We start from the raw sequence: 72,089 nt of genomic DNA, 5'->3' as shown, positions 1-72,089 counted from the left end.
TATATGGTCATGTATATGGGTTCATTTCCTATCATAAGACATGGGTACATTGACGCACCCTTTAAAAATTTGGGAGGGGTATCTTGGCTCATCCACTCGGTTTTAGAAATTTTTTAATATAAGCATTTGGTATCATAGTACAGGACTTCAATATGTACCACTATAAATTTGGATGGTCCACATCGTTCCCTTTCATGGGTAAAGAACTACCAAAAATCAAATTTCGGAGGTTATTGACACCTATTTAGCACGTTATATGGGTATGTACAGAGGTTTATTACCTTTATATGTTTGTTCCCTTTTAAATTTGGGAATTATCAAATAACAAAATTCGGTAAACGTTTTCTAGGACCCATTGGTGTTCCTCTTATGACCAAATATTCAAAATTTAAAGGTTATTGACCGGCTTTATTATTGAATAAGTACAGGATTTATTACTTTTTCATAAGACACAGGTGTATTTGCGTACCAATCTTAAATTTTTGGAGGAGGTACATTTCTTATTGTCATATCAATAATTGGTAATTGGATAGTATCTCATTCATTGGGTAAATCATTGTCAAATATGAGTATGATCACGTGATCAGTTATTAACCTATGATGGGATTAGGAGTCCAGAACATTGGTACATTGAAACTTTGTAGGATAATTTGAGAATGCGTCATTGGTTTTGATTATTCCCGCCAAATATAAACGTAAGCAAGACGTTGTACCACGTGATTGTCCTTGATGAGGTAGTGTACAGGGGGATTCATTTCCTTTGTTGTGGTACTTCTTAAGTTTGAGTACACACACACTTCTAGAAAACAGTTGGTTCTACTCAGGTAAACAATTGACGGACATTATTGACCTTATTGAACATATAATGATATGATTAACTCTAAGACTTAGGTATATCAAGAGAAGTATTCTTTAAATTTGGGAATGGTGATAAACAGAATTTTAACATAAGGTGCGAAATTTGAAACAATACATTGAACTTTAGTCACAGCTCATAGTCTAAGATCATTGGTGGTGATTGATTTGAAATCTGATAGCTAACCTTATTGAATCTTATGACTCATAGACGAAAGGCAATACATGCTACAACAGTTTGAAATTTAATCATAAGGTGATGTAATCTGACACTAGCAAAGTTATTGTTAATGCAATTTGATTGGATGATCACTATCTTTCCTGCAATCTGATTGGTTGATCACTATCTTTCGTGCAATCTGATAGGTTGATGAGTTTTAAATCTTTTTCTGCATTCAGTTTTGTTTTAACATTTAAAAAGTTTTTGAATTTTTTTTGTTTGAAACTTTGGTTTGAAATTTTTCGTTTTAAAAATTTTTTGTTTGAAAATTTTCAAAATTTTGTTTGGGATTTTTTCGTTTGAAATTTTTGTTTGAAAATTTTTTTCGTTTGAAATTTTTTGTTTGAAAATTTTTGTTCGAAAATTTTGTTTAAAATTTTTTTGTTTGAAATTTTTCGTTTCCAAATTTTTTGTTTGAAATTTTTTGTTTCAAAATTTTGTTTGAAAATTTTTCGCTTCAAAATTTTGTTTGAATTTTTTTCGTTTGAAATTTTTTGTTTGAATTTTTTTTCATTTTCAAAATTTTGTTTCAAAGATTTTTGTTCTAAATTTTTGTTTCAAAGTTTGGTTTGACATTTTTAAAAGTTTGTGCACCCATTAGTAAAGAACCGGAACTGTTTAGAGCAAAAACCTTTGACAACATTGTGGTGCAATAGTACACGTCAGAACCTGGGGTTGTACTTGAAATGAAAAAACACAATTCATTGAAATGGATCATTTTATTACACTCCACATACATCCATACCAGATAGTGGTTCTGGATATTGTCGATACAATGTATTTTGAACTTCTTGCACTAGTTTGTCTTTAGCATATAATTTTAATTCCAGTTGAAGTCTTTTAAGGTCTAATGCAATATCAATTGGTGGAAACTCAATGTCCATTTGATCACAAATAAACTGTTTATCAATACAGGTATGCACCCACGAACGATGTTGACAACCATCACAATATCTAGATACATGTTGTACAATATGCATAACACATTTTTCAAAATAGTACTTTTTCAGGAATATACTAGTTTTGTTGCACACTTCCACTGCATGTTTCACACACTGAAATACGCTGATGAATTTGTTCCATTCCGTTTGTGTTAGATACACCATGTTGCGAGGGACATGAAATGTACTCTTTTTACGTAACAGCACCATCTTCTCTTCGAGGACTGTACGCAGCACCACTTCATGATTTGAGCCTAATGATTTGACTATGGTCACATTTAGCTCATCATGAAAATAATCGTTCATTTGGTCGATTCGTGAACATAATATTTGCCATTCTTCACAGGTCGGTTGTACACCAAATTGTTCTGCTTTGCCCAATCGAATCACAGGTTCAAATGTTCTAGCACTGATACCAATCATCACATGTTTTGTTTGAAATATATTTATTGGATAATAGCTTGCGAAGATGAACTCTTTATCGTTAGAAGTACACATCTTTCCTCCTGAAAAGCACTTGCTCAAATGATTTCGTGGGGTGACACTGTATTTGCTGGTTTATAGTTATTGCTGACGTCATTGGTAAGGAATGTGCTGACGTTTGAATTCATAATTTCATCACAGTTGCTGACGTCATGCCGACCAACCAAATTCATACAACTACGGCTGACGTCATTGGAAAGAAATGTGCTGATGTTTGAATTCATGATTTCATCACAATTGCTGACGAATCTGGCTGTGTACTAAATTCAAGTTGATGACTTCGACCCAAGAATCCTTTGTAACATAAAGATACAGATCCAGAATTTAAGAAACGCAGCAGTTCTTCTTGTTTTGGTGCTTCCATGGGTAAATATCTTGCTGGTAAAATTATATTCTTATCATTTTCAAGCTTCACTACGATTCTTAATCCAAACTTTGTAGGGATCATTTGGCTAGCTAAGATTCTATAAGGTACATTCTGTTGTAAATCAGTAATCTTGGTAAATGATTTCATCACATCACGCGTGTTTAGAAACTGCAGACAAGTAGCCATGATGATGTTATCATGAATACTAACTCGAACGATACTTATATATGATGAAAAACTGATGACGTTGCATTATCATGTTCTGACGTGTACTATTGCACCACAATGTTGTCAAAGGTTTTTGCTCTAAACAGTTCCGGTTCTTTACTAATGGGTGCACAAACTTTTAAAAATGTCAAACCAAACTTTGAAACAAAAATTTAGAACAAAAATCTTTGAAACAAAATTTTGAAACGAAAAAAAATTCAAACAAAAAATTTCAAACGAAAAAAATTCAAACAAAATTTTGAAGCGAAAAAATTTTCAAACAAAATTTTGAAACAAAAAATTTCAAACAAAAAATTTGGAAACGAAAAATTTCAAACAAAAAAAATTTAAACAAAATTTTCGAACAAAAATTTTCAAACAAAAAATTTCAAACGAAAAAATTTTCAAACAAAAATTTCAAACGAAAAAATCCCAAACAAAATTTTGAAAATTTTCAAACAAAAAATTTTTAAAACGAAAAATTTCAAACCAAAGTTTCAAACAAAAAAAATTCAAAAACTTTTTAAATGTTAAAACAAAACTGAATGCAGAAAAAGATTTAAAACTCATCAACCTATCAGATTGCACGAAAGATAGTGATCAACCAATCAGATTGCAGGAAAGATAGTGATCATCCAATCAAATTGCATTAACAATAACTTTGCTAGTGTCAGATTACATCACCTTATGATTAAATTTCAAACTGTTGTAGCATGTATTGCCTTTCGTCTATGAGTCATAAGATTCAATAAGGTTAGCTATCAGATTTCAAATCAATCACCACCAATGATCTTAGACTATGAGCTGTGACTAAAGTTCAATGTATTGTTTCAAATTTCGCACCTTATGTTAAAATTCTGTTTATCACCATTCCCAAATTTAAAGAATACTTCTCTTGATATACCTAAGTCTTAGAGTTAATCATATCATTATATGTTCAATAAGGTCAATAATGTCCGTCAATTGTTTACCTGAGTAGAACCAACTGTTTTCTAGAAGTGTGTGTGTACTCAAACTTAAGAAGTACCACAACAAAGGAAATGAATCCCCCTGTACACTACCTCATCAAGGACAATCACGTGGTACAACGTCTTGCTTACGTTTATATTTGGCGGGAATAATCAAAACCAATGACGCATTCTCAAATTATCCTACAAAGTTTCAATGTACCAATGTTCTGGACTCCTAATCCCATCATAGGTTAATAACTGATCACGTGATCATACTCATATTTGACAATGATTTACCCAATGAATGAGATACTATCCAATTACCAATTATTGATATGACAATAAGAAATGTACCTCCTCCCAAAATTTAAGATTGGTACGCAAATACACCTGTGTCTTATGAAAAAGTAATAAATCCTGTACTTATTCAATAATAAAGCCGGTCAATAACATTTAAATTTTGAATATTTGGTCATAAGAGGAACACCAATGGGTCCTAGAAAACGTTTACCGAATTTTGTTATTTGATAATTCCCAAATTTAAAAGGGAACATAAACATATAAAGAAGGGTACCATTGTATCTCCAACAATGACAGATTCAATAATGTCACAATAGACGTACATTTGTGATGGTAAGCCTAATCGTACATCCGGTGTATATTGTCCCTTTTCCATATCTTTTAAATCACTTTTCGGTTCAAATCCAAGCATTAAACTAACACTTGGTGAAATTTGTACAGAAGTATGGATTTCCTTTTTGGGATGTCTTATGAGGCATATATTATTAGTTGCATCATGGGATATAAATAAATTGGTTTCTTTATGATGTATATTAATTGCATGAATAAGATCCCGTATATTGTTATAATAGCGAACAGGGATCGTTACAACCTTCCACGGTTCCTGATCATTACTACTTGATGATTTGTAATATATTTTATTGTTTTCACTGTTAATGTTCAGCAAAGAATGTGGATAATGAATCTCTACAATTGACACATCCCATTTCTGGCGAAACTCTACACGTCGTTGTAATTTCGTAATATATGAAGTCAATGTATTTTCTGGAAAATAATCCATGGAACTATTACTGGGAAGTGTAACGTAAAAATCTTGATCAGGTTCCATTCTTCTTCTTCTTCAATGAAGTTGCAGGGATCCACGAATTGAATGAGGAAGGATATCCTTTCCACTGGACGAGATACTCCTTTCTGCGACCTTTTGTTCTTGTACGTAATATTTTATCGATGAGGAACGTCGAAGGGAGCGGTACTGGTTGTAATTCTTCTCTGTAGAAAACACCATCGATGAGTTGATGATTTAAATCCTCTAGTCGATACACTGGTGGGTTTCTTGGTACAATGGCTTTTACTCTGAATATTTCCCAAGTCCAGTTCTCGAGGTAACCCTTGTCAAAGATACGTTTTGTTTTACTTATACGAACAGTATCACCAACAGATAAATCCGTATCTTGTTTTGAACGTTGTAGCTTTTTGTCGTATAAGTTATGCCACACCTCCAGTAAATTGTCCTGAGAAACGTTTGCAGGTGCCATTTTAATACTGGAATGCCGACTTTCATTGTATGCTTTTACAAGTAAAGGCAATACTTTGATGTAATTGTATGTTTGATATTTGGTAAAGTATTTCCACATACGATGTTTCAATGTCTGATTAAATCTTTCTGCGATGCTGGCTTTAATATCTGGATCCGTTGTTGTAACATGTTGCACGTTGTGTTTCCTGAGAAACTTTTGTACTGTCTTGTTGGTAAATTCAGTTCCTTGATCACTACGTAGTACAATTGGTTTCCTTTCCTGGAAAATCATTTCAAATGCATTCACTATATCCTCGGCACTTTTTGATTTTAGTGGTACAGCCCACCCGTACCGACTAAACACATCAATCACTGTAAGATTGCACCTGTCAATGATTTTCTAACTGCTATGTTTAGTGAAGTACAAATCTACTTGAACAATAAACTGATTTCATTTCCGTCACATAATCATCCATATTGTTCGTACATGGAAAAACTGCTCAATTATAGTGATGGAGCTAAAAATACATATTTACAAACAGCAATGTGGTTTCAAGATACGGCTGGTCATATGAACGCAACCACAAGTGAGAACAAAGGATTTCAACAACGCTATGAACTGACAAAACAAAGTATGATATTCGATATGATTGGACATCTTCATTGTGACATTTTTAATCAAGATAAATTTTTAATTCATGGAGTGGAATTACGTGTGAAACTTATTCCTGCAAAACCAAACTTTTGTCTCATGGCCGGTGAAAGTGGTGTCAATGCAAAAATCAATATTCTAGATGCATCGTTGCAGGTGAAAAAAGTTAGCATCAGCCCTAGTGTTAAATTGGCACACAATAAAATTTTACAATCTACACCGGCAAAGTATCCTCTGACAAGGGTTCAAATGAAATCATTTACCATCCCGAAGGATATACAATCCAAAACTATTGATAACCTGTTTATGGGAACATTGCCAAATCGTATTATTGTAGGATTTACATCGAATGAAGCATCCAGTGGAACTATTACCACCAATCCATTTGAATTTCAACATCTAAACATTAATTTCTTTACATTGTACGTGGATGGAAAAGCTGTACCTTCAAAACCATTGCAACCCAACTTTGAAGAAAATCTCTACATTTCATCGTACCACACATTGTTCTCAGGCTCTGGCATACATTTTACCAATACTGGAAATACAATTTCAAGAGCCGACTACAAGAATGGATATACACTGTTTGTATTTGACCTAACTCCCGATTCTTCTGCTGGAGATTGTCACTATTGGAATTTACAACGACATGGCGCCATCCGATTGGAAGTTCATTTCCAAGAGAAATTAGCAGCACCTGCAAACTGTATTGTGTATGGGGAGTTTTCCTCACTCCTAGAGATAGACCACCAGCGCAACATTATCCTGGACTTTTAAATTACAAGGTACGTATACGTTATGTATCATTTCCATTCACGATGTTGAATACATTACAATTAGCTAGTGCTTTACACGGTAGTCCATTATTCAGAAATCATTTTACCGGGGTATTTGCAAGCGATGAGTTGCCCTCACGGATTTCTCTTCCTCTGGCAATGATTGTAAATACAGATCCATCCACAAAACTAGGAAATCATTGGATTGCGATTTATATTGATAATCGCGGTGTTGGAGAATATTTTGACAGCTATGGCCTTCCTCCTTATGTACCACAACATGTTGCATTCTTAAAACTTTATTGTATGTACTATAAATATAATAATAGCCAAATGCAAAGTCTTGGTTCATCCGTATGTGGCTATTATGCTTATTTTTATTTGTGCTGTAAAGCCCAAGGAAGTACCCACGGTTTACAGAATTCACAATACGAAGCTTTGCAAACGGGTGCTATGCTGCAAAACATGGAAACAAATCATTACAATCAAGAAGAGGAGGCGGTCTAATGAAGAAACCCAGCTCAATATACAAACATTGTCAATAAGAAAGAAAAAGAAGAAACCAGAAAATGAATAAAATACAATTTATACTTATTCATGTGTTTTTATTGTCCATTCCATATACAACGTTATCAGATTCTCCTAAAGAACTGTGCGATATAAGACGAGAACCCTGGACAAAGTTTCCACCTAATTCCTAGAGAACATTGACCAGGGACCTCGCATCAAAACCAAATCATTGATCACGTGACCGTACTACACCCGAAGGGTACTACCAAATTGAAAGGAGATACCGTCCATACCTTATAACTTTATCAAATAGGATAAATTGAGTCAGTAACCGAACACGTGGTTGTACTTAAAAATTTGAAAATAGGACCACCGAAACATATTGAGGTCCTGTACTATGCTTAAATTGGACAATTTCAGTGGACCCCCATTGCCAAAATTTAAGAAGGGTGCAACAATATACCCATGTCTTATGATAGGATATGGACCCCTTGTAATCATAGGATCTCATCAAAGGGGATAAAATGGACCAAAAAAAAAAAAAACAAACACGTGGTACAACGTATTACTTACGTTTATATTTTGGCAATTTTTGTACCCCTAAAAGGGAACGATGTAGACCATCCAAATTTATCATGATACATATTGAGGACCTGTACTATAATACCAAATGTTTAAATTGGGCAATTTCCAAAATTTAAGGGGTGGGCCAAGGTACCCCTCCCGGGGTGCACCAATGTACCTATGTCTTATGATAGATAATGAACCCCTATACATGACCATATAACCATATAAGGTAATAGAACCTCATCAAAGGGGGATAAAATGTACCAAATACCAAACACGTGGTTGTACTAAAATTTTGGCAATTTTGTACCCCTAAAAGGGAACGAGGTGGACCACCCAAATTTATAGTGATCTATATTAGTGTCCTATACTATAATACCAAATGTTTAAATTGGGCAATTTCCAAAATTAAAGGGGTGGGCCAAGGTACCCCTCCCAAAAATTTAAAGGGTGCACAAATGTACCTATGTCTTATGATAGGTAATGGACCCCTATACATGACCATATAATCATATAAGGTAATAGGACCTCATCCAAGGAGAAAAATTAGGTCGAAAACCAAACACGTGGTACAACGTATTGCTTACGTTTATAGTTTTGGCAATTTTGTACCCCTAGAAGGGAATGAGGTAGACCACCCAAATTTATCATAATACATATTAGGGTCCTATACTATTATACCCAATTAGTAATAACAAAGATTTAAAAACGATTGGAAAGGAAGTGAGCAAGGTGAATGAAAGGATTCACAGTACATGCACTATCTCTACATTCATAGATGGAATTAAGAAAAACTTTTGTCAAAATGGTCGAATGCAGGGTTGAATCCCGGATTTCACGATAGAAGCGCGAAAGCTAACCACTCACCCATGTTTGTTGTGCTGTTGTGCTTAACTTAAATGTATTCTCTCTCTCTCTCTCTCTCTCTCGTTCTTTCTCTATGGCCACAAAAGCTCTCCATTGACTTCTGTCCTTACCCAATTCAATCCAGTTTCAACTCTGTATTCCTATTTCTGCTAGATCAATCTTAATATTGTCCTCCCATCTGAACCTAGGTTTTCCTAACGGACGTTTCCCGATTGAATTTCCAGTTAAAAGTTTGAAAGCGTTCCTACTTTCTTCCATTCTGGCTACATGACCTGCCCATCTGAGCCTCCTAGACTTGATGACTCTAACGATGTTTGGTAAACCGTATAAATTATGTAGTTCCTCCTTATGAAGTTTCCGCCATTCCCCATTCCCGTTCCTCTTGGGTCCAAATATTCGTCTCAGAATTTTATTCTCAAATAATTTCAGTCTGCGTTCTTTCCTCAGCGTAAGCGACTATGTTTCACAACCGTAAAACATAACAGGCATGATTATCATTTTATACATTTTAAGCTTTAAATTGCTTGACAGAATTCGCGACGACAAAATATTTTGAACTGAATAATAACAAGAATTTCCTGATTTCAGTCGACATTTAATTTCTTTGTGGGTATGATTTTGGTCTGGTAATACTGATCCAAGATATTTGAAAGTATCCACTGTGTCGAAAGTATTAATTGATATTTTAACGCATTCATAATTTGCCGTCTCCTTGTGAACTTCCTTCTATTTAGATTTCTCTGCATTTACTCATGTCTCTGCAAGCGTTTAATAAGGCCTCTACATTTCTTTCGATTGTTCTCCTATCAGAATTACATCATCAGCGTACACAATAACCTGGTGAATACCATTCAACTCTAGGCCCTGGTTCCTATCTTTGATTTTTCTTATAGCCCACTCCGGAACAAAACTAAATAATAACGGCGATAACGCATATTCTTGTTTCAGGCCAATCTTGACGTGGAAGGTAGCATTTTTCTACTCGGACTTTACTCTGGGATTCATTTAAACACTTAATAAATCTAGATTTTTCGGTATTCTAAATTCTGTAAGAATGTTGTACAATATTTCTCTCCTAACCGAGTTGTAAGCCTTTCTAAAATCAATAAACAGTTGATGTACTGGGTAATATATTCCCATTTCTTTTTGAGTATTTGTCGAATGGTAAATACCTGGTCGATTTCGACTAAATCCACACTGACAATCTCCAATAATTTCATCTGCGTATGGGGTCAATCTTATTAATAGATAAGAGAAACACCTCGATAATTATTACAATCAATTTTGTCATTTTTCTTGTGAATTGGAACAGTTTCCCGATTCTGAAGAAGCTTAAGGAACAGTCAATGCATTACAGAATGTGGAGCTTTACCGATTTTGCAGATCCGAAGACCTGATAGATGGTAACAGATTATTACATATGTGATCAATCAGTGAAAAATTTGTTCGAAATATTCATACAATGTATATGAAAGTTAAAACTTAACCGAAAATTTTCAAGAATGTACAGAACCACCCGAAACGAAGCTCTTGATGTGCATATTTCTCTCATGTTTTTCTTTATTTTGCTTCAAAAAGAGGGTGTGTGATATTTTGAAGTAAAAATACTACATACACTTTTGCTAGTTATTTGAGTATCATTTTCTTAAAGTACTTATTATATATAAGAGGTTAAAATATTATTACATATATTGGTTAATCCTTTGGAATTCATAATGTAAATATGTTAAGAATTAAAAGAAAATATTTTTGAAATTCATGGTTTGTTTTCGAGGTTTCATATTATTATCTGCATCAACCACTAATAAAATGAGTTTTTGTTGTAGAGAAGCGAAACAAAGTCTGCTCTATCAGTTTAAAACAAAAGTTTCAAAAAGGTCCAAAATTTCCCAAGCAAAAAAGCGAAGCAGAAAAAAACCGAGTTTTTTCCCCAAAAAAGTCCGTTTTTCCGAGCCCTTGCATCTCTAATTTCTTAGGAAGTAGTGGCACGCCATAGATGTTTTTCGGAAGTGGAGCAACGGCGTCCACGCGTTCCCCTCACTTTTACCCCTGGTAGGAATTATTCATGTCGTTAGGCGCAAGAAGGAAATCGTGGTTCTAGTACAACCTTATAAACTAGCATAAGAAAAGGAATACTTTATATTTAAAGTGGGTTCCGAATTACACGAGATCTCGGAATTTGAATCTAATTTGTTCAGAGAAATCAACCCAGGAGTATGCACAGCAAAGTTGAGTACTGTAGCTATAAGAATATGAAGAGAATATGAGAGCCGACCAATAAATTTGTAGAAAGTCTGTATTAAAAAGTACCAACTAAACTCAGAAAACTAAAACGGTAATATACCATTTTATCCTTTGAAATACAACATATTGTTGTAGTAATTTATTATTCTTGTAGTAATATTTGTTAAGCAAATGAGCGTGATTTGCTGTTAGTGAATAGACCAATCAAAGAAGAATATAATGGTGTAACGGATAATAACTGAAAATTCGCAAATAATAATAATAATAATAATAATAATAATAATAATAATAATAATAATAATAATAATAATAATAATAATAATAATAATAATAATGCATTACACCTGTACACTTGGATTACATACAGTTTTGTTGCTATCTACTGTGTTATCTGATTCAGCAGGCAGGAACTAAAATTTATAATATTGGAGTTGATTTATTACAATTTAGTGTCCTTCACTACCGCGACTATATGAGACAAGATCTATTACTTGAAGCGGGATCTGAATCATTAATTAAATTTTATCAAAGTCTTGATAAACTGGGAGAAACTTGATAAACAACACTCAATAGGGATGAACCCGTGAAGACATGTACAGAAGGCATAATCATAAGCCACTCAATTACAAAGAAGTATGAGTTACGCGGCCTGCGACAGTTCTACAGTCAATAAGTAAAGTGAAAAAAAATAAAGACAATATCAGAGGCTGTATATAGTAAAAAAAAATGGTTGTGTTAATTCAACTCAATTTTAACACAGGGCAATGGTTCCAGCGTGACTACCACTATGCGGTGTTAATTCAACACACACCTCGCGGTGTTGGTGTTTAACACAGGGAGTGTGTTACGTTTTTAACATGCAACCGGTTTTGAGTGGTGTTAAATTCGGATCTGTGTTAGTATTTTCGGCGTTGATTGGACACCATGTCAGGATCGGTAGTGTGGGGAAAATTGTTGACTGTTACTTTGTGGCGGTGTTGCACCAAAATGAAGAAAGTAACACAGAGTGTAGTGTGTTAGTTATTTCTGTTAATATTACACCATTATCAATATAACACAGTACTTACACAGTACTTGTGTTATTTCAACATCATTTTCTTATTACTTCAACACACCATCTGTATCATAAATTAAGGTCAAAGCCATATAAGTAACACCATTTTGGTGTTAACACCCCTGTGTTAAAGTTCAAGCTCAGACCACTAGATTAACAACGTTTTTTGTGTTTTTTCGACTCCACTTCTATGTTACTATGACACCTACTTCGGAGTTGAAAGAACTCCGTGTGCGGTAATGGTGTAACTCTTTTTCTGAGTTGGAAAAGCTTGTGGTGTGAATGCTTACGCTTACATTGGTTCGCCATCTTTGAATATTAGCTAGTTAACATGACAACCAATTCATCGCGTCCGGAAATAACGAAATGAACGAACTTAACAAAAAGAATAGCAAAAGATTAGTTCGTGAACATCGTCAACTTCGTCAAGTGTTTCCGAACGCACCCTTTCTTGAAATGCCCTGTTAAAATGTTAACCGGGCGAGGAAGGAAACAAATTCTAATTTTAAAATAAGCATAGTAAACCACAAAACACTTGATTTAGAAAATCTTCATAAAAATTTTTGTCGTCCTCCCCATCATTTATTGTGATGTATTTCTTGAAGGTGCGAAACACAACCTTCACCAACACCTTGTTCAAGGATGATAGGAAACTCTTACCTATATCCCTATAATATGATTGCTTCTTAATCGTTTTTCTACTTGTTTTCTTCCGTTTTTGAAACACAGTCCCCAGTGTTGACTGTCGACCTCTAATGCAGTGTAAAAGTGACAGTAATATGGTGTTGTTTCTCGCTGTTGACGTATTTCTTCAGAAACATTACGTAAAACAATTGAGAACACATCGTGCGGTTAGCATGTTGACATTTTGTGAATACCTGGACTTGTTTAAATATTTCTTTCTACTATATTTGTCTGTAGCTTTAGTACATAAGCCTTCATAATTAGATGCCCAACATATTTGGCAATCATGTAGAAAACAACACCGAAGATTCTACACTTGTGTTGATTCAACACACAGGATGTGTGTCATTTCAACTACCAGCATTTGACACACAACTCCAAATGGAGAATGAGTTGTTCTAACCACCTGTTTGTGTTATATTTCAACACAATCACGTTAACACATAGGCATGTCGTTCAAATAACACAATGATTTTTTACAGTGTGAGATGATACCATTTAAACATTTTTAATTCCATACAATTTATTTCGAGACGAGAGATGGCCGTCTAAACCGAGACGCCCTATGTGGATTACGAAGAAATGCAGATCTAATTAATTTTAAAGTATTGAAATGCAATCTTTCAATTTAAGCTCAGATGTTGCCCTTTAAGCTCAAAGAGACGGATGATGGATAGGGATGCAATACACAACTTACAAATTGCTACTCAAATTGAAATTTGTTTAGCAACTTCAGATGCAGAAACCAAAATTTAAAAAAAAAAGAAAAAGAAAAGAAAGAAAGAAAGAAAGAAAGAAAGAAAGAAAGAAAGAAAGAAAGAAAGAAAGAATTCAAGGACGTCTCATGGACATGTATTATGTGGAATGTACTCTTACCATTTCTTTTAATTATTGATTTCTTAAGTAAATTTCAAGGTATTGGTTTATCTAAAATTTCAGCATCGTCTTTATTCGTGATTCTCTTATATTTATTGTATTTATTGCATCGTGTAGATAGTTCATATTAGTAATGCAGATGTTCTTCCCATAAACGAAAATTGAATTATTTACTTCTCATCCAAAATTTTCATCTCCTTTATTCCGGTATGTTGTCTACTTTCTACACATATTGATATTGTAGTTTAGCAATTTTGGAAGTAATTTCTTAACTTTCAAATGTAGATCAGTAAATTTAGTAGCAGGTTTGTAACGTTTAGTAGTAGTTTTTAGGCAATTTTAATGGTAGTTTAGTAAATTTTATTAGTAGTAGTACTTTCAAATTAGGGGAGCCAGGAAACCAAAACAGAAGATTCTGGTCCTCCAGATTGGGGGTCAACAACAGGTAGGCAGCCGGTTGTAGAAACAATTACCAAATCAAATATGGATAGAGAAAGAAATGAGCAGAGCCGAAGCTGGAGACTTCAGAGGAAATAGAATTCGGCGACCCCCACATTCACCTTACCAATCGTCAATCTTTTTTCTTTTCTTTTCCTTTCTTTCTTTTTTAACATATAAAAGAAGCAGCTTTTGTTGTTATGCTACGCTGAATTTTTATCAAGCTGCTTGGAAAGACAATTGCAATAGTCAAAAGCGATCTTCTACAAATAAGAGCTGCTCTCAGGAGGCTTATTTTGGACTTTTTATTAAACTTGACGAAACTATCTTTGCTTGTATACAAATCTACTTGGAGAACAGTTACGGAAATTTACAACTATTTACAACGTTTCATACTATCGACAACAAATGAAATTGCAAAATGTTAGAAACTATGTAATGTGTGTTATGTTTCGTATGTATGTAGATAAATAAAAATATCACAAAACTAGATACGTATGCACAAAAGAAAAATCCTGGTAATACAAGAAATTGATACAGAAATGATCCCAATAAATTCCTTCAAATTGGAAGCATATCATATGTCAATGTGATTAAAAAGCGTCACTGGTAGTGATTAGTCTTTGAAAAAGACGAAATTCTGACCCCTTACGCCCCTATTCTACAGTTTGAAGTTAGAAAATGTTATTTTTTCCCTTGTTTACATTCATCTTTAATATTCCCGCTCAAATAGCAGCTTGTGTCTGTGTCTCTTAACTCCTTTCATTTTCATACCTTTATTCTCACTTTCATGATTAATCCGATTGTGTACAAAAGCGTGATTAACTAAGCAAACTCACCACTATCAAAACACCGAACACGTATTTCAGACTTTGGATCTTTCTGATTTTGAAAATGCTCCTGCTTAAATTGTAAGTCATTACTCGGTACCCTGTCATTATCAAATCGTATATAATAACTTTCTTTAAGTAATAAGAGAAAACTTGTTTGACTTATTGAAACGTTTGGATTGTGAGTGGAGCGAGCACGAAAATTTTTAACAAATCTATTTCTTTACAAACGGACAACAATATTGATTTAATAGGGCGCCAACACTCTTTCGGAGCGACGCGTCGTTTACTCATTTCCAACAATTTTCCTTTCTTTTTGCTCGTTCGGTGCCCCCTGCTATCAGCACCCGGGGTGACCGCCCCATCGTCCACCCCTAGCTACGGTTCTGGAAACGAGTGAGAAAAAGATTAGGATGTACCCCAGAAGAGACGTGCTGACCAATCGCCCTAAGGCTGTGAGAAGTGAGCAAGGGTTACCCCTTAAGAATGGACTCAAGGGGCTAAAGAAGCGAGTCCAAAAACAACAGATGAGAATAGGAACGTGGAACGTTGGAACCTTGACAGGTAGGAGCTACGAATTATTGGAGACGCTGGCAAGAAAAAGAGTAACATAGCATGCATCCAGGAGACTAATGGAAGGAACCAAGATCAATGGAAATAGAAAAAGGATACAAGCTTATATAGGGTCTATACGGAGAACAACAACAGAAAGATGGCGTTGGAATTGTCTTGGATAAGAATATGAAGGAGAAGTTGGTGGACGTGAAGAAAGTAAACGGAAGAATTATTATAGTCTGCTAGTAAAAGGAGAAACCTTGAATATAATCAGCGCCTATGCCCCCCCCCCCTCCCAAGTTGAGTGTAGTGAAGAGACAAAGCAAGAATTTTGGATGGAACTCGTAGATAGTACTCCGCAGAATTGTTCATTCCATGAGAAACTTTTCCTAGTAGATCTCGATGGGTACATAGGACTATCAAGATCAGAATATAAAAGAATACATATAGGATATGGATTGGAAAACAGAAATAAGGAATGCGAGAACATATTACAAGTGGCAGACGCATATGATCTGACTATCCTGAATATCTTCTACAAGAATAAAGAAGAACACATTACATATAAGAGTGGCACTGCAAGGTCTCAGATCGATTTAATTTTATGGAGACAAAACCTACATGATCCAAAGGACTCTAAAGTGATACCAGATGAAAATCTAACGGAGCAACATCGCATCGTAATAGCCAGTTGTTTAATACTTACAACAATATGAAGAATATTTATAATAGAATGTAAAAGAAAGAGCACTTTAAAAAAATAATTTAAACCACGACAACATACTAAGATAGTTAAAACAACTGAAATTAATCACTCACTTTGTACTCTCATTCGCCTAAGAGGATACACATAGTTAAAAATGTATTACTGTACTATTGCACAACAGTGTCCTAGGTTACGTTTCTGTTTTCTTAGTTTTTTTAAACTATTTATACCAGTATTAACGCAGACAAACAAATGAACTTCCATAAATGTTTTTTTTTCTCCTTATAAGTAGCTTATTGTATATACATTTAACCTGTGATTCTAACTTTACGCCTGACTCATAGCGTAGTCGTTAACGCTCTCCCCTTTGATGCGAGTGGTCCAGGGTTTGATTCCCGATTGCGACACACCATTCGAAAAGTGTAACAGCTTTTCAGGCCAGCCACCCTGAGTGAGGTTTTCTTGGGCTTTCCTCATTTACATCAGGCAAATGCCGGAATGGTGCTTCGCATAATGTCCCCAGGGAGCTTTCTTCCTTCCCCATTCTTTTCTTCCTCCCCAATGTCTCCAGGCAGTTTGCTCAGCGAGGGACGTCATCCCTCATACGTGACGAGCTAACATGGCCATAGCTGCCGAAAACCTAAAAATCTAATTTCTAATCATAATCTTACTTCACGCACTGTCGTTTTAAAGATATATTATATTGGAAATATAATAGTAATAACAATAATAATATGAACGTTTGTAAGCATGAAATATGTATGTATGGTGAGTTATTAATGCTTTTATTCTGAAAGAAGACTTACGCTTTTAGATTTTAAAAAAACTCCCTGAAAAAGTCATGGGCATCCCTTACAAAATATTCTGGCTACACCGCTGATTAAATCACACTGAAAGGGCAGAAGATCTATTGAAGCGCATAATGCTGAAAATCGATCTAATTCCGATAACAATAGTAGGAAATAGTTATCCACGATCGACTTTCGATACGAAGCACGGACTCCGTACCGGGTCTTGGGAGTCCAATGAAATTGTCTTGCTAGATTTTGCTTCAGGCGATTTTATTCTTTTATGTCTGCATGTCCTACTTTCTGACACTGTTAGTAGGACATTACTGACCTCTTTCAAGTATTAGGAACGAATTCTCGGTTCCTACTATGAGATACTATCTTGTTTATGTTATATAATCCCCCGCTTCTTTAATTCCGGTATTCTACATCCAAAAAGAAAACACGCAAGTCGTGCACACACATACACATTAGCAAACAAGCCTATGTTTTCGTTTGTATCGTATTTACATACACGCACATATAGAAACACCAATTTTTGTCGTAGAAATTTCTAGAAGATTTCTTTCTAAACATTTAAAAAATTGAGTTGCAGCTCGAAATTTGTATGGCAAGCACGACACTGTTCCTTCAAGTTATGTGCATACATACTAATTAGTAAAGTAGATGTTAAACTAGAGTTGTAAAACACTTGTGGTATATTGGTCGTAGTCTGTGACGAATAGGATACAAAAATTCTACGGAGGCGTGGTCAGGTTGCAGGGAAGATCTCCCAGAGGTAACTTTTTTTCCTATAAGGAGACTTCCGGTTTGACATGAATTATTTTCAAATATTTACCACTTTCACTTAAGTCGCCTGCTTTCTCTGTTGCGTATTATTTTCGATGGCTATATGTCCTCACCTCTTTACCTCCTCCTTTTCTTACTTACTTACTCCTCCTCCTAACATCACCGGCTGTAAAACAAGAGAACCGGTATTTAAAAAACTAGCAAATATAATGGAAACTGTTTTATCATCTCAGAACTCATTGTGGCATGTAGGTGGTGATCATTTCTCTTCCAGTGAAGTGGTTGAAAATTATGAAGAGAATATATTTGGTAAGTGTTCTTTTCTTGTTGATCGACCGAAATACGAACGACTTTGTTAGTATACATTTCATTTATTACCGAAAGAGATATTTTATTCTAAATTGTGATGTACTCGTAATATTTACAGCTGGCACAAAGGACAATTTAAACTTAAGAAGATATTACGATATAAACATTTAAAAAGGTTCCCCGAGTGATATGTTAACTGGAACGAGGTAGGAAATAGTCAACAATATATAGTTTGTTTTAGTACTTTTTCTTTTATTGACTAACTAGCAGCGTTCACCCCGCTTCGCTGCGGTCACCCCGGAACGCAATAAACTTTGTTACTTAGATAATTTTTACTTTTTCGCTTTCAAGTGATATGATAAAAACCATAGAAGATTGCAGTAAATGTTAACATTATATCGCCTGTCATTTATGTTAACCCGCCCCGCTTCGCTGCGGTCACCCCAACCCGCCCCGCTTCGCTGCGGTCATCCCGGAACGCAATAAACTTTGTTACTTAGATAATTTTTACTTTTTCGCTTTCAAGTGATTTATAGCGCCTGTCAGTTATGTTAACCCGCCGAGTCACAGGGTCATGCGGGTTGCATATAAATACGTTTATTTTTATACCTATGATGAACTAATAACAAAGGATTTGTACGTATGGACACCTGAATGGTCAATTATCTCAAGACACTGGTAATTGAAAATTAAAGTGATATGATAAAAACCATCTAGGGTCCAAATCCTAACAACCCCCCAAAAATGAAAGAAATCGGTTCAGCCGTATTAGCGTGATGAGCGGACAAAGGATTTTGTGCGTTCTCTTTTATATATATAGATTGCAGTTTTCAAAATATTGATTTTCTTTCATTCTAATGTGAGTTGCCGTAGTTATTTCAACTATTTACTTATTTTCAGTAACTTCAAATGCCTTCAGCATAATATCACAACATACTCTCTTTCTCTCCCTTTCAATATATAGGGTGAACCACTTATCTTGAAACAACCTTGTAACTTTTAAACTAATAGATACAAAAACACTGAAGTGGCCCTTCGCTCTCGCCTTTGGTGGGAGCGGTCCCGGGTTCAATTCCCAGTGGGGGCACTCAGTTGAAAAATATAAAATCTTTCTCAGACCAGCCATCCTGGATGAGGTTTTCCTGGATTTTCTCATTCTCACCAGGCAAATATTGGGATGATACCTAATATACAGGTCCCATACCGCTTTCTTTATTTCCCATTCATTTCTTCCTTCCCATTTCCCCGGGAAGTATTATCGCCGAAGGACATCATCCTTCATACGTGACGGACTAACAAGGCCATAGATCCCGAAACTTCAGAAATCTAATTCCTAATCCTAACAAAATAATGAAATTTTGTACCATGCAAACAGGGGAGCACTGATTGACATATTCTACAATACAACCAGATTAATAGTGTTAATGAACTACATACAGGGTGTTAATGAACTATACCAACAAACTGTAAGACATGGTTCCTCACATCAAAATAAGAGAAAAAGTTCATATGGACCTATGACGAAAAGTGCGTGGTTTCACAGCTAGGGCTGTCCAAAATAGCGAAAAGGCCAAATTTCCAGAGACCCTATTTCGAATTCGAGAAACTGTGGATGATGGTTCTTATCAGCGTAAAGGAAGACACACATGCATAATCCAAAAGTGCATATTTCAACAATTGTCAATAGGTGTACAGGGTATTCTCTACAGGGTGTAATTCTCAGATATGGTTTCAATAGAGTTTTCAGATATACCCTGATTTCAAGAAGGGTCCAAAGGAGGCAGGAGGTAAACCTTGACAACAATGGACATCCAATGCTTCGAAGGGAAGTCGGAAGTGTTAGGAACCGGCAGCTCCATGTTTCTCTGTGTTCGGAATAACGTGTGATGATATGTATTTCGTCACGATATATTTCACGATTTCTTCACTTATAAGCGTGAAAGAAAACATCGCACCATGCGTTTTCCCGAGTGCGAGAAACCATGCTGCTGACGATCTTTAACATTTCCGACATCGCGCCAAAGGATTCTGTGTTCACTGCTATCAAGACTTATCGTTTGCCTACTTTGGACCAATCATAAAATCAGAGCATATCTCAAAATTCGGTTGATGGCATGTCCGGGAATTTCACCCTGCAGAGAATACTCTGTACACCTATTGAACATTAATGAAATATGCAGTTTTGGATTGCGTATGCGTGACTTCCTTTACGCTGATAAGGACCACCATCCACAGTCTCTCGAATTCAAAATAGAGCCTCTAGAAATTTGGCTCTTTCGAGATTTTGGACAACCTTACTCTGAAATAATGCCCTTTTCTCCATATGTCCATATGAACTTTTTCTCTTATTTTGATGTGAGGAATCACCTCTTAAAGTTTGTCGGTATAGTTCATTAACACCCTATATATATATATATATATATATATATATTTATGGCACTATGTCACTTTACTACATAGGCCTATTTCTAATCCACATATTGAACGAAAACTTATAATACCACACTTGCTATGCAGTGTTGGATACTAGGTCACTACAGTGTTGCAAACATCGAAAAACAACCAAAGTTTATAGGGCTCTGCAATAATAATAACACAACTGACATGAACGGGATAATGCACATCCAAAGTACCTTGGTACTGAATACTATGGTCCATACATAACTTATTTCCATCAAGTATAAAAAATAGAAGAAATTGAAAATTTGACTTTTTTCAATGGATTTTGTTTCGAAATTTTTTTTAGATAAGTATCACATCCAATTTCATAGATGGTTTTCAATATACATAAAAATCATAATGCTGTGTACAGCAATTTGATGTCTTAAACTATTCCGAAGATATGAAAACAAATAGTAAATTTGATATATTGTTTAAAATAGCATATTTGTGGGAACTTTTTACAACAATTTTATATTTACTTTGTTTCTTTAATATTAGAATAATACTTTCTGCTAGGTGCAATAACAAGAATTTCTCGGAATACGTAATTTTAAGCAGTGTTGTAAACTTTACCAGTATTTATCATATCTGCGGAATTGATTGAGATATCAAATTGCTGTAAACGTAATTATGATCTTCACATGTATTGAAAGCTACCTATGCAATTTGATCTGGTGCTTATATAAGCAGTATTTCGAGATAAAGGCTTTTGAAAAAAGGAAATTTTCAAATTCTTATGTCGTGTTACTATTCATTTCAAATGCATTATATCATGATCCTAGTATTAGGCACTGAAGTACTTTGCATGTTCGTTACCCTGTTCGCCTTACTTGCGTTATTACTGCTATAGAGGCCACCAAAATTCGAATGTTTGTGATGCTGTAGCGTTCTTAGTTTGCAACACTGAATGGAATGACAAATGTGACATTGTAAGTTTTTGGTTAACATGTAGAATTGAAATATGCAATAACCTGACGTAGTGCTATTTGAAAAAAATCAGCGGTGTGTTGGGCTGGCAACACTGTTAACTTGATGATATCACAGAGTATGTCAAAGAATGTTTTCCTGCTGATATTTGTGTAATATCAAATATATGCTTTATTGTCCTTTAGTTTAAAGGTTAGAAGGGGTTATTATTTATACCTATATATAGTATTTCTAAACAACATCAACAATGTTTGGGAGATGATTCCTGACACCAAGATAAGAGAAAAATTATAAACTTGGATATAGAAATGCTTGTTTCCTCCCTTTCGGCGCTATGACCAGAAAAAAAATTTGTCCGGAAAAATGAAAAGAGCCACAACTCGAGAACAAAGTCTGGTAAAAAGAAATATTGATTATTTTTAGTCATGTATTTCATTAATTCACAATTTGATTGGATGCAAGGGTGGCACAAGGTTAACCTCAAAATAAATTATGGAGTTCCTTGGGTGTTTTTATCAAAAGTTCAAGAGGTAAATAAACACTAATCAAATAAATATTTCCAACTAGTAAACATCATGATGTTCAAGTTGAAAAGAACATTGCTAGATACGAGAAAAGTAGAAATAGACATGCCTGTCTGTTTATTTATTGAAGTTCAGAACCTTTTCAACACCGACTCTATATGAGACTGAACCTGCAGTTTAAAGTGGAATCCAAATAATCGTAATGCATTCAATGCTCTCCTATTCTCTCACTGGGAGTGAAACGGGACCCCGTGAACAAAAGGCGCGCCCACTAGTAGCTAAACCACCAAGAAGAGCTATACCTGACTGATTAATTTGCTTTGCCTCAGTATAGAATAAACTCTTGGAGAAAGAACTGAAAAAAAAATGAAATCTTTAACGTCTCACACATACTCATGTTGTTCACCAGAAACTAACGTGCCTTGGGTTCGTACCAGGGATCCCCAGCACCAGAGTGAACAAACTACTATATATAATTCACCTCACTGAGATATCTGCGTCCATGGAAAAGGTCTACTTAATTTCTAATAACTTTTCTACATAATCTGAGCTTACGACAAGGTCATTACCAGAGAAAGTTCGAAGACAGTTTAAAAAAAATAAGCATGTTCTTCAGAGGTACTCGAACTTCTGATGAGTTTTTGCTTCGTCTGCCTAATTCCCGATCATCAGCCTAACGCCTCAAACCACTCGAGTACAATTACACCGTCAACCATTGTGTTACCATACCAGAGTAGAAAAAAAAAAAAAAAACAGACATTTTGTTGTGTCGATCGGAAAACTAATGACGAAGCAAACTAAAAGATAAAACTATACATTAGTTAGGAAATTATTTCAACATAAACTGTATTTTGGGAAATAGGAAAGAGGCTATGATGCAAGGAGAAAAAAAGGAAGGAAAGAAAAATAAGTAGCACTATTACATATATATACCACGTAAAGAAGTTTGGTTTCTATGTTGCATAACAGTTTCCCAACTAATATTAAAATCATAAATAGTAGAGATTTTTACCTCTTCTGTTTTTAGTAAAGAGAATATAATGTAGATAAAGATATTCTTGAAACTTGCTTTTTTTTTATTTTCTACAGTGATCAATGTTAAAACCGGAGAAGGTTGATTTCTACCACTTCCAGTGAATAAACCACCTCTATTATCGAAATCGATTTTCCACATTTGACCCTCTATACCAGTGGTGTCCAATTATAATGAGCCTGAGGGCCATAACCGTCTTCGCTAGCAAGGAGAAGGGCCGCAGCTAATAATAATAATAATAATAATAATAATAATAATAATAATAATAATAATAATAATTATTATTATTATTATTATTATTATTATTATTATTATTATTATTATTATTATTATTATTATTATTATTATTATACAAGAAAAGAAAATATATAAAAATGTATTTGAAATATTACATTCAATGTGATAAATGAGGATGACTAAGAGAGTTTACAAGGGCTGGGATATCTACATCCAATCATGTTGTTGCGAGCCGCAGAAGAGGTAAAAGAGAAGAACCTCCAAGACCGATTCGGAAGCGATTCTTCACAATTTTCATGGTGAATTGGTATGGTTGGTTTGGTTTGGTTAATTGAAGTAACCGTTCCTTTCAGCAACGATGCCTTGCGTATAGCTACATTACCGACTCCAGTGTTGCCTTGAATGTCCGGGCCTTTTTGTTGTACAGAAGCACTAAATGGATGCCTTATTTCGAAAGAAGAGTGGAAACATTAAAAGAATGAACATAAATGAAAATATTATCAGTAATAACAATCGTATGTCGTGAGAGCTTTGTGGGCCGCAGAAAATGGTTTGGCGGGCCGCCATTTGGACAGCTCTGCTCTATACCCTGGGCAAAACTGCTAGTGATATATCAAGTACAAGTTCTTGACATTTCTTGTCTCTTAGATGGACGTATACACATTTTTTTGACTCCCAGATGGACATACAGACAGCGTAAATGAGTTTTGGTTAATCTTGGAAGGATTATGGAAGCTTCCCAATTTGCGGCATGTGCCCTGCTAAATGATAACTGATTATTTACAGTGATGACGAACATAGTACTCTGGATGAAAACCTAAGAAAATAATTTTGAAACATGTCTATGTAAGTGTAGTAATGAAGCAAAGTACACATTCTACAGTATTATTGACGATGAGAAACATAAATCCAGATATGAGGTATAGCAGTCGATTGTATTCATTAAGCTGAATAAAATAATATATGGCAGTATAAAAGATCATACATAGTTTTTGGGAAAATTGAATTTCATTGCAAACCTAAAAATCGCTATTGTAGAAGGTAACCAAAGGAGTTCTTGCCGTTCTAGAGCAGTGATAAACAAAGAACAATACAGTGAACGGCACGTACCTTTAGGTTTCGAAGTAATCTTCATCAGCATCCAACACCTTTTGCCAACATTCCTGCAGCTGTGCAATACCCTTAGGATAAAACGCGGCGGTCCTGGATGCAAAGATGATAATCAGTTGGCAGAAGTACGATGAATATGGTGCATGGCACAGTACAAAGTCTCCCAGCCAAGTTGCTGAAAGGTCTCCTAAATCCTCTTTGCTACATGTGGCTTGGCACTGTAATACAGGAATAGCGGTTCACAATTCCCTGCTGCCGGCTACTTCTGCCACAATGCATGGTGCACCCTTTGCAACTGCTGAGAGTAGAAGTCAGCAGTGACGGTCTGACCAGGTGGAAGGACCTCACAAAGTACCATTTGCCAACAATTCCATCATATAAAGAGCATATTTGTATTCTCTTGGAGTAGGTTATTTAATTAAAAAAATTATATTACTAACTGCTAGATTGTATCTGTTATTGTACGATTTCTCTTAACACTGATCAACGTACTACATGTAACAAATAATCTATCCTTTATAATCAAAAATGAAGTTAGAAATTTCGTTTATACAATTCCATTGAATAAACACTTACGAAAAAAAATGATAACCAACAAAGTTGCAGGTTAAAACAAAATTAATTTCATGAAGGGGGCAAAATATATACCTAGTTAGTTGAAGGTTTATTGTTCTACTTTAAAATATGAATATTGTCTACTTTCATATTGGTATAGCATAGGAAACTACTTTTGAGTTTTTGCTACTTTATGCAAACCCAAGGCTATGAACAAAAGAATCTTCTATTAACCAGGGTTCCGAACTACGATCGGGGCTTGAATCCAGTTCTCTTGGTAGGTGTACAAACCTTGAGTCAAAATCAACCCCCATAGCTACCACACTATCTCACGTACTCGAGAATTGGATTACAAGACTATAACAACGGTCAAAACTGAAACTATTAAACATAAGCAACCTACTTATAACCCCAGGCTATTGAAAGCGGTTGGTCTTGTGATATTTAATTGCCATGTACTAAGTCTCACTAGAACTTACAGTATGTGGGAGAGAAAAATGAAATGAAATCTTTTCTATTTCACAATTATGTCCTTTAGACTAAGAGGGACGGATGATTAAGGCAAGTGATGATGATTAAAAAATCGGTGGAATGGGAATGTGAGAGAAAATAGGAGTACCCTGATAAAACCCACTGACACAATATTGTCCACCACAAACTCACTTGGTTGGGGACGGTGGCTCAGCTATAGAGCGCTTAGCTCTGGTGCGTAGGGTCCCTGATTCTATCCCCGGCCAAGTAAGTTTATGGTGGACAACATCGTGCTCGTGAGTTTTCTCGGGATACTCCCGTTTCTCCCACTTTCAAATTCCACCAATTCTTCCATCAACACTCATTTGCCTTAATCATCGTCTTCCTTAGCCTAAACTGGCATAATAGTGAGACGTTAAACTCAAATATTTCATTATTTCACAAACTCACTTGACCGGGGATCGAACCAGGGACACAACACACCAGAGGTAAGCGCTCTACCACTGAGCCACCGTGTCCCCACCTGGAACAAGCACATAAGGATGGGGGAAGTTACCCAAGATGTTATAAATTTGTACTTCTAAGCCTTAGACTAACGTGATAAGAGTATAAAACTAGTTATTTCAGGACACAATGCGAGAAAAATAAAATTTGGTTTGAACTATTCAAAGTAGACATAATTTGACAATTTTAATTTAATATCTCACGATTGTGCTCTTTAGTCTAAAAGAGACGTATGATCAATAAAAGTGGATAATTATGAAGGAATTGGTCGGATGAGAATGTGGGAGGAAACGGGAGAATATAGAGGAAATCAACTGACATGATATCGTTCTCTACAAACCAACATGGCCTAGGATCAAATAAGGGCCTCCACAACAGAGGTGAACGCTCTACCACTGAGCAACTGTGGCCCCTAGAATAATTATTCGTACTAGCGTTCAAAGAAAAAAAATGTACTGGAGAGAAAAAAGCTGAGGAAAATATGTGAACTGCTATTAACCTACAAAGGAAAGAGATATTTTGCATTTGTCATTGTAGAAGATCTGACCAGTAGCAACTCTTGAAAAAAAAAAAAAAAAAAAAAAGAGTTTTAGTTTACAACTATTTAAATTTTTACCGATGTAATTTCTCTCAAGAGCCGTCGATGTGCCTAACCGAAAATATTTAGGTTCTAACACGCCAATGAATTTTCTTTTAAAGTCACTGCCTAATCATTTACATTCAAAGAGGTTTAATATAGATTCGTTTTTAACATCTGTACTACTTAAATATGTTAAATCGGAATTACTACCTCAAAGAATTCTCTATATATTTTGCTTCATTACATTTTGTTAAATAGAATCATTTCCAATAGTAGTTCTACGAGATTTATTTACTTTTAGTTTCAACCCTAATAATTCATGTATTAATATACGTATGTCACTTAAAGTTTAACGTTCGATAGACTAGGAATCTTTCATAAATATTTCATATAGTATCCCTATTTTGATGTATATCCTGACGCCATATTAATTCTGATCTTGCCTGCAGATTTGTACTTCACTATTATGTTGTTGTATAAAGATTGACTACATAATTGTAAATATACAACTCTTGTTTTATCATTATTTGCTCTCCGCATTCTCTTAACAAAAAATAAATAAATAAAATTTAAAAAGGCGCCTTCTACTATGTATCTTAATCTAGAAGAATTCTAATTATCTCTTTTGGTGTTCATATGGAGGTTTTCTTTTTGGACTGAACAGAAAAGTCACAATCTTACCCTCTTTCTCGCCTACCGCTTTAGTCTTGAATCTTCGCAATTTCAGAGACTAAGAAAGAACTACATCTGATTTGATTTTTAGTATAGCTTTAGAATAAGTTCTGAATATACACCCCGTATATGCTCTAGATGTACTTTTTTGTAATACTTTGTTAAAAATATGGCGGGTTGTCTTGGATTCAGAAATATACACTATTGGTTTATTACTAACACGACTATTTAAAATATTTTCACATGATATCACATTTTTTTCAAACTAACATATTCTCATATTTCATGTGAAATGTTCTCGATATCAATTGAAGCGCTTCTAGGATAAAGGTGTTATGTTACATTTTTTGAGACTTTGCATTCTGACAGTTCATGCACGTGTTGCATGTTACTGATGCTATGTAACACATTATTTAGTGAGTCCTTGTCTGAGTGCAGATATTTAGAAACGATGAAGCCGGTGTGTTAACGGACAAAGTTGTGAAAGTCAATTATCCTGACATATTCAATTTGTTACATAACAGCTTTATCCTCTAAGCATTTCAACTGTTCTTTGATTTCCCGTAGGCCTACATAAACTTGTCATTAGATTTTAAACGGAATAACACATTTGAATTTACAGTACATCTTTGCAATCTACCTATGATTATTAATTCATTAATATACAGGAAAAACAGTGACAAGTAACGTGGTACTCGAATTAATTGTCCATCTATTCTGCCAGGCACACAATATCACGCACTACTACCACACATCTGTTTCAGCGTTTCTCAAACTTTTCTCTACTGTCGGACACTGTTACACCATGAGAAATTTTTTGGTTAATCCATACAGTAATGAATAGCATATAAAAATGGTGACCAGATAGAAAATTTGCTCAAAGTATGCATGCACGAGCGTCAGCAGTAGGAAACTACTTCTTCCAAGCTCTTCCTTCAACTTGACCAGCATATTCGTAATATGAGCAGAGTTTCCCATCCCCTGAAATTTCAGTTGGCGTTTAACATAGGTTCCAATTAAAAATAAACTAATCGTTTAGCAAAGCAAACCAATTTATTACTATAAAACTAATATCTTGTGACAGTTTCACCAACTAACTATATGGCTTCATCAGACACTATCTTTACTAACAAATAGTATTTGATGAAGCCAAGTGGTTAAGTTAGCGAAACTGTCACAAGATATTAGTTTTATAATAATAAATTGCTTTCCTTTGTTCAGCGATTAGTTTACTATTATATAATAGGCGAAACTGGTATAATAGAGATATTACAATAGGTTTGGAGTTGATTTTGGAATATGTTTGCTGTTTTTTTTTTAAATATATTTGCTGTCCGGTTTCTCATTTGGGACACTTAGATTTACCAGATTATATTGAAGAGAAGCCTAAAGAGCAGCAGTATTTGTGTAATTCAAGATATAAATTTGAAACTCAAATATTTTTTAAATGTAATTATTACCGTTACTTTAAACGCTTAGAAACACTAACTACAACATTGCCATTACTACTAACCAAACATATAGTACTCGTAACAATACATTCACTATTATAGATGTAACTTATTATGATCACGTAGCAGAACTTATACACCCAGTTAGTACGTCTGTATGTAAGTCACTCCACTATAACTTATTTATTTATTTATTCATCACAACAGGCTCTAGGCCTAGTTACAGTGTTGTTCCTTACAAATACATTTACCCTTAGTTTTATATATATATATATATATTAACAAGGTTATACATTTACATATTTTCATTATCACATATTTTTAAGGCTATTCTTGTATACTGTCTCCGACATTCCAAAAACATCTATAGCAGTTATCCTTTCAATTGCATTCTAGGAAGCACTCATTCTCCATACAGGAGACTTCGAGGATATTTGTTCTTGCCTTTCTGCAGTAAAATGTACTGCTATTTCCTCAGCGGGTTTTACCTGATGGGACATGCAATTGAACCTTCGAAGTAAGATTGGGACAGTCAATTTTACCATGTAGTAATTTGTGTAAAAATAAAGGATGTTTCCTCCGTTGTTTCAACGTGTTCATATCGAAGTTTTGTACTATTTCTGAATACGACTCGTATTTTGGATACATGCCAGTTTTTCTATAAGCAAGTAATCTCAAGAATTTTGATTGTATTCTTTCAATCATATCTATGTGTTTTTTTGGTTTTGGTGACCAAGACAGAGTCGCATATTCTAATTGCGATCTTATAAAACAAAAATAGAGTTTCATTAACGTAGCATCGTTTTGAAACTCCTTACCTATTCTCATAACAAAGCCAAGATTTCTGTATGAAGTATTAACAATTGTTTCAATATGATAAGTAAAACTTAGGTCTAATTTAGGATCAAATAGCACTCCTAGATCTTTAATTAAAGTAGGTGTATCTAAAATAGTCCCTTCAATAGAATAGTCATATTTAATGGTGTTTTCTTTGTGGGTAAAGGAAAGAGTTTTGCATTTATTTACATTCAACTTGAACTTGTTATTGCCACACCAGTTCTTAATATTACATAAGTATATTTGTAGTTTTGCACAGTCTTCAAGCGAATTAATTTTGGAGAATATTTTAAGGTCGTCAGCGAATAGAAGAGTGTTAGAATAATGAATATAAGACGGTAGGTCATTTATAACTAATAGAAATAAGAGTGGACCAATATTTAAACCTTGAGGGACTCCAGATAAGGCTATGAATTTTTTAGATACATATCCTTTATACATGACGCCTGTTGACGATTTTGCAAATAGGATGCGAAAAAACTTTTTGCTTGCATTGAGAAATTAAAAGTAACATCATGATCTACCAAATCAAAGGTTTTTGAAAAGTCAGTATAGTTCACATCCACTTGGCCTCCTCTATCCGGTTTGGGTACAAAACCTCGCGGACCAAAACCTCGCCTCCCAAAATCTCGCGGCCCAAAATCTCGCCGGGCCGAAACCTCGCTTGGCCAAAACCTCGCGGGACAAAATCTCGCCTGGCCAAAACCTCGCCTGTCCAAAACCTCGCCACCCAAAACCTCGTCTTCCAAAATCTCGCGCCCCAAAATATCGCCATACCCAAAATCTCGCCTGACCAAAATGTAAATGTTCCAACAGATGATAAGGATGGCGGTATAAAAGACGCTGTTTCAGAAGAAGCATTACAAGTATTTGACCAAGTCCCGCGATACCATATGAAAATTCTATTTCTGTATTAGAGGATTTCAATGTGAAGGTAGGGCGACAGGATGTTTTAAACTGGTTATAGGGAAAGAAAGTCTGCATAAGGAAAGTTATGACAACTAACGGGGTTAGTTTCGTGAACTTTGGAACATCAAAAAACTTAACATTTTAACAAAAATCTAATAATATTTATGAAAGTATGAAATAATATATGAATTTTTACGACGTCCCTTGATTATGTCCTGTAGGTTAAAGGAGACGTAGATGACCAGGATGAAAGAAATGATCGAATAAAGAAAGTGGGAGGAAACGGGAATAACCCGAGAAAGCTCACGCACACGATGTTTTGTATCTTTTCTTCTTCTTCTTCTTCTTCTTCTTATTATTATTATTATTATTATTATTATTATTATTATTATTATTATTATTATTATTATTATTTGTAATGTGGAATTGCATATTAAGAAACTCATTGGGTAAATTTTAAAGAAAAGTTTCATTCGCGGCGAGGTTTTGGCCACGCGATGTTTTGGATGGCGAGGTTTTGACAACGCGAGGTTTTGGCAACGCGAGGTTTTGGCCCGGCGAGATTTTTTCCCGCGAGGTTTTGGCCGGCGAGATTTTGGGCGGCGATGTTTTGGGCGCGAGATTTTGTCCGTATTCCCCTCTATCCAATTCATTTGCAAACAACTCTTGAATAAAAGCTATTTTTTTAAGCAATAAACAGCTAGAGGATTATCTCGGCCGAGTTCGTTAATGGAGTATATCCATTAACATCTTCACTTGTAACTAACTGAATCCCGTTTAAAATCTACAACGCTCCCTAGATTGTATGCAACCTGCACAGTAGCAATAAAATGTCGGTTGCATATAATAATAGGGTATACAACTTTTCTTACTGCAAAATGAACCTCTGAATACTCCATACATGGAATTGTGAGATCCTCTTTACTGTCTTTAGCAGTTTAAAATTCATACATTTTTGGAGCTCCTTGATGCTAAAAAGAGAATCCTATTTTCCAGAACTATTTATATCTTGTGGAAAAATTGATAGGTCATTTTGAAATAATCTCTACACAAAGTCCGGCCATCACAAGTTCTGTTGACATTAATGTTTCCATAATCTGATCACAAGGCTTTCATTACACTAAACACTAGTTCGACATGTGCATTACTGACTAGCAAGAATATACTGCATTATTTTGAACAAGTTTCCTGCATCTATCTTCTCGAAGGACGCATCCCATAATTATTATTATACGCCTATTTCTTATCATAGACTTCACATACGGAAAATTCATTGAAGAGTTCATTTCCATCGAAACTAATTTTAAATTTTGATAATAATTGTGTCGTCTTTGGTTATAATAAAAATATAATACTTGTAAACAGTGATGATTTCAGGGATGGACCCAGACCCGTTGAAAAAAAATAAGACGGGGGAGGTCAGTTTGTGGACTACATTTCATCTTACATTAATACATACATACCAAGAATTAACTAACAATTTCAAGAGGGATGAAAATAGTCGCAGAGAGTCGAGCCTCCCTGTCCCTAGCTACGGGACTGGGAAGCCCGGGGACTCCCCGGACTCAATTCAGTTCGTGCCCAACGGGAGTTAGTAGTTTATTCATGGTACTATTTTCACCCTCGTGTATTGGAAGTCATCTGGGGGAAGAGGATATCTGAAATTACCACTGCTTGAAAATAACTAACAACTGAGCACAGAATATACTTTAAGGTATAAATACCATACTTAATTAATTATAGACAATTTACTATTTAATCCCGTAAGTTTAGTTCGTTTGCCAGTATATCCATTGAATATTCCGTATATTTCTCAATCCAAGACGTCCCCTATTTAAAAAAATGATTACAAAAAATATATATCTACAGTACACACTGAGTATATTTTCAGAATTTACTACAAAACTACACTAAATATCAAATCAGATACTGTACAGACCTCCCTTAGTCGTCCTCACTGAAAAGGTGCAATGGATCTGCAAACGTTTAAGGTTAAGTGGTAGGCAAATATGAGGGTAAAGTTAGACCTTGACCCCATATTTTTTGACACGAAATTGCGTTTTAAGAAGAGAGAGAGAGAGAGAGAGAGAGAGAGAGAGAGAGAGAGAGAGAGAGAGGAAGAACTTGTCTTGGATTCAGAAATATTTCAAATCCGGACACTCCGGGTGGAACCCTAAGATAGTACCTAAATGTTTGATGTTTCAATATTTTATATGTTGAAGAGTAAAATATAGTACATATATAGTGCAAGTTTTTTTTATTAAGGTCTAAATTTTGGTTTACTTTAATAAGCACGGGAATACTACTTATCATGGTTCTCGAGTTTATCTGATAGTAATACTAGAGCACCTTCGTTGCTAAACGGTTAGCGTATGCTCCTTTGGCGTAGGAGACCCGGGTTCGGTTCTCGGCGGGAGCTCATGTGGTTCGAATTCCACGTTAATCAGTAAGTCCCGTCTCATATAGCCTCGCTGCTGAAAGGGACAATAAAATCAACTCAACTCCACTCAACTGATAGTAATACTCTGCAACATTGTTAACTAGTCTCGCGTTCAAAGGTGTGTAACTTAGAAATAGTGTCACAAGTGATACTCGTAAATTACATATACTTTGTAATTTTAATTATCCCTTAACGGTTCACTATCTTTTCTGTTTCCGGCACTGCTTGCAAAACAATATATCCACAGACTACCTTCCGCGTAAAATTTACCAGAGTTGTTACCAGGAGGTAATAGCTTCTCTGGATCGCGGAAAGTATGTACACAAATAACCACAAGGAAAAATACCTAAAAATAATAGTCTTCAAACGCAATAGGCAAGATCAAAAAATGTGTAGCCAAATGGTTACGAAAACTCGTTAAGGGTTAAAGTAATAAATTATAGTTGAAATGTATCAAGAATACAACATAACGCATTGTGTGCTCAATAGTATATACGTATTATCAGGGTGCGAATTACCGGGGGGGATGAGGGGGATTTTCCCCCTCAATCACATTTTGTTCCCCCCCTAAGAAGTCAGCTGAAGTATCCCCACCGGGGATGCTCGCTTTCCCCCTCAAACTATGCTTAGTGTAACTCCAAATTTCACTGATTTTTGTTATTTCTTGTAAATTTAATCTTCTAGCTGTATTTCGAAATGATCGATGTAAACTGTTCAGTTTTAGTCATTTCTACTTACCACCTAATTACCCACTATTTTCAACGTTGTTTAGTAGAACTATATTATTATGACTACGGTTGTTACTTGCAACTGTACCTTCGTACCCTTCAGTTCGTCATCGTTTGTGAATTTGAATGTACTAATTGCGTATAACAAAGCCACATATAGATTTATAAATGTTCTTAGCGGTTGGCCAAGAAGAAGTAAACAAATAGCTTCTTCTACCATACTTGGCGAAGTTCGGATGACTTATTCATCCTCTATATTTGTATCGATTATCATCTTATTTTAATTTTTGTTATAACATGTTATTTCATTTTCCAGTGTACTCTTTGTTAGCACATGGTCTTCATTCCCTAGTAGGTTGTGTGTATGCAACTCAAAAGTTGCATTTAATTTGTGATAATTAGCATAGTAATCACTGCTTTTACAGTTTACGGAAATGAACTTTTGAAACTGTACTCAAAATCTGAGATATAGGTATTCTCTCGTAAGTATATGTTAACGTACACGCTGGGGGATACGCTCCTAGTGAGCAGACATGTTAATGAAGGTGATTTTTAGGTGAATAAGCGAATAATTCATATTTGTTTCAGCATTTGTTAATACGACTGGTTCTCCGTGTCATTGTCCGTGTCTGTATAAGCATTTCAACTGGAGCGGGTTTTTTTTAAGTTAACCCTTCATTTTTCCATCTTTTCGCTGTACAGTTTGCTGTCCACGCAATTAATGTTATCTGAAAAACTTCAGTGTAATGTTTTACTTTATTTGAATAACATAGCCCATAGTGAATCAACTCATCTTCAACCTAACAGTAAAGTAATTTTTAAGTGTTGACTTTCCGTGCCCATCACGGAATCGATATTTGGAGAAAAAAAGTCGTGATGAGCACAGCTTTAGCGGGAAGTAGAAGCACAAGCTCGAAATTTGAATTGAGAGATTTTAAATATTTGGCCTTCGATTTGACCTTGATGTGAGAAATCGGGACCAGCAACAATCCATTTCTTATTTGATAGGCTAATATCTAGATTTTCTTTTTAAAAAAAATGTCCGGTTTAACTGATAATTTTAGTGGTTTTCACAAGACTGAAGTAGGTTTCTTTTCGCAACCTGTATGTATTAATGCAAAGTGGAAGCTTTCAATATGAGTGGAAAAATTAACATATGCTTGTGATCATGGCTATCGCTCGAGCCAAATTATTAACTAAATAAACCTTAGAGAGCTACGGGGACAAGAGTGAGTACAACATTAAAACACGTTCAGAAAGGTTTAGTGGGGTGTGTGTATGTCAGACAATATATATGTGCATAGTTATTGTCGGTAGATTTATTAAATTAATAAATCTCTCATTTATTACAGGTCACACACACACACACATATTATATATATATATATATATATATATATATATATATATATATATATATATATATATATATATATATATATATATATATATATATATGGGGGTAAGGCATTTATTGTCTCATTTTGAAATTTGAACCTTCAGACTATGTCCTTTGGCCTAATTTTATCCCCCCCCCCAATATAGATTATCTAATTCGCACACTGCGTATTATTAACATGCTGTAAATATAAAGTACTGCTACTGAGAATTAAGAATACGATTCTTCCCTTTTAAGAAAAGAATTAAAAAAAAAAAAAAAAAAAAAAAAACACTTGAAAATTACAAAAATAAATGGATCCTTAAGTAAGCATATATAAACATCATACTCTAATAACATTATTTTTAAAATATCCTGATTTGACATTTTCAACCTACAATAAAGAGAATGAATGATCTGAATTATGAAGTAGTGGAGCCACCTTCTGCATCTGCTGACTTCACGAAATGAACTTTGTGAAAAATAGTTTTACACTTAGTTTATTCCGTTTACAGATGTTGTTGAATTTCCCGTATGCTGTTGCATAGCCACAAGGGAGCTCTGTGCACGAATTGAGACTAAAACCTATAGCCAAAAACTACCAGAAGTAACGAAAGATTTACAAATGTGTCGTGATACGGTAGCAGAAGTAAACGGGCAGATTATATTTCTCCAAGTTTGAACCATTAATTCTTTGGTATTAGAAGGGAAAATTTAGACCATGTAAATATAAGTTGAATTCTGCAGTCTAAAGATAACTCATTTGATAGTAAAACACTCCCAGAAGAAACCGAAGAATAATGTAAAATGTTTTTTTTTTCTTTTATTTAATCGAACACAAGATTGTATCTCAAATGGATTCTCGGATGTGCAGAAATTAGAAATATATGTGTAACTTTTGAAGCCATTCTCAGAATAAACACTATGGGTGACAGCGATGTAATCAAGAAATTAATTACATGTATATAAAACCTATCCTGAAGATCTGAGGGATAATCTATTGTCCAAGAGAAACAAATGTATAAGTCAGTGTCCAGCTACTTTCTCGGATCTGATCAAGTTACAGACCATAAAAGGCTTTCATTTCTTGTTCTCAATGAAATTTATAAATTGAAGATTCCTGAATTGTGTTTCCTGAATTTTGCATTTCACTCAGAATTTTCATTACGCTGTTAGTGAGTGTTGTTTAGGCGATTGAGTATTTAGTAAATTATCGTTAAATCAGAAACCATTTTAGATCAAAGAGCTCAACTTTAAGATAATTTTTCTCGTAATAGTATTATCATATATATTTAAAACCAGTTTAGCTGGATTCAGAATCCTCAAATTAGTATGTAAAGCACCGATCATAAGTAATGCTTCAAAGAGTCCAAGCTTCAGGTTATTTTTCTCATGATCCCGATGCACGGATATGTATAGAATTATTTTCATTCGATTTAGCAACCTCTCAACTAATTTAAAAAGCGCAATTAGACATCTATCCAAGCGTGGGTACTTTGGACTAGTGGCATTAGCATTAATTCTTTGGATCAAAATAAACTAAATCATATAACACTGCTGTCAATATAGCACGATAAAATAAACTTTTAGGCAGTATTTCATCTACTTTTATTCAAAAGTACCTATGGACGCCCTCCATATAATAGGGGCAGTCTTGAGACAATCTAACTGTTCCGCCAATGACTTTTCTCCGTGATAATTGATCCGCCAATGAGAAGCCAAGATTTATGTACTTCGGCAACTAAGTTCTTTGTTATTCAACCCATGTAAAGCCTGTTCCCCTCTGCAGTGAATAGAATTAAAATATCCAAAATTTGCAACGTGAAATATTTATGTCGTACGCAGGGTAACGCCTATACTTGTTTAACAGAGAAATGATTGATGAAGTTTGAAGATTTAATTCTACACTTCATCTGTACTTTTCTCTTCTTATAAAAACAATCTACTTCCATATTTTTTTTTTCTGAGAATATAGGTACCAGTAATTAGCAATTACTTATCTTTTCGGGTGCAGAATAACACCGGTTCAATACTACATGAATGTAATGTCTTGCTGCATAGAACCCTCAAAAAAACTTTGTACCCCTTCCAACAACAACAACAAAAATTCTAGGTGCGCGTCTGGTAGTACGCAATATTTTTATATTGGGCGGGAGTTTCTCTGTTACCTCCCACTTGCTTCATTCCACCATTCTCATGATCACCTCCTCTTTTAGCCAATACGGCATAACTGTGCGACGTAAAACTGAAATATTTCATTTTTCTGAAGTATTCAGAACTTTTAGTTCTTTAGTCGTATAGCATAATGGAAGTGATATTAACAACTACGTTAACAGAGAAAATGCAATTATATCAATTTATGAAGCTATTGTTATATTAATGATGATTTATATTTGTTGGTTTTGGAGTTTAATGTCTTTCTCAACAGCAAGGCTAGTGTGAGCTCTCTTGTCCCAAAAGTGAGAACACTTACCACTTATTAATAGAGGATCAAAAATATGCCTGGCAACTCTTACTTTTTACGTTAGGTGTGTATGGATCTTCACATACACAATGAAAATACTAGGCCTATGGTTAAAATTGTGGCAACCAACACCAAAATGGAGTTGTGACAAACAACACCGTGGCAAATAACACTCCACCGATAGAACTTTCTACCTGGAATTTAGATAAACAACTTATTGTTCTGAATTTCTTTTTCACAAGAAAAAAAATATAAAACATCTTCGCTACTGTCGTTCTACTTCATTACTTCTGAGAACAAGAATTCTTTGCCTGGGAAACGTAAATAAAAAATACGGTCCACCACACTAAACTTTCTTTCTAATATTTTCCATAAATAGAAGCTTTGCTTTGTTATAATTAAATATAAACTAACTATTTGCTGAGCAAAACTATATATTTTCATTAAAATTCAACACGTGTTACAGTTTCACCAACTAACTCTGGCTTCATCAGACTCTATGTGATACAAGATAACTGTACAATCTTATATACTTACAACAGCTAAGATATTTTTCTTCTCTTATCTGTTGTATGCATATACGATTGTACAGTTATCCTGTATCACATAGAGTCTGATGAAGCCAAAGAGTTAGTTGGCGAAACTGTAACACGTGTTGAATTTTAATGAAAATATATAGTTTTGCTCAGCAAATAATTAGTTTATAATTAATAACCTTTCTTGGCCACTGTTTCTCAAAGTAAATCATATGTTGAGCTCATTATAGAAATATTTATTTACAAAGTTATAACAGGAGTTTTCCGCAAACTAATGTCCGAAGAAGACTCACTTCGAGGAATAAGCTACCTCCTACTGATTTTTTCTTGAGTAATGATTTATGTAATATTATAAAGTTGTTTCTCAAAAATCTACGCATGGAATATGTACAAAATCGAATGAGTTTGAGACATTTTAAAGAAAATCGTCCGAAAAGAAGTCATCAGCAAGAGTAAACACACCTTTCGGACCCCTGAAGAAATAACTTCATGCATCATGAAGTTATATCATGAAATTATTTATCTAGGAAAAATAACCAAAATTGTTAAATCGTTTACGAGAAAATAACATTTTTTTAATTTTCCCTCCATTAAAATACACTAATTTTTTATGTATGAATAAAATTCGAAAAATCTCAATAACGAATCTTATAAAATGTGGTCTGAATATTGAATGGTATGATCTCTAGGTGACTGTATATAGCCTACATCGGAGCGACTGGATGAACAGACGGAGACACATACAAAATGACTTCTCTTCAAAAGAAAAACAGTAGTAGTAGTAGCAGTTTACTAATGGGAAGATTCTTCTGATATTTTTTCTCAAAAATCGCTCAGGCAGATTTTTCTAGTGTTTTGTAAATACATATTTCGTTAACAAAACTACAAGATCATCAGTAGTTTCTAAAGAAAAGAATAAATAAAATAAACAGAAGGAAAGAAAAAGAAATACATCAGAAGTGCTGTTTATTTGTTAGGGCATTTTTTAGGATAAATTTCAACTAGGATTGGTGCAATTTTGTTAATACAGCAAGCCTATTTCTTAACTATTGATAAATATTCCACTAACAATTCTCTAAAGACACACAAGTAATTTCTCTTGGAGGACAGAAGAGATAGTTTACTGAACGGAAAATATTATTTTCAAATCATAAGAGTGAAGCCTTGTAATATTAAAAAAAAAAAATCGAATTTTTGTTTTCAACTGTTTTACATTTTGTGGTACTTATATTGCAAAAAGTTGATTTTTGGATGTTCGTCTGTTCGTATTTCGGTATATACAATAAATGGCCATTTTGCACTGGGCCTGCTCGGCCTCGGGCTCACTTCTCTTAACTGGGCTCGCTTTCGAGCTGACTTCCCTCAGTTGGCCTCGTACTCATTTAATTTCGCACTCTCTTATTTCATGGGGGCTCGGGCTCACTCAGGTTAGCGCTCAATTATTGAGCACGAGCCCGGTTGAGTACGAGTGCCGAGCTCACAAGTTTGGTCCCCTATGGTATGTACACAGGCCTGCGTATCGGGACTAAGTAATAAATTTAACGGTGCTGAGTACCTAGGCATACGCCATCTTTCTTCTTTTTATCCAATTGATTTATATGGAGAAATATTTGTTTTCTCTGAAATGAAATGAAATTTTAATTACGAGTATGTGGTTTTACTGATTTTTGGTTTATAGACAAGTAAAATACACCTCGTCCTTCATTTGGCTTTTTTTTTCTATTCAAGATTACCCATTAGTTGCTATTTAAAGAGTACTTAATACGTTTTTATTATGCCTCCCTGTATTGATTTAGATCTTTATGCATACCTTTAGGAACCAAAAATCCTCTGCACATAATATTTCACATGCTTTTGTGTAATCAGGTCAAAGATACCACCATAAATTCGATCGCAATCAGATGAGTTCGGTTTTCGAAAATGTGACCCAAAATTTGAATCTGTGCGTAACTCGGAATCCAAAATCCTGCACAGCATAGTATTTCGCACGCTTATGTAATAAGCAGAGCAAGATCAACCATCATACCAAGTATGATACCAATCGGATGAGGTCGGTTTAACTCGTACGATATATATATATATATATATATATATATATATATATATATATATATATATATATATATATATATATATATATATATATATATATATATATATAGGGCGTTCAGAGCACAAGGGAATCAAGTCACTACCAAAGTTTATACATAACGCTTAAGTACATTTTTTTTTTTATATTATAAGAGCTATTTATAATATCTGGACATGAATCTTTTAAGTACTGAAAGGAGCTTCAGATAGAGATCTTAATGATGAAATATGTTCAAAATTACTAAAAGCGGACTTGCTTCCCTTGTGAACTGAATGCATTATATAGTGTCCTTGATTTTCAGAGAAAAATCAAACGAATGGTGCTAAATTTAGTATTACTCAAATTTAAACTCAACTATAAAATTAACATTATATATAACAGAAATTAATATTTCGCAGTCAATACAAATCAATGTGAATATCAATATTTCACAAAGCATGGGGCGTTATGGTAGAGTTCTAGCAAAATATCAGTAAAATCAAAACATTAAAATTCTAGTTCATTTAAGGAAAATATAATAATTTCCATGTAAAGTAATCTATATATATAAAAGAGAACGCACAAAATCCTTTGTCCGCTCATCACGCTAATACGGCTGAACCGATTTCTTTCATTTTTGGGGGGTTGTTAGGATTTGGACCCTAGATGGTTTTTATCATATCACTTTAATTTTCAATTACCAGTGTCTTGAGATAATTGACCATTCAGGTGTCCATACGTACAAATCCTTTGTTATTAGTTCATCATAGGTATAAAAATAAACGTATGTATATGCAACCCGCATGACCGTGTCACTCGGCGGGTTAACATAAATGACAGGCGTTATAATGGTTTTTATCATATCACTTGAAAGCGAAAAAGTAAAAAATTATCTAAGTAACAAAGTTTATTGCGTTCGGGGGTGACCGCAGCGAAGCGGGGCGGGTTAACATAAATGACAGGCGATATAATGTTAACATTTACTGCAATCTTCTATGGTTTTTATCATATCACTTGAAAGCGAAAAAGTAAAAATTATCTAAGTAACAAAGTTTATTGCGTTCCGGGGTGACCGCAGCGAAGCGGGGTGAACGCTGCTAGTTGGCTATAAACCAAAGATGGTACAAGCACTAAACACTGTCAAGATTGTTATAAGATTCTCAAATTTTCCTTCTTCAACTTCTTTCTAGCACCAAAAGTGAAGTTAGGTAATTTGCTCGAGACTGAAAATTGAAAAGTAGTATTTTCTCGTAAACGGATCTAACAATTATTTGTATTTCATTAAGAATCGTGCTTTGAGGGGCATGCCGAAAGTAATGTATAAATGGTCATAACTTCTGTATTAACTGTTGTACATCGTTCAAATTGCACATGCAGTTAGAGTGGCTTTTCCTCTATACTGTATTTCATAGTCATTTTGTTCCTTTGTAGGTAAACAATTGACTCCAAGGAGAAGAAACATGCTGTCATTGAGTTCTTAACGACGAAGGGATGCAGGCTGTCCGACATTCACACAAGGCTACCGAATGTGTACAGAGATGACACCATTGACAAGAACAATGTGTACAGGCCTGAAGAGGTTTACAGAAGGGAAAGCCAGCATTGAACTCAAACCGCACAGTGGGAGATTGCTACGACTGACGTGAATCATCAGCGAGTGGATTAGTTGATTTGTGCGGACATAAGTATCACATTCCGATAGTTTGCTGCACAACTGAACTCTAGTAGTCACAATACCATACAGGAGATACTGGAAACCTTGTAGTACAGGAAAATATGTATGAAACGAATATCTCATGATCTAACACCCAATTTGAAGGAGGGAAACGTGGATTTCTACTCTCATCTGCTTGAAGCGTCCGAAGCGAATGAAGACCTGTTATTTCAATCTGATGACGGGGATGAAGCGGATGAAACATAAACGTATCTTCATGATCCAGAAAGAAGAATTAGTCAACGGAATAGCAGCACATCTCTTCTCCAAGGCCTAAAAGTTCAAGGGCCAGCGATACAAACCTAACATTTTTCAATAGAAAGATTCGAGACTTGTGCCATTCGAAACGATGGCACAAATACATTGGTTTAAATGGAGATTATATTGAGTACCAACTCGATAGAGGAAGAATCACTCTAACCATATGTGCACACTGAACGATATACAAATAAAGAATTTATGACCACTTTTATATTATTTTCGATACCCTTTGTATATAGTGTGTCTCTTCTCTTGAAATACATTAACACGACAAATCATGAATGTGAATTTTCGTTGACATCTCGAATTTGATTCATTCTTGTCGTTTGATAAAATCTCATTCTCGTCTCTGAACCATCTCCTACTTTTCACGAGAAGTTATTTAATTCACATTGCCGAGTTGTTAATGAAGTAATTAGTTGTAAAATCAGCCTGAGCCATTTTTGAGAAAAAAGAATCATCAAGGAGTTTGGGGATGTGGGGGTGTTTAAGCTCTCAAAAGTTAATATCGTTTCAGGACTCTTGTATACATACAAGATGTGATCAAAAAGTGCGGTGAATGTAGTTGCACAGCGCCACCTATCGACATTTTATCAATTTTAACTAGCAAGCCCGATAGCCTTAACCTTTGGGAGAGTCAGTGTCGAGTTTGAATGAGTTGTGTCATATCAGTTGGCTTCCAGAGGCAAAATAGTGAGAACGTGTTAAGAGTAGGCCCTATCTATCGCGCATCATGGACTCAAAAGCGGCAATGAGTTGATTGAAGACGAACAACGATCGGGACGTCCTTCGACGTCAAAAATAGATACAAATAGATAGATACAAAAATAGATATATTTTAACTGCCAATTTGCAAATGAGAAGAGTGAGTGCAAAATTCGTTCCCCGATCCTCGTTTTTGATCCGCGAGTTATTGGCGAAAAAATATTCTTATCTGTTCACAACCGCCGTACTCTCCGAGTATAGCACGACGCAACTTCTAACTCTTCTCAAAAACTAAAACAGTGCTAAAGGGAAGACGTTTTGACAACACTCCCGACATGCAGAAAGTGACGAGGCGCAGTTCAAGATTCTGAAGAAAAAAGACTTACAAAAGTGTTTCAAATCGTGGAATCAACGTTGGAATAAGTACGTCGCAAGCCAAGTGAAGTACTTTGAAGGACATTTGGTGTAAGCTTATCACTTTGTTCTTAATAAAATGATTCACCATACCCTTTTGATCACACCTCGTACATACATCTTGTGGTAAATTTTTATTTTTTCACAATATCTTGTTCAAGGGAGGGGTTAAGCCCAGAAAACCACCTTTGCGTATGACCAGTGTTCGAAGTGGGAAAAAAAGCAGAGACGGTAAGTTTTATTTCGATTTTCATTCGACATACCGGCTACCTAAATGTTGAAATACAGTGAGGGTATGTTGCCTAAAAGATTGCATTTCTATTTACATAATGATTAAAAACCATTGAACAGTTTCTCTGTAGTTACGGGAGAGAGGGACATGGTGAGACTTTGATTCCCCACCAACAACTCTGACAAAAATATTTAAAAAAAACTTATGTTGCATTATAGAGAATTATTCCTCTTAATACTCAAAAACCGAGTTTTTATATTAACAATTTCCTGTGGGAAAACTGCCGGAGCCCCCACTCGACTAAGGGGGTATTCTAAACTCCTGGAAGATCTGTCCATACTCAAAACACGACATTTATATGCATTAAGACAAGAAGACACACACAAAATAAGAAATAAACAATTCAATATGGCACATTAAACTATAAACTAGATTAACTTCTTTGAAGACACCTCATTTTAAAAAACAAAAGATAGGAAAAAGGTAACAAAAATGTCAGTGTAGTTAACTTAGAAGTTATTCGCACATAAGAAATAAATTATTTTTACGTGCAAAGCTTTTCGTCAACTACTGTGTATAAAACTTGATTTATCAAAGGTATTTAGCATCTGCTCTCCAGTGACGGTATGTCTTGATCACTGAAAAAGCAGAGGCGGTATGCCTTCATCACGGGAAAACCAGAGGCGGTATGGCATACCACCACATACCGCCTCACTTCGACTACTGCGTACGACACTACACAAGATTGCGTGTCCCGCTCTTATGAAAATTCGACGTCTTTTCGAGTTTTTTAATAAAAATATCACATGTACTTTAGTATCGTTACAATGAAGCACTCCTTTGAAAACATGAACAAAATTGCGTACGGCGATTTTGAGAAAATAGCGTAATCCAAACTCATCCCTACCAATTTAAACTGTACCTTCTATCTTTTTCTACGTTTGCGGTATATTTTGACGAGGGATGGTAGTTGGAAGTACGACTGCAGGCAAATGCTATCTCACCATGTCCCACACATAAACAATACGACGCAGGTCTGGAGATATAACAGGTCAACGTATTTTATATCAATTAAAGCAAGCTGGTTTGAATTAGTGATATTGACACACGTGTCATCTTGCTAAAAGATGAAAAAATGAATTTAAATATATAGTTCTAGATCCCACGGTTATGCTAATGGCAATGGATGATTTTGAAACAATTGGTGGAGTGAACATGTGGGTCGAAACGGGAGAACCACGAGGAAACGCACGTACTGGGACGCCTCGCACAAGAAGTGGTTGCTGTACCACTGATTCACAGTAATTGACAGTGCAATAATGATTTATTCCCTCTAGTGAGGAGCGTTAAATTCCATATCTCGTAGGTATGCTTCATTTCTCGATAATAGCAAACAATATGACTTGTATTTCCCGTAGAAAAGTGAACAAATCTAAGAAGGAACTATAAAATTTCAAATATGGCAAATCATCACAATATTAACATTCATTGCAGGTTTCTTGTAAAAATGGGAAATGTGACATTTTACCATAACTACCGGCAGGGCCGGATTTAGGGGGAGATGCAAAGGTGCACGTGCACCCCTCTCCCTTTCGTTGTAAATATACACTACCTAAATGAGAAGCTAGCAGTGAAAATAGCAACAGTTTACGAAAAATTCTGCTGTTATGTTTCCGTTTGGGCTTAAAACAAAGGGCAATTTTGCAAAATCGATAGTTTAAGTCAATTTTCTAAAAGTTGAAAGAAAAGGATTCACCGAGAATAGACACTTAGCATTTCCAGGGCATTTCCTCATCCACCACAGATGCCTAAAGGCATTTCGAAAAATTCCAATTCAATTCAAATGTATTGGTAGTTATTGGTGCACCTCCCCTCAGAAAATCCTGGATCCAACCCTGACTACCGGTGTATAGTTATTAAGTATCCATGAAGAAATATTGCACTAGTTAGTAATGTTTTTTCCCACGAGGCATTCTTATTATTATTGTTCATATTAAATCATCGGTGAAGGAGTGTATCTTGATTTTTATGAGTTTACATAGAGCTATTTAAAATGTCTCATACCGTGCTACTCTCACGTTACGTATACCGTGCTACTCTTTCAAGATACGCCATTCTCAGAAGGTTATTATCTCTGTTGATATAAGGAATTCAGCTGTGAATATTTCATGATTGATAGATCCGATTAGATACGGATATTCATTGGTTATAATTCAAAACCACGTTTTCGAGTTACGTCACCAAGATCCTTTACCGACATGTCCGCGTGTTAGCACCGAAGAATGATAAATGTCAACAGAACTTCGGAAACGAATATTTAAGCTGTGTGGAATCCTCTATGGATAATTATAACTTGCATTTCTTATCATATAATCAGACAGCTACTTCTCACAATCACAATTAACCTTCGCACAAATTACAGTGGAACTCTTGATATTATAGATAGTCTTATCCATTACTATTGGTATTCGAGTGGATAGAATGAGTTTAAGTTTTTTTCAGCACCGAGGCTATATAAGACGGAATATATTGTTTAAAGGTGGGATTCGAACCATTTCTCAGGTGTGAAACCCAGACAAATATCCTACCAGAGATCGAATCCGGAATCACACACATAGAAAACACACAGGTTAGTCACTAATGATCACATGTAATGTTGTCAATGAAACGATAAATTTCATGTCTCGTCTCCAAAACGAGACGAGAACTATTTTTAAATAAATAGAGACGAGATGACACGAGACGAAAAATTTCACGATCTCGCGGGCAACATTAATTCACCCAAATCTTATATTTGTAACACTATTGCAGTGTTATATTATTTATAGTGTAAGAACTATAAATTGATAAAGCTATTTTACGTACATAATGAAGATCATTTATCAATGCTAAAAGATACGCAAGTCATTACAAAATATACTCCAATAATAAATAAGGAGTGTATTTCCAAAATATGCTAAATCCGTTTGATAAAATTCTTCAGAAAGAGCAAAGAACTGTATTTCTTTTTTCATTGAAACACTTATAGTAAGTGATATTTCAAACAGAATTTATCACAGAAAATAATGCGTTTTGACTAAAAAATAATTACAAAATTTAACGTGAGACGTTCCATAGTATACTCTTCCATACTCAATTCAAAATCGTACATTTTTGGATTTAGTATGTTTTGCAAATACACTCCTCAAATGTGATTTAAATGTTAAATCACACCCTTCGTGGATTTGTTTTCATATGGAAGGATCCTGATAACTTCTAGATGAAATTAAGAAACAAGAGAACATCACTTTTGTGCATAAATTTAAGAAAAAGGAGAAAATTTTCGAAACGAGACCAGAAGAGATATTCAGAAATCGATATGAAAGGAGATCGATTTTTTCGAGGATCAGATGAGACGAAAAATCATTATTTCTAGTCTCGTCTCGTCTCGTGGGTAACACTAACTCCATGTAAATTTTATTGGAATCTCATAATAGTCTTCGGAGTTATACCATGAAACTCCAGTGTGCACAAATGCTTACTTTCGGAGTTAAAGGCTTCCGAAAACATCAAAAAATGAAATTTAAAAGTCCATAGCTCCAAAACTATGGGACCTACCGTAGTCGGGTCAAGACTTCATTAGGAACTATCCAAATATTCATGTTTCAGAATCCTGTGGCACTTCCGCAATATTTTTTTTTTTTTTAGAGGTAATTGGTGAGTACTTCAAATTATATGCCAGTTGCCAAACTGCCTCTATAAAAATTGTTGCGTGAGTACTTTAGGATTCTGAAACATGTATATTTAGATAGCGCACATATCAGTTCCTGAGTGAAGTCTTGACCCGATTACGATAGGTCCCATAGTATTGGAGCTATGGACATTTAAATATCAGTTTTTGATGTTTTCGGCAATCTATAACTCCGAAAAGAAACATTTGTGCATCCTGGTTGGTCTATACTTTTCGTCTTATCTTGCTCTTAGGAATCACCTCCCAAATGTTGTCAGTATTGTTCTCAAACACCCTGTATAAAGCATTTATCTTCATTTACAGAAATTTGTACTATTTACTACAATTTAGGATTACTAAAGACATCTCAATATAATAATGCAAATTTTGAATGAACGAAAAATAGTATTGTCAACAAGGAAAGATAAGACTGTACATACAAATATTAATAATATACATATATTTTTACAGGTATTCTTGGGAGTGCTTCTCGTTCTGCCCATAGTAATGGGTATGCCAACACCTCAGGAAGATGGGGGTAACAACAATTCCCAACGAACAATCCTACAGTACTACAATCTGCTAATTCGCCTCATACGAAGACTTGTCATTTTGTATTTCCGCCCGTTCTTAATTTTAGGATAATATTTTTTTTTTTTTTAAAAAAAAAGACATTTTTTATATACTTTTACACTTGTTACGTATTGTTGCTGTAAATAGTTTTTTTTTAACGTTAAGTCAATAAAATGTTTTCTCAAATGTTAAATCTTATTGTTTATTAATTTACATTATTATAATTAAAGAAGATAGAATGTTTATGTACTATCAAGTATGTAGTATATCCAATAGTGGCGCTCACTAACCACTGGTGCAAATCTCGGGGGGTTGAGGGGGACATGTTCCCTCCAATCTAGGAACTTGGGGGACTATCCCCCCAATAATCCGATTTGAAATGTGTTTCTGGGGTAGCAATATCATGATTATTGTCCGATTGCCACAAAGGAAAACGAGATGAAATTGATGTCCCCCGAGAATAAGCCTCAAATCTGCCCGCCTCCCAATGTTGAAGACAACTCTGTTCCCCTGATTTTCCACAGCATTGTTTTTCAACTTCATAAATGTTTTGAACATTGCTTTAAAAAAAGAAGAAAAAGATTATGGGAATGGTCTTAACCCCCCAGTGTTGAAGACAGATTTGCTCAGCTGTCTTTAACTGAAAAACTACTGAGTCACTACCAATTAAGCTTTTATCAGTATATTGAGAAAAACGTCATGTGATTATGGACTTCCTATAATCATGATTATATTTCAGGAAGTTGACTCCACAAAACTTGCCACGTAGTGTGATGAATTTACTATTATTTTCCGAGAAGGGGAGGGAGTTAGGTGAGAAATATAACTGATTTGATTTTGTCTGACACTTTTAAAATTATTGGAATAATTTTCCTCCTTATTCCAACATTCATTTTGAAACTTCGAATAATTTTCTCATAATCGTTGAGTTGATTTTAGTTTAGCGTCCCTTTCAGCAGCGAGGCTATATGAGACGTTTACCTGCTAATTAACCGGGAATCGAACCCGGGTCTCCCGCACCAGACACCATTCCAACACTAAATTATTGGAATTTCGAAAGCACGAGCGTCAACTTTGTCAGAGATCCAATATTTCTTCTCAGTAAGCTACAGTATTACTGAAGGAGAAAGTACAGGCATTTTGTACAATAACTATGGTGAAATGAAGATAACTTATTGAAGAAAACAATTTAATTAAACCTAGATTTTGAACATTTATTTTGGATGGATTTTGGGGAAGAGATTCAGAATTCTAATGAGCTCGAACTCATGCCAACGATCTTTCAGAGTCAGAGCTAGAGGATTTTTACATGTCTTCATTGTATTTATTTGTTCATGGACAGCTCTAAACGTGAGAAAGGCCACACAAAGTCCTTAGTTCGATCCCTGTAGAACGCATTACGCTGGTTCGGATTCCATCCTAAACTAGTATATCCATGGTGCTAAAAGGGACTCTGAATTCCAGTTCAAAAACAAAAATTCACATTCATCAAGAACACATGTATTCCTTTAGATACATGTATATTACAACGTTCTAGTTTCGTATATATCTATTTACAATACAGAAAGTTCTTAGTCTGTTAGTAACGATAATACGTAAAAGTAAACAAACACCGCTTCGGTACTTTCGCTGTTTCCTGTCTGCCTGTCTTAATTTGAAATGAATAATGACTATGTAAATACAAACGTCCTTTGCTTTTTATTATTAAGAGGGATCTCATTTTTTTAAATTTATTATTATTATTATTATTATTATTATTATTATTATTATTATTATTATTATTATTATTATTATTATTATTTTACATTACGATGATGCTCTCACATCAGTTTCGAAGAGAAAACTTGTTAAACACGAATAGATGATTTAGCAAGAAGAGACATGAGCATTTTTATTCGTCTTTTATTCATCACAGCCCGCTTTCAAGCTAAAAGGCTCTTTAGGCTGAAGGAAACGGATGATTAATGAAAGTGAATGATTGTAAAATGATTTTTTTTTTTTTGGTCTCCTATAAGTAATCGAATCCAGGACAACATGCACCAAAGATACACATGCTAGTTACTTTTCTTTATTGTGCAGTATGCTCTAAAAGTACGAAGCTCATGTTACATCACCACATGTGAGTCATGTAGTTGAATGCAGTACATAAATATGAATATTATAATATGTAGATGAGAAGTATACAATAGGCTCTTTAGGCTGAAGGAAACGGATGATTAATGAAAGTGAATGATTGTAAAATGATTTTTTTTTTTTTGGTCTCCTATAAGTAATCGAATCCAGGACAACATGCACCAAAGATACACATGCTAGTTACTTTTCTTTATTGTGCAGTATGCTCTAAAAGTACGAAGCTCATGTTACATCACCACATGTGAGTCATGTAGTTGAATGCAGTACATAAATATGAATATTATAATATGTAGATGAGAAGTATACAATAGGCTCTTTAGGCTGAAGGAAACGGATGATTAATGAAAGTGAATGATTGTAAAATGATTTTTTTTTTTTTGGTCTCCTATAAGTAATCGAATCCAGGACAACATGCACCAAAGATACACATGCTAGTTACTTTTCTTTATTGTGCAGTATGCTCTAAAAGTACGAAGCTCATGTTACATCACCACATGTGAGTCATGTAGTTGAATGCAGTACATAAATATGAATATTATAATATGTAGATGAGAAGTATACAATAGGCTCTTTAGGCTGAAGGAAACGGATGATTAATGAAAGTGAATGATTGTAAAATGATTTTTTTTTTTTGGTCTCCTATAAGTAATCGAATCCAGGACAACATGCACCAAAGATACACATGCTAGTTACTTTTCTTTATTGTGCAGTATGCTCTAAAAGTACGAAGCTCATGTTACATCACCACATGTGAGTCATGTAGTTGAATGCAGTACATAAATATGAATATTATAATATGTAGATGAGAAGTATACAATAGGCTCTTTAGGCTGAAGGAAACGGATGATTAATGAAAGTGAATGATTGTAAAATGATTTTTTTTTTTTTGGTCTCCTATAAGTAATCGAATCCAGGACAACATGCACCAAAGATACACATGCTAGTTACTTTTCTTTATTGTGCAGTATGCTCTAAAAGTACGAAGCTCATGTTACATCACCACATGTGAGTCATGTAGTTGAATGCAGTACATAAATATGAATATTATAATATGTAGATGAGAAGTATACAATAGGCTCTTTAGGCTGAAGGAAACGGATGATTAATGAAAGTGAATGATTGTAAAATGATTTTTTTTTTTTTTGGTCTCCTATAAGTAATCGAATCCAGGACAACATGCACCAAAGATACACATGCTAGTTACTTTTCTTTATTGTGCAGTATGCTCTAAAAGTACGAAGCTCATGTTACATCACCACATGTGAGTCATGTAGTTGAATGCAGTACATAAATATGAATATTATAATATGTAGATGAGAAGTATACAATAGGCTCTTTAGGCTGAAGGAAACGGATGATTAATGAAAGTGAATGATTGTAAAATGATTTTTTTTTTTTTGGTCTCCTATAAGTAATCGAATCCAGGACAACATGCACCAAAGATACACATGCTAGTTACTTTTCTTTATTGTGCAGTATGCTCTAAAAGTACGAAGCTCATGTTACATCACCACATGTGAGTCATGTAGTTGAATGCAGTACATAAATATGAATATTATAATATGTAGATGAGAAGTATACAATACGATTAAAAACGCAATGGTAAACTTTTAATACTTTTCTTTTTTTTAAAAAATGTTAATTGTTATGAGTTTAATTACGGATAAGTAATAATAATGAAAAAAGTGTCTTAACCCTAGTCAATCATACATAAATCAGGAGAGAATTCTCCATTCCTCAAACAGCACAGATTTAGCGTTCCTAGGCTTTTTTATTTTTGGTCTCAACTTTTATACATCTATTCAAACCAGAAATGGTGAAAATCTACGATTTCCAGCTTCAATACTGATCGAACGGAAATAGATAGCGACAAGCATTTTTTTGTTTGTTTGTTTGTTATGCACTGTATTCATTTTAACCTCTGATTTTACTGTGGCCAGAAGTGATAGATATCAATTAGCACTTCCGGTTTTAATATTAATATCCATAGAGCAAAACTAGTAAGTGATAGCTTGTAATGACTTGTTTGATGTGGATCGAGCGTTGTCCGAAGAACAGGTATACTCTTTGATCTTATTGTACTACTACAAGTTTTGAGTACTGAATTTGCATAGTTTGGAAATTTAGTTTCACACTAACCAGGGATGAGTCTAAAGTTGAACCTTGAATTTGGGGATAACCTATATACTTCCTGAAAGGGCTTGTCGAACAAGTTCCAAAACAGGTTATAATTATTTGCCCGGAAGTGATCCCACCCTTTCAGGGATGGAAATATACTGAACAACTTGATCTATATGTCCTATACATCAAAGTGCTCCGCGTGACTAGTAGATTAAGAATATAATATGCACTACGCAACATGCACGAGGGTGTCCCTCTTCCCTCGTAGTTGCGATACATTACGTACAACTACAGATTTCATTTTATTTTTCATATCTCCACCTGTGAACAAATAGAGCGTCAGAGCACAAGGGAATCAAAGTTCAATTACCGAAGTTGTGAGAAAAGAGACACAAGTTTGTTAGGTACACTTAAGGGTCTTCACTACAGCAAAATTGACCTACCGCTAACTTTAGAGTTTTTCTGTAATATCCTCAAAACAAATAAACACATTCGAAAAGCAGAAACGTAGTGAACTAGACAATATGATTTTGCATGTGATACCTTTACCACAATTACCGCTATTTACAGAACCCGCAAAAAATGCTAAATTTATCTACAGTTGCAAATCAAAAGCAGATAGATGAGTTGTGATAACGGTATCACATGCAAAATCGTATTGTCTAGTTCACTATGTTTCTACTTTTCGAATAGTTTTATTTCTTTTGAAACTGTTACAGGAAAAACTCTAAAGTTAGAGGTAGTTTAATTTCGCTGTAGTGAAAATCCTTAAGTACATGGACTATTTATTTCACATTATATGAGTTACCTGTAATATCTGGACACAAATATCAAAGATTAGACATATCCAAACTGACTAAAAGTGGACTCATTTCCTTGTGCGCTGAATGCGACGCATAGCAGATTAACGTTATTAAAAGTAAGAAAAATAAACTGAAGAGACATATCTTAATTTTTGCGTAAATAAAACCAGTTTGCTGCCTGAAATGTCTGTTCTTTGCACGTGAAGGATATGTTTGTGGAAAATATTTGAACCCCTTCCGACCTTTAGGATATATATGAAAGATGAATTTGGATTTAAACGACATTCGGAGTGCCACTGCTCATCTCAGTCGTTTTTGATTATTTCTATGTTACCCCCTCACTCCTTCTCCTCCCTTGCTGAAAATGTACTAAAAACCAAAGTTAGGCCGGGGTCCATAATACAAGTACCAAAATTCATTAAAATCGGTACAGTTGTGTGGGAGGAGTTAGACGTCAAACATATTTTTATATGTCACTCCTTCCCCTATTTTTCTCCCTCTTGTCGAAAATGTGATAAAACACTAAAATAGGCCAGGGTGCACTCGTGTACCAGAAATCATCAAAATTAGTGTGGTGGTCTAGGAGAAATTAGCGAGCAAACATCGTTACATGAATTGAAATCAAAATGAAATATTTCAGTTTAACGTTCCAGGATTATGTCCTTTTACGCTAAGGAAGACGATGATTAAGGCAAGTAAATGACGATGAAAGAATTGGTGGAATGAGAAAGTGGAAGGATACGGGAGTAACCCGAGAAAACCTACAGACATGATGTTGCTCACCACAAACTTACTTACCCGAGTATCGAACCAGGAACCTCACGCACCAGACGTAAGCCCTCTACCACTGAGACAGTTTGCCCCTACAAATATCGTTACATTCATTTTATATAGTATAAATGGCTTGGAAAGGAGGCTGTCTTGCCTCAGAAACGTGTTGTAAAAGTAATATCTCGACTCGGAAAGTGTATTTGTTCCTTTGTAAAAGCTTTGCTTCGTTCTTGTATCTCGGCACGTAAATTTTGTGTCATCTTGCCTCTCTCCCTCCCCCTTCCTTTCGTAGGTAATCCACATTACAAAACATTTGAGTCGCGTTGCACTTGTCAGCATGCCTTGTCCTCGTAATTATTCGTATTACTCATCTCACAATTGCATTGGATTTCAATAGGTAAATCTTTAAGTCAAAAAGTCCTTATATCACTCTCAGGGAACCATACAAGTAACATTAGTTTTTGAGCTAATCACACATTCTTTTTTACTATTTTAGTCTAACTCCGACGTGATATTAATGTATAATCAAATATTTAATCTTTCTTTGCCTCTTTCACCATCTGATTACATAAGAAAGAAGAACCAAGGCATTTTATTAGATTTTTTTTATTTTTAATCTTTATTGGGTTCTATTGGACAGTGAATAACAACATCTATAGTGCAATAGTTTGAGCTAATTATCCTAGGGTAATGGGGTCGAAAGTACCCAGAAGTGGCCTTTGGGTAGCATCAATAATAAATGCAGTACACTGCACGTGTCATAATAAAATGGAGAGTCGCTTATACAAATCTTCATTTAAATTCAAACGTATTATGATCAGATCATTCTCAAATATTATGGACCGCTTCCTGTATTGGGTGTGAACCTTTGAAACGATTCATTCGACTTCCATTTATCGTGGTATACAAAGGCAACAGGGAGCTTTCGAAATAAAAGTAATATAGGCATTTCTGTTTGATGTAATTTCACCAAACAAAACAGTATCTAAATCAAATGATGATGGAAAGTTGCGGGAAACATGTCGTTAATCACTAACAGAGGAAACGCTTCAAGCTAAATTATGGGGTGCATTCAAGTTCTAAAGTCTCCTTTATTATTGTCATTATTATTATTATTGTCATTATTATTATTATTATTATTATTATTATTATTATTATTATTATTATTATTATTATTATTATTATTATTATTATTATTATTATTATTATGTATTCTGCCTTTTGGCATGTCCTCTGACTAATGAGGTTTTTAAAATTATTTTTATTGTATTTTAAGTTTGGGCCTGGAAATGTTTTTTCCACGTTTCTCGATCTTATAACTTACAATATATTTTCTTCTATTCTTCAAATCATCAATCAGTTGTGTTCTTCTTCTTCCTATCCCTCACTTTCCTTCCATCCGGACTGATTCTTGCAGAAAGAGTGAACATACCCACAATTATCAAACACAGAAATTATCAAACACACTTGAGATTTTTAGAAACTGTACTGAAATGACACTTTTAATCTATCGCTATTCAAAAATCAACACTAATTCCTGAGAAGACATTCAAGATCAAACATAATTTCTAAAAGGCGCTCCTTAATTTGCACACCGCATGGTCAACTGCAAACTTTGAAAATATTTTATGTTTGCTGAAAGCTCAACAATAAACAATGATAAGTTCTTTCTATATTAAAGGTAAAAAAAAGAAAAAGAATGAAAAAGAAAAGGAAGAAAGAAGGAAAGAAAAATAAGGAAGCAGGAAAAAAGGTAAATCTTTTGCTGTACTGGTTCATGAAATTAAGCAGTTAGAGTGGATAATACACTTAATTAATGGTCAAAGAAGGAAAGATAGCATTGTTTCGCTTTATGTTATGAGGTGTACGAAAACGAAAGATTAACTACCTTCTTTTATGGAACAAATAATTCTGTTTCGAAAGAAAACAAGCAAAAAATAAATTTCTGACAAATACAGATAATTAGTTTAATATCGCATAGGCCTACAACAAAAATTATACTGAGAATGTCAAACAGATCACATTCCAGAGTAAAGGACAAAATTGAGAAGGAACAATTTTTCTTTCGAAAGAGAAAGAAAACAACGATCTCATTACTTTAGTTAGCGTAATTGAGAAAAAAATTGTAGAAAAGGAAAATAAGTATTATTTATGTATGATATAATGCTTATTGATTTAGAAAAAGCTTTTGACAGAGTGGTCTGATATATTTTGATGATAGTATTGAAGACTTTTGGGATGGAATGGAAAGATAGAATACTTAAGGGGACATTTAAAGGAACTATTGATCAAGAGTTTGAATGGAAGAAGAAATGACAGAGATAATAATAATAATAATAATGTTGGGAAAGGAGTTCGACGGGAACATTCTGTATTTTAAGTTTGGGCCTGGAAATGTTTTTTCCACGTTTCTCGATCTTATAACTTACAATATATTTTCTTCTATTCTTCAAATCATCAATCAGTTGTGTTCTTCTTCTTCCTATCCCTCACTTTCCTTCCATCCGGACTGATTCTTGCAGAAAGAGTGAACATACCCACAATTATCAAACACAGAAATTATCAAACACACTTGAGATTTTTAGAAACTGTACTGAAATGACACTTTTAATCTATCGCTATTCAAAAATCAACACTAATTCCTGAGAAGACATTCAAGATCAAACATAATTTCTAAAAGGCGCTCCTTAATTTGCACACCGCATGGTCAACTGCAAACTTTGAAAATATTTTATGTTTGCTGAAAGCTCAACAATAAACAATGATAAGTTCTTTCTATATTAAAGGTAAAAAAAAGAAAAAGAATGAAAAAGAAAAGGAAGAAAGAAGGAAAGAAAAATAAGGAAGCAGGAAAAAAGGTAAATCTTTTGCTGTACTGGTTCATGAAATTAAGCAGTTAGAGTGGATAATACACTTAATTAATGGTCAAAGAAGGAAAGATAGCATTGTTTCGCTTTATGTTATGAGGTGTACGAAAACGAAAGATTAACTACCTTCTTTTATGGAACAAATAATTCTGTTTCGAAAGAAAACAAGCAAAAAATAAATTTCTGACAAATACAGATAATTAGTTTAATATCGCATAGGCCTACAACAAAAATTATACTGAGAATGTCAAACAGATCACATTCCAGAGTAAAGGACAAAATTGAGAAGGAACAATTTTTCTTTCGAAAGAGAAAGAAAACAACGATCTCATTACTTTAGTTAGCGTAATTGAGAAAAAAATTGTAGAAAAGGAAAATAAGTATTATTTATGTATGATATAATGCTTATTGATTTAGAAAAAGCTTTTGACAGAGTGGTCTGATATATTTTGATGATAGTATTGAAGACTTTTGGGATGGAATGGAAAGATAGAATACTTAAGGGGACATTTAAAGGAACTATTGATCAAGAGTTTGAATGGAAGAAGAAATGACAGAGATAATAATAATAATAATAATGTTGGGAAAGGAGTTCGACGGGAACAATGTCCGTCATTCAAGCTAATAATAATATTTAGCTATTCAATATTAACAACTACGAAGAAAAGTTGATGTCCGTCATCAACTTTTCTCCATAGTTGTTAATATTGAATAGCTAAATAGGGGGCTATACAATGAAGGTGATACTTGTGCTGGGTATAGAAGAATTAAGTAGTAGTCGAAGCTATAGCATAGCTATTGCAGGAGAATCTTGAGTTTGAGCTTTGTTCTACGTCCTTATGCAATACCAGATTATGAAGGATGGAACCTACTATTACAGTTGGCTACAGACCACAACCGGAGCTCGACAATGTAGTTGGAAGATGAACAGACCATATTTATATATATTTTAAAGTTAAATTATTTGTTTGATATTAAAGATTGATATAAACCTTTCCGGTATGCAACCATCCTTACTCTTGAGTAAAGTGGGATTATCTACTACAGAGGGTTTAATATTCACAAATTCGAACAAAATATCAGATTTTTATAACAATTTCAAAATAAAATATAATAATAATAATAATAATAATAATAATAATAATAATAATAATAATAATAATAATAATATAACGTTCTTCTTCAAAATATTAACAAACAATATAAAACAATTCGTACTAAACAGTAACAATAAAATACTTTAAAAAATATGCTTTCTTTTTAAGAATAATTAAAAATCAAAATAAAACAAATCGTATTAAAAAGTAAAAAATCTTATTTTCTAGCAAAATACTTTTTTTTTTAAATATATTTATGTATAACTAATAGAAAATTATGGGGAGTTCTTACATATATGGCCTACAATTAATTTATAAATGTTTAAATTCTCATTTAAATCAAGTGATTGTATATAAGAGTGCTCCTCATACTTTTCATTTAGTCATGCATAAATAGAAATATTTTTAAAATCTAATCTCCTTCTTGGGAACAGAATTATTTAAAAAATATTTTAGTAAAATTAACAGCTGTTGCTTTAAGTGTTTTTCCTGTTAGTGAAATACGTTCTATATATGCTGCAGGCACGTTACAGCAAATAAGATTAGCATCAGGCGAAGAAATGGTTTTTATGTTTTCCGGGTTTTGCCAATATTTCCGAACAAAATATTTTTTTCTGATGGGTTCAAAGTTTCCGGAAATTTTAATACGCACAAGGAAGATACGTATCTTCATAAAATATGTATTTGACTTTAATATACTGATGTTAACTAAAATGATTCTGGCCCTGTTATTTTAACAAATCCCTGTCATAAAACGGTAACTTTATAAGTTTACTTAAGATAATTTAAATGAATTTATTTACGTCTATATTAATTAATTTAACTAGGATTATAGACTATTTTAGTAGTCTATCTTTTGTAGCCATAGCTCCATTCTATCATGGTGCTAACTTTAATGTGTTTGAATGAGTCGTCCACATATATTTGTTGCCACAAATTTTCCTTATTCTAATACAAGAAATATAAATACTCAATGATCTTAACTCTAAACTAGTAAATATAAAATAGTTTTCAATTTAAAAGCATTATGTAGTAAAATATTCGAAAATTACAATTTTTTCCCTTTTTTTTCAAGTTTGGGGAAAAATGGTAAAAAACTGTTTTTTTAAACCCAAAATTTCCGTTTTTTTTCAGGCCTTTACAATTCTACTCAGGACTAATTTATTCTTATCACAGCATACTTGAACTCTTTGTAGATCCAATTGAAGTTTCACATAGTCATCATTTGAACTTGTTTTGGAGTGTAATTTGAGATTATCAGCAATATGAAGGACTTGAGAAGTTTTAATACACAGTGGAATATCATTACCATTAATAACAAGAAGAAACAACACGGGACATAGATTAGATCTTGAGGGACTCCCGATACAATATTCAACTTGAAAATTACCGGTAATGTAAAACACCGTCTAGGATTATTCAACTGGAACTCTCTCCAGCCCTCTGTGAGAAGGTTTTTTTTTTTTTTTTTAATCTTGGAATTTAATATTTGTATCGTTATTTGTATTGTAATACTACTCTTTCTGGAGTGCTTATATTTGTTGGCTGATGATATGCCAGATCACTACAAAGTAATTGGCTTCATCACCAGCAAGCATTGGACTGTAGATTGCAGATAGGTTGCACCACGCAGGAAAACCACACCAGGAGAAGAAAACACAAAGCATTATAACATATCAGGAATACTTACGGTTGCAAATCTACTAAAGATGAAAATAAAATACTTCAACCAACTTTTGACACAACGGATCACTTTTTATTTAGCTCCAATTAGGTTAAGTGCGATAACAGTTTCTGATCCGACATATGATTCCATAACAGGTGAGATGTTAAAGATACATTTAAGATATACGTGACGAACAACTCATGTTTATATTCGTCATTGGCTATCAATTGCTTAAATAGAATCACCATTTATGTACTCAATATATAATTTACTAACTATATTATTACAAATCTTTATCCATTTATTCACTTCATCAAATATTTATATTAATTATAATTAATAATCTCCGTCGCAGAATATCTCATAGATGATCTCTGTTGAGAACACAAAGCACATCAGACTATGAATTTAAAGCCAACGCATATACTCGTACAGTAGAATCCGCACCTGAGTATCGACATTACAAATGACAAGGAGACTTACGGAAGTGTTACCGATTTGAATGAAACTTTGCATACTTATACAACATCGAAAAATAAATCAGCGCGTATTTATTTGTTTCGGCAATGGTGAAGATTTAAGGGTAGAAACCACCCTTTTGAACGTTAGGGGTGGTCGACAAGCATAGACAGAAAACAATCATTTAATATAGAAGAAAACATATTGCCAGGGGGGTTTTAGGACAGCTGATTCAGAATCTGACGTCAAAATTACAAAATTCAAAATGGCGGATCCAATATAGTGATTACAATTACAAAATGTCTTCTGGTTTAAAATTCTCTGCCAAGAACAATTATAATTGACAGGGGTTACTACGAAAAGGTTGCAGACCGATTTGAAATCCCTTTCTACTGATTTTAAACCCCTCGATCCTGAAATTATTCAAGGTCAAAGTTCACAGAAAATGCCATTTCCGAACCCATGCAGTGATCTTCAAATTCCTACCACTCGGGCCCTAATTGGACTAGGAAGCTGAAATAAAGCTTATTGCACAGTGAATTGAACAAGCTTTCTAATGGTATGTAACAAGCATATGTTCGGGCAAATGTTGTAGACAAGATCACGTGAAATATCATTTGTCCTCAAGTATCTCAAAACATGTTACTTTCAAAAAATATGGGAAAAAATATCTTCATCTTATTTATTCTTATTTTGACCAATCACAGACAGCCAACAATGTGAACTAGCCAATAGGAAATATTGTTATTTTGTCCAATCACAGACAGCCAACAATGTGAACTAACTAATAGGAAATATTGTCATTTTGAGCAATCACACCACAAAGCCATTTAAATGTTATTTTTTGCACCTGATTGTGTGTATGGCAGTTTGTATGTCTAACAGGACATTTTGTTGTTGTGACTGGAAAAAATTGCCCAGAAGATGGAGTTTGAGAAGTTACTCTTTTGCTGCAATCCTTTCAGGACAGATGGGCACAATAAACACAAGAAAAATCTACGTAAAGTGCAAATGTGGATGGTTCATATGATCAGTGGCAGAACTATAGATTACAAAATATGTGATGGGTGTAGGAAAAAACTAACACAGAAGAAAAGGCCAGTTGTTGAAGCAACTACATCAATGGATACAGGAATCACAAACCTGCATAACAACTCCATTTCATCATCAGCAGATGATTCAGACACATCTGTAGCCCCAAATGTTGCTTTACATGCATGAAATGACAGTCTTGTATTTCTTGGTGAGTCCCCTGTGAAAAAGAAGAGACTGACTAGGGATGATACCATACCGGGACCAAGTACCTGGGAAAAACCTATATATCGTCTGAAAGCTATTGCCATGAGAAGTACGAAATTGTTTTCAAATCACGGGCAAACCCGCAAACTGACCCTATATCGGGCCAGTTTTTTTGTTATTTGTAGCCCTATGTATGGTATATTCGACAGAAATAAAAAAGAATGTTACAATGCATCACACATAAGCCCCTGAACTCATCTTGTTTCTGTTTGGTTCACTGCTAGAACGTGAGTCGGGTAAGGGTTTGATAATATCACTTTGCAACCAAACTTACCCATTTCGTCACTGTTGCCAACGAATTGTAAATACAACGTGGCAGATGGTTTCTGTATCACTCTATGTATATCCATGAAACGTGGCATAAACATCATTTGTCACTAGAGAAAATATACTTCGTACATATTCCTCTGAAAAGGATCCCAGTGTTTCAGTGTTTCCCCCAGGTACTTGGTCCCGGTATGGAATCATCCCTAGTGAGAGAAACAAAATATTGTAAGGAAAAGTTTGAGAAAGTTTCAAAGGTATTCCAAAGTACATACGTACCCAATGTGAATAAAAGTGCCGAGGGTGAAACAAACGCAGAATCCGAAATTATAAGGCAATTGAAAGAAAAATTCAGTTCTTGCACCAGAAGCAGTGAAAAGATTCAAATTTTGTCAGTTCTTCCAAAAAGTTGGAGCATTCAACGAATTCAGAAGGAATTTGGAGTCTCAAACTCATTAGTTAGAAAGGCAAAAGTATTAGTAAAAGAATGTGGCATCTTAGCAACTCCTAATCCTAAACCTGGACGCATCCTAAGTGAACAAATTGAGAACCTTGTGCTAGCTTTTTTATAACAGAAATAATATATGCCTCTACTTGCCCGGGAGAAAAGATTTTGTTTCTGTTAAGGAGAATGGAACCATGGTTCATAGACAAAAACGACTGGTGTTAGGAAATCTTAAGGAGCTGTATCAGTCGTTTAAAGATGAACATCCAGAACCGAAAATAGGATTATCCAAATTTTGCCAATTACGATCAAAGAACTGTGTTCTGGTTGGTGCGAGTGGTACCCATTGTGTGTGTATTTGCAGTATTCACCAAAATGTGAAGCTAATGGTGGAAGGCTCTAGATTGAAAGATTTGACACGTGATGCTGACTGTCAACTGAACACTTACAAACACTGTCTTGCTCAGATAATTTGCAACCCTGCACAGCCAAAATGTTACATGTCATCATGTGTGAACTGCCCAGGTATGCATTCTTTCATGGAATACCTAGCCGATTTGTTTGAAGGAAATGGAATTGATGAAATAATATACAAAATATGGACATCCACAGTTAGAACAATTCTCCAGAGTGGAAGATTTTTTTTTTGGAAATATTTGCAGCAAAATTACAATAGCTCCTGCTCCACTCCTTCATATCTACTCAACAGTCTCAATTCTTGAAAGATCTGAAAGAGAAGCTCTGTGACAATGAAAACATTATATTGTGTGATTTTACAGAAAATTATGCATTTGTTCTGCAAGATGAAATACAGGGGTTTCACTGGAACAATGCATAGGCCAATATTCATCCATTTGTTGTTTATTACAGAAATCTAGAAACCCTTGCATTAGATCACATTTCCTTTGTTATAATATCAGAATGCCTTAAACATGACACTGTGAGTGTTCATCTTTTCCAAAGTCCTTGATTAACTTCATGAAATCCCATTTATATAGAACACCCAAGTACATGTATTATTTTTCAGATGGTTCTGCAGCCCAATATAAGAACCGGAAGAATTTTGTGGACATATGTTACCATCAGAGTGATTTCACTGTGTGTGCAGAATGGCATGTCTTTGCCACATCACATGGCAAAGGACCATGTGATGGTATAGCTGGTACTATCAAGAGACTTGCTGCCCGAGCCAGTCTACATTGTTTATACAACTCTCAGATAATGACACCCAGATAATTGTTTGAATGGTATTCCAAAAACATTACATTGTGCCACTTTCATTATACAACTAATACTGAGTATGATGAAGAAGAATTCCTCCTTCAACCACGGTTCGAAAAGATTCGCACAATTGCAGGCACACAAAAGGTACACTGATGTATACCAGCTACCCATAATACGATTCAAATCAAATGTTTCTCAGATTCACCAGACATGAGAATTGAATCTCTAACACTGAACTCACAAGAAGCAGACCTCAGTGACATAATAGGTTTTGTTGCTTGCATGTACGAAGATCACTGGTAGCTTGGATGTGTGTTGAATGTGAATGATGATACCCATGAAGTTCAACTGAGCTTCCTACATCCTCATGGCCCTTCACCATCATTTGTATTCCCTAAATACCTGACATCCTTACTGTAGACAAGAACTCCATTCTTACAAAGGTTAATGTAAGAACACCAACAGGACGAATATATGTCATTACACCTAAGATGCAGAAACAGTTGACGCCTACATATTGCAAGACAGTATTGAAGTAAAGTTTACATTGTACCTTGCTTTTGTTTGTGTAAATGTGAACCTGTAAGCCATACCTTTCACTCGTATTTTTTGATCGGATTGTGTATCTTGTTTTGCATCAACGAAGGTGATCCCATTAAATGTTACATTGCATTTTAAATAGTTTTTGGCATGTGTGTTACGTGACTTCGATCTGCAAATTATTGTAATTGCTTTCAACTCTAAGTTACTTAACATGGAATTATTGAGGTTTGTAAGTTCATTCTGTGGCACCTCTTTTTTTTTTCGGGTTAGGTGTGAGGGGGGTTACATATACATGGAGGCTTTAATGCATCACATAAGTATACATATTATTTTATATCTCCCAATCCCATTGTCATCCCAACTTGATTTTTTAATATGTTGTATAATAAAACATGAAGATGAAGATGTTTTTCCCCATAATTTTTGAAGGTAACATGTTTTGAGATACTTGAGGACAAATGTTAGGTCAAGTGACCTTGTCTACAATATTTTCCCGAACATAGGCTTGTTATATACCATTAGAAAGCTTGTTCAATTCACTGTGCAATAGGCTTTATTTCAGCTTCCTAGTCCAATTAGGGTCCGAGTGGTAGGAATTTGAAGATCGCTGAATGAGCTCGGAAATGGCATTTTCTAGGAACTTTGACCTTGAATAATTTCAAGACCGAGTGCGATATTGGACTAAACATTGATGGTAACTACACTGTATAAGGAGAATAAAATTCACAAATTTCATAAAAATCGGAGATGGTCAGGTTGAGGCCTGTGTTGATTTGGCATGAAATGACCTAATAAAATTTGCAAATCTGAGAGAAGAAAGCTGACTGTGAATCAGTGATTTGGATCTAAATTATATATTATTACGGAGATGTAAATTTATGTTATAGTTAGAGGACAGTATCAGTAAAATGTCTCAAGAAGTTCTTCCACGGCCTAAAGACGAACACATCAAGAGGCTGAATTCTACCAGTTGTTAGTGCCGAATGGTTTCTATTTTGAGATACTCTTTTGTTCGTAAAATAGGTCGAAAAGTCGATTGTGACAATTCCACGAATCTAATAACAAAATTAACTTTGCATTAGATACAGGAAGAAAAACCTCTTGAAACCATGATCTCACAAGACCTGATGTTAATTTTTCCGAATTTGATACTTTCACAAGTACATTTTCAGATTAAAAGAGGTTGTTTTGGACTATAGGGCCAAATGTTCCATTATTTTCTTGCAAAATAAATAACAACGGTGATAACAGAACACTATTTTCAGAAATTAAAACTCGTATGGTGTAGCTGTGAGTCATAGATTTATTGACTATGACTCTGTAAACGCTATAGTGAGAGGTGCAGAGACTCAGTTTAATCAAGCATGCCACTAAAATGAGTACAGAAAGGAGTTTCAAATTGGTCTGCAACCTTCTCACAGTAATCTCTGTCAACTATAATTGTTCTTGGCTAACTGCAGAGAATTTCAAACCAGAAGACATTTTGTAACTGTAATCACTATATTGGATCCACCATTTTGAATTTTGTAATTTTGACGTCAGAATCTGAATCAGCTGTTCTAAGCCCCCTGGCAGTATTTTTTCTTCTAAATTAAATGGTTGTTTTTCGTCAATGCTTAAAAGGGTGGTTTCCACTCTTAAACCTTCACCATTGCCTAGAAAAAAAAAAAGTGTCGATTATTTTTCGATGTTCTACAAGTGTGCAAAGTTTCATTCAAACCGATGAGTGACACTTTCGTAAGTCTCCTTGTGAGACTGCTATCGCCATATGGTTGAACTAATTCAGAATTTGGTATAAAGTTCTGATATGGTACGTATTATTATATACGTATACGAGGAAAGGAATATATTCCATTCACAGAATCCTTACGGATTCCGGACGTTTAGATTTAGCTGGACATTATTTACAACACTACACTATGTCCCAAAACGGTTATATATTACGACGCTGGTGTAAAAATAGTATTTTCCGAGTAGGTAGAAGTGCACTTTCTGCTTTATTTTTTATTTAGATATATTGTCGATTTAACATGGCTGGTAACGAAGATTGCAGATTATCTATAAGTAGCTTTAAATTTAATTTAAAAATTACAAAAGGTCATGCGTAACAAAATTTGACGGCTGGAAGCCATGTTGATTGTTCACATTGTAGTGAGCAGTGTTGCCAGATCTACTGATTTTGCAAGAGATCTCCTGCTTTTTCTACGTTCTACTGATCTACTGCGAAAAAAAATTAAAAGTGAATAATCTCCTGCTTTTTCCTTACTTCGAGAAGTTAAACCTGCACCACTCGCGCGGTGTTAGGTATCAACAACCCTCGCCTGGGGTCACAGTTACCCCACTTTATATTAAACGTATTTTTTTGTGTACGAAAAATGTTGCAGTAAACAACTAATTGTTGGCCTTGAAGTAGACAATACAACAGACAGCTAGTAGGGTGGCCGGGTCAGAATTGCCAACTGGCTAGGAGAGCCAAACAAAAAACATCCCTCTGGGGTAGAGATGCAAGGGCTCGGAAAAAAACCGGCTTTTTTGGAAAAAAACTCGGTTTTTTCTGCTTTGCTTTTTTGCTTCGGAAATTTTGGGCTTTTTTCAAAATACTGCTTTAAATTGATAAAACAGACTTTGTATCGCTTCTCTATAACACAAAAAATCATTTAATTAGTGGTTGATGCTGATAATAATATAAAACATCGAAAATAAACTATGAATTTCGAAAAAATATTTCAAACAATTTTTCTTCAACATATTTACATTATGAATTCCACAGGATTAACCAATGTATATAATAAGAATTTTTTAACCTCCTATATACAAAAGTAAGCAGAATTGGCAAGAACCGTGGTTGTTTTTTAAAACGCCAAAAAACCGTTTTTTGGGGGATGTTTAAACCAGGCTTTTTTGGTTTAAGCCAGGCTTTTTTGACTTAGATTTTTTGCTTTATGTATTTATATTACATATTCACAGAAATAGCCTAAGTTTGTTTCGCCTTGATGTTATTATGCAACAGCGGGGTTATGCCGGAAGAACTCCCATAAGCTTAAAGAAGTGCGGTCAGTAAATTTCTTAAGTTGAGAATATCCCGCCCTAGCCATTGGGAAAATCCCGTCATTACTTGAAATGTAAGACAATAACGGGAAAATCCTGTTATTGCTTTGCATGTAAAATTTAAAGGTCAACGTACCATAATCAGTACGCTAAAACTGAGGTATTAAATTACAAATTTAGTACCGGTACGTAGATATCATTGAAAGTCCAATCCAAGCTAATGTTGGAAGCTACGTAGGCAATCGATAAATTTTGCCAATTTCTATCAATATATTTAAGCAAAATTGGCGCATTTAGGCATGTAGAAATATACAATTTGGTTTGTTTCGTATATTTAGGCTTAACATCCTTACGAAATACCGAGGTTATCAAGGAGAAGACTTTCGCTTAAACTGACATCCGAACCGCTACTTGGGTTACGCATGAAAGAAGGATTGTGGTTCGACCGAGAATTGAACATGGGACACCTTGATTAAAAGGTGAAAGGGAAATAAAACTATTGCCATGAAGTTCACACGATTCGCATTTTTCATTCTTTTTATTTTTGTGGTTTAAACCAGTTATTAAAAAAAAAAAAAAAAGTTGGTGTAAATCAGCCAACCCTAAAAGTAAACACTTCTTTTTAAAGAATACACAAATAACTAGCAAAATAGTATGTAGTATTTTTACTTCAAAATATTCCATACCCTCTTTTTGAAACAAAATAAAATTAAAATAAAACATAAGAGAAATACTTAGATTTATATGATACACTTAAAGACTGCACATCTAGAGCTTTTGGTTCTGTATATTCTTGAAATTCTACAGTTAAGTTTTATAGAACCACCATCACAGTTTACCCAATCCTCAAGTTTTCTGAATTTTTAACAAGAGGGATTCAACATATCATTACGGAACTCCCCTCCCCCCCCCAAAAAAAAAAGACTACAGAATATATTTAAGTTAAGCTAAATACAACTGCACAACAAACATGACTGAGTGATTAGCTTTTGCGCTTCTATCGGGAAGTCCGGGATTCAACCAGCATTCGACCATTCTGACAAAGCTTTTCTTCATTCCATCTGTGAATGTAGAAATAGTGCGTGTACTGTGAGTTGGGCGACTTCCTTTTTTATTGTTTTTAAATCGTTATTATTACTAATTACCAGCAGTGACGGTTTTGCGAAGGTTAGGGGGCGGTCTTTCGGACTGAAGCCCGTTCCCCAAAGTTACGGAATGTCTGCAACAAACGAAATATCTATTATTTATGCCTTTACTCATAAACTTTAAGCTCCCGTCAAATAAAAATTACGAATGTTTAAAAAAACTAAACATTAGTAAGAAACCCTTCCCAAAATACTTTTCTAAATCCGCCACTGATTCTCAGTATAAAATGATTTTTAAAGTTGTATCCGGAAGATTATTGCTAAACATATAAACGAAACGAAATATTAGTTATGCCTGTACTCATAAACTTCAAGCACTTCCCAAATAAAATTAGGACTTTTTAGGAAACGAAACAATCAGAAAAAACCCTCCTAAAGTACTTTTCTAAATCCGCTACTGATTATTTGTATAAATTGGTATTCAAGGTTGTGTCCGGAAAATTATTGCTAAATCACTTCACAGCTACAGTATAACAGAAATGTGGAAGTACGGTTTGACGGATATATTGAAAAACGTACGCTTTGACGGATAAATAGAAAAACGGGCAAGTTTAACTTTTGCGCTAGAAGCTAGAGTACTAAAAGCTCTTAGAAATGAAACACGGATGACAAACTAGAGAAGAAAAAAGATGTCGATAACTCAAAAGTTAAAATAAAGTTAAATAGCCTCTAAAATTACCCTCAAATACTACATTCTTCATGTTAGCTTTAATTCGTAAAACATGTGCTCCATCCATCTTGATGGTGAATTTCAGAGCGAAATATCACATTCAGGTCATGGAATTCTTATCTAACTATAGAATATACTATAAGAAAGCTATTTATACAGAAAAATCATGAAGTTGAAAAAAGCCAAAATTTCCAAAATTCTCGTTTTTTTCCCAAAAAAGCCGGCTTTTTATGTGAAAAAAACTATCGATTCAAAAAAGCCGGCTTTTTTGCATCTCTACTCTGGGGTCATATTTACCCCGCGCGAGGGTTGCAGGGTTAAAGAAATATATTATTATTAATATTGAATTTTCAATGTTTCCTCACATGAAAAGATGGAATTTCTCTATTACATTACACAAAGCTCTGTAGAGCATATGGCTATAGAGCTTTACTATGTAAAATGAATCCAAAGAATACAACTGTACGTCATCTTCTATATGCATTATGGTTAGCGTTTTAGAAGTAAGTGTTGTTTAGATTTTGACTTGGGTTGGAAGAGTGGCTTAGATCATTTCTCCACGATAGTCAGCAAGAAATCGTCTTACGCCACGATCACGTGTGACTGTACCATATACTTTTTTTTTTTTTTTAGTAGCTACGTTATCGCTACGTGCATGAAAAACATTTTCCCATTCCACTTTGCTCTTTCACTACGTTTTACTTCACACACGTGTGCATCAAATAATATTAATATAAATCGGGAATTTTTTCCCTTTCATTTGCTCAATGTAGTTCATCGGAAATGAATTCTGGATTGCTTGTTTTGACTACTACCTTCTTAATAATGGCAAATTTTGTTGCCTCCTCCCCGGATTTACATTCAAACGCCGCCACTGTATGTACTACTGCTTTCTCCTGTTTTTATCTTCGAATCTCCTGCTTTTCCAACTGACTGGTCTGGCAACACTGGTAGTGAGTGAGTGTGTGTGCGCATGTAGCGGAAGTTGTATTTCTGCAGTGTGGCGGAACACTTGAACTGGTAAGTAGTTCGTTGCTTCATGCAGAAAATTAAAATGCTTTGATTACTTTTCGTTGAATTATTAAATTTAAATGGTAATGCGTGTTGTGAAGTATGAGATCCTTGTTTAATTAAAATGATTTTTAAAGTGTAATTGCATTCAGTGCTTGGAGTGGCCTTGTCGTATGTGTATGTAGCCACTGATCGAGCTTATAGGTGTATTATCCAGAAGTATGTTAAGTAGGAAAGAACATTCGAGAACTATTTAATGTGACGAGTAGGCGTGGAAATTGAGATCGAAAATTGCACGCGTATTCCACTTTGTGACGGGTAGTAGTTGCAGTAGTGTTGCAGTAGTAGTAGTAGTAGTAGTAGAAGTAGTAGTAGTAGTAGGAACGAGTTAGAAGTCCCGCAAGGGTTGGTTGGGTTATGTTCTCGACATAAGTAGTAGTAGTAGTAATAGTAATGGAACGAATTAGAAGCCCCGCAGGGGTTAGTTGGGTTCTGTTCTCAGTGTAAATATAAGTAGTAATAGTAGTAGCAGTAGTAGAAGTAGAAGTAGTGGTAGTAGTAGTAGTAGTAGAGTAGTAGTAGTAGGAATCTGGTTAGAAGCCCCACAGGGGTTAGTTGGGTTCTGTTCTCAACATAAGTATAAGTAGTAGTAGTAGTAGGGTCTAGTAGTAGTAGTAGCATTAGTAAAAGTAGTAGTAGTAGCAATGGTAGTAGTAGCAATATTAATAGTAGTAGTAGTAGTAGTAGTAGTAGGAACAGGCTAGAAGCCCCGCAGGGGTTGGTTGGGTTGTTCTCGACATAAGTATAAGTAATAGTAGTAGTAGTAGTATTAGTAGTGTGATTATGATGATGTATGTATGGAGATTCCATATCGTTGTGTTATGTGTATTCTTGGTTCTTTATTTTATGGGAGGGGGTAACTTGGTACATTGTTGATTGCCAGCATTTTACAGTGGTGCCCATCCCCCTCATGTCCATGACGCACCCCCTTCAATTGTCTATCCGTAGGTGTTCTTCCATGAAAAAAGAATCTTTTCGATTAATTTTTACACCCCCTCAAACATATTTATATAGATTTTTAACCCCCAAATATTTAAATGACGCAGTTTGCGTCATAGGCCCCCTTTGTGGGCACCCTGATGTTATGTTATCACTTTTTCATAATAAGGTACCGATAATACATATACCACAACGATATGGGATCTCCACATATGCTAGAATATCCACACCAGCGTTGTAAAGAATTGCCCCAGAAACAATATATAAAATTACCACTTTACAAGAAAATGTGTGAATCACAAAAACACTTTAATCATTCATTCCGTATATGCCAAAACTATTTCTTTATAATATACAAGGATAGAACTTCAACTGTCAAGTACAGAAGAAGAATAACAGGCATTAATTTATCTGTCAATTTCGCCAACATTTCAATGGTGCAGATAAATTTGACGTCAACATTTAAAATCGGTTAACATAAAGAATAAGCGTGCACGTAGACAGATAAAACAGACATAGACAGACAAAAACAGATAAAATGCTGTAATGGAACGAACAGGTCCATTACAGAATATTCTATGCTATTACTACTACCTAAGTTCAAAATAAACAAGAATAGCACTCGATTTCAATAATTCAAAACTTATTTTTATTAACTTTTATGTTTTAACTTTAAAAAAAAAAAAGCCATTCACTTTTTAAAGAAATTGAAACAATACTAACTTATTTTATCTTACTTTATGATCTTGCATTCCATATTTAAATCTAGGAGTACAGAATAAACGCTGGTTGTTTCTCATAACACACTGGAGGGCGCCTTGGAATTCTCACACCCGGCTCTTACAACCCACGTGATGGCCCTGGGTTTAAATCTTTCTTCAACACTGTTTAACACTGTTTACTGCTATGGGGAGGAGGCACTATTCTTCATAAAGCTGTCAGCTTAATTTACGCATGGTCATGGGGAAGGGCCCCAGGATGGGGACCTGTTCTATTTCTATGGTGTTGCAGTAACTTGTCAAATAACTAACAAAGGGCCCCAACAGGACTTTATAAAAGTCAGTGTCATTTCGGCATTTATGGGGCCCCAATACCCATTTAGATAATGTGATGCTGGAGCCCCACTTTTCATATTGTTGAAATACCGTATATTCTTAGTTGGCCACAAACAGTTCCCCAAAGAGGACTTTATAATACTGTTCTGTTAGTTTCATTCCAATAATGAGACCCCAAGACTACAATGAATACTGGGGGCCACCGAAATCTGGGAACAGAACAAACAACAAGTAACTATGCTCCAACACATCAGACATGTTTTATCTTACTTTCCATGTTATTCAACATTCATTATTATTATTATTATTATTATTATTATTATTATTATTATTATTATTATTATTATTATTATTATTATTATTATTATTATTATTATTATTATTATTATTATATGACTAATAGGGAGATTCTTGCTAAACTGGATTTACTAGCTCTTGAAGTTCGGCGAAATTTAAGACAAATCAAATTTATTCATGATATAATACACGCTAGAGTGAATTTAATTGAACATTTATATATCAAAGTTACCCTGTATAAATCTAGAATTTACCGTTCTATATTATGTAATAATCAATTGGTTGGTTCTCCACTATTTACTAGTGTTGACAATATAAATAAAAAACCTCTTAAAATTGATTTATTTGATCCGAATTTTACAATACTCAAAAAACAATATTTGGAATGTTTTATTTAATAAATATACAAAATTCACCATGGTTTAGTATATTGTCTATTGAATTTTCATTGTTTTTGTTTTACCTACATTGTTTATATCTATCAATGTGT

The 72,089-nt window shown here is 34.5% G+C and overlaps 1 long non-coding RNA gene across 1 annotated transcript; it reads left to right on the top strand.

The window, feature by feature from the left end:
• Positions 1-17,986: 17,986 nt before the first annotated feature.
• On the top strand, positions 17,987-47,863 carry LOC145693730 (uncharacterized). The gene is made up of 2 exons (XR_014132820.1): positions 17,987-18,205; positions 47,581-47,863. It is a non-coding gene; the product is annotated as an uncharacterized LOC145693730 (long non-coding RNA).
• The last annotated feature ends 24,226 nt before the right edge of the window (positions 47,864-72,089 follow it).

The sequence above is a fragment of the Thermobia domestica genome, chromosome 1 (genome assembly GCF_964235325.1).
Source record: "Thermobia domestica chromosome 1, izTheDome1.hap1.1, whole genome shotgun sequence".
In the NCBI taxonomy this organism is placed as follows: domain Eukaryota; kingdom Metazoa; phylum Arthropoda; class Insecta; order Zygentoma; family Lepismatidae; genus Thermobia; species Thermobia domestica.
The sequence above is the reverse complement of the archived record's forward strand: the minus strand, read 5'-3'. Positions and strand labels throughout refer to the sequence as shown.